At 38.5% G+C, this 60,000-nt stretch overlaps 5 protein-coding genes across 5 annotated transcripts in view; all 5 read right to left on the bottom strand.

The window, feature by feature from the left end:
* Positions 1-3,878: 3,878 nt before the first annotated feature.
* LOC131927085 (uncharacterized) lies at positions 3,879-12,989 on the bottom strand. The gene is made up of 6 exons (XM_059282743.1): positions 12,972-12,989; positions 12,628-12,839; positions 11,890-11,912; positions 11,712-11,762; positions 10,198-10,401; positions 3,879-4,748 (listed from the first exon to the last, which is right to left on the bottom strand). The coding sequence occupies exons 1-6, from the start codon at positions 12,987-12,989 to the stop codon at positions 4,477-4,479; spliced, it is 780 nt and encodes a 259-aa protein (XP_059138726.1). The 3' UTR covers positions 3,879-4,476.
* Positions 12,990-17,626: 4,637 nt separating this feature from the next.
* On the bottom strand, positions 17,627-34,948 carry LOC131927084 (protocadherin Fat 4-like). The gene is made up of 10 exons (XM_059282742.1): positions 34,891-34,948; positions 34,325-34,540; positions 32,359-32,505; positions 30,013-30,170; positions 28,549-28,666; positions 26,594-26,818; positions 21,792-24,918; positions 20,930-21,083; positions 17,940-18,309; positions 17,627-17,661 (listed from the first exon to the last, which is right to left on the bottom strand). The coding sequence occupies exons 1-10, from the start codon at positions 34,946-34,948 to the stop codon at positions 17,627-17,629; spliced, it is 4,608 nt and encodes a 1,535-aa protein (XP_059138725.1).
* An 836-nt stretch (positions 34,949-35,784) lies between these two features.
* Positions 35,785-36,916, bottom strand: LOC131927082 (protocadherin Fat 3-like). The gene is made up of 2 exons (XM_059282740.1): positions 36,749-36,916; positions 35,785-35,931 (listed from the first exon to the last, which is right to left on the bottom strand). The coding sequence occupies exons 1-2, from the start codon at positions 36,887-36,889 to the stop codon at positions 35,785-35,787; spliced, it is 288 nt and encodes a 95-aa protein (XP_059138723.1). The 5' UTR covers positions 36,890-36,916.
* Positions 36,917-42,031: 5,115 nt separating this feature from the next.
* On the bottom strand, positions 42,032-51,513 carry LOC131927081 (protocadherin alpha-6-like). The gene is made up of 4 exons (XM_059282739.1): positions 51,455-51,513; positions 51,145-51,231; positions 43,865-44,127; positions 42,032-42,262 (listed from the first exon to the last, which is right to left on the bottom strand). Exons 2-4 carry the CDS (start codon positions 51,209-51,211, stop codon positions 42,032-42,034), a joined length of 561 nt encoding a protein of 186 aa, XP_059138722.1. The 5' UTR covers positions 51,212-51,231; positions 51,455-51,513.
* Positions 51,514-57,686: 6,173 nt separating this feature from the next.
* Positions 57,687-60,000, bottom strand: part of LOC131927098 (protocadherin Fat 4) — a 54,111-nt gene continuing 51,797 nt past the window's right edge. Inside the window, exons 39-42 of the mRNA XM_059282757.1 lie at positions 59,411-59,433; positions 59,018-59,065; positions 58,324-58,470; positions 57,687-57,922 (exon numbers count right to left, since the gene is read on the bottom strand). Coding sequence (XP_059138740.1) covers positions 57,687-57,922; positions 58,324-58,470; positions 59,018-59,065; positions 59,411-59,433 — 454 coding nt within the window. The remainder of the gene's footprint in view (positions 57,923-58,323; positions 58,471-59,017; positions 59,066-59,410; positions 59,434-60,000) is intronic.

Below are 60,000 nucleotides of genomic sequence, written 5' to 3'. Positions count from 1 at the left end.
TTTGTTGATAATGACAATGTCAATAATTGATTTTGAATGTTTTAAATTCAATAAAACTTTGGATTTTCATCTATCCATTAAAATTATGTAGGCTAAGCTGCTTGTACATTGATTTTTTTAAATTTTAATATCTTTGCATTATAATTATGTTTTATGGGATAAATACTTTCTATTAAAGGTTGTTTTTTTTCTTCTTGTGGACAAAACATTGAATCCAGAAAAAGATCACTCTCATTATCCAACCATTTCTAGCAGATTTTAAAAAATTGTGTAGTAAATATATATTTATACTGATGTTTAATTTTTTGCTGTTTTTTCCTAATTAATCAAATTGTATTTGAACATTGAGAAAAATATATTTCTATGCTTGCAATAATTAATTGATTGGGATGTTTTGTTTATTAAACACCATGTGGCTAAACAGTATGGTCTTCTTAAACAGCTTGTTGTTACTTCCCTTTATTATTTGTGTTGATGTCAAATACGGATGTCAAACGAAGAAAAAGAGGATTAAAAAAATATAATGTATATAACAAATATATAGCATTTATAAGTCTAAAGAGTCATTCATTTACCAAGTTATTTTAATGTATTAGTAAGTGTAAATGATATCCCTGCTGTCTGTGTTAGTCTTGAGGTAATGAAAGCCTTCAACGAGAAATATGTTGAAAAAAAAAAGAATAACTAAAACAAATGTCTACATGGAACACCCCCCCTCCCCCTTAAAAAAAACAACCATCCATTCAACAGTCGATTGTGCCAGCCCACCCCCCCCCCCACCCCCAACTAAGCGAGACTAAAATATCCCACAATACACATGCGTCTTAATCAGTGGCGTAGCGAGGTCGGGTGTCAACCGGTGCGGCACTTAATGGTGTCACCCCCAGAGCCCCAGAGGCGTAGCGAATCTTCCCGGGGACAAATTTCGATCTGCACCCCCTCCCCCTCAAAATTACGATTTTCACCCCCCCCCCCCCCCCCCCTCAAACTTTCGATTTGCACCTCTTAAAAGACTATTTAACACTCGAATTAATCACTTAATTAAGTGGAATTATCTTTTCTCTCTATATTTTTTGCTATTTTCTGCCTTGGTGTCACCCCCCTAAATGGTGTCACCCGGTGCGGTCCGCACCCCCCGTCCCCCCCCCCTCCCCTCGCTACGCCCCTGGTCTTAATCCAATCAACTTGATACCCGGCGTCTAATTATAAAAAAAAAATATCCAAAAGCATCTCTTCTAATAACAACAATCTAAAGCGTCTTTCCCAGAGAAGGACAAACATTTAGTTTTCGATTATTTCTCGAGTTGCCCGTCTCATGGGTTCGGCGGACGTCAAGACATGATTTGTAATCAAATTGTGTCAGCGCGGATCATACAACTAACAGTTCAAAGAGGACATTGCAACTGCACGATATAGATCTAGTAATAAAGTGCGTCGGAGCGAGACAACACGTATCGGTACTGTGGTATTGTCTATATCATTGAAAACAAACGTCACGAATCGTGTCAACGCTACCTAAACAGGCGCGCGTTGATCGTTTATATACGGGCTGTGACAAACACATATTTTATTTCTATATCGCGGCCCAGTAGTCTAGTATAGACTAGTGATTGTCGTGATGGTACATCGTGTAATCTCTTTCTATATCTGTATCACTTCATATAAAGTCAAGCAAAAAATTATAGCGGTCGGACGTTGTTAATTTGCAGTACCTATTTGAGATATTATAGAATAGCATCTCCAAAAACTAAGAAAACACTTCCATAGACTGCTTGTAGATGGAAAATACAAGAACACCACCATTACTGAATTTAATGTAAAGCAGCGCATTTAGGGCGTCTAAAAAGCGATAACAGAACACACAATGATTTGTGGTTAATATTCATTAGTCTGTATTTATGGTTTTGTCTAAAAGAAATATTTTAATGTTTTGATTTAAGATCACAATGATGTTGATGCATGGTTTATTTTTTGCAACCATAAAATACATACCAATGTTTTTAATTTTTTTTTAAATCATATTTTATTTTTCCTATTAAGAACACGGTTCATAGAATGCGCATATGAAGCTAGTGGGGTTTAGTGTTTTTAAAAGGTAAAGAACCACTAACCTAACATCTGTAACATTTTTAATGTGTTAGTTACCCTATCACATTACTACTCGCTCCGACGAAATATTATAAACGAGCCGACCCGCGGCATATCATACGCCGCTATTTAGTTGTTTTATTTTCTACTTTTAAGTAATTCATAATTTGTGAATTCGACAGTAGCAATGCTGCCACTAAAAATATTTGCTTTAAAACACTATCAGTAGGTCATTAAGAACGATACTACCCCCACCCTCCTTTCCCCCAACCCCTACCCTACACCCCCCCCCCCCCCCCCGTGAAAGCAGCCTCCTCTTAGTTACCTCCACTAAGTTTAACATCGTTTCAAACTAAATTATCTGCCCCTAATAGCCGTCACTAAACCCGGCTCTGCGAATGTAAACATTTAGCGTGAACCACAGCTCACCAGACCATGTAGGGTGGGGTGGTAGGGAGCGCGCTTACAGCTTGTTTTCTAGCGTCTCCCAGAAGAGAATTATATATATTGATGGATAAGCCTAGACAGTGGCGTAGCGAGGTCGGGTGTCACCCGGTGCGGCACTTAATGGTGTCACCACCCCCCCCCCCCCCCGAGGCATAGCGACCCTTACCGGGGACAAACTTTCTTCTTCTTCTTCTTCTTCTTCGTTCTTAATTTTTAGTGGTGGAAGGGATCGAGTCTTATCTGCCAGAGGGTTTGAACTCTATACCTTTTCGAATTTATCAACCATGAGCTTTTTGCCGACTCGACCACGCCTCCATCACAATTAAGGATACGTGTCAACTGGTTATGCGCCATTGAGGCCATTGACTCCGATTTCAGCCTGCTTTTCTTTTTGGATTTGCTTCCATAGCCTTTGTCCAACCAAGAACAAACTACAAGGCAGCAGTTGTTTGATTTTGGAGTTGTCTCTCCTAGAAGAGGGGCTGTCCCCAGCTGTAGAGCCTCATCTGCCCGAGGGTTCGAACTCGAGACTTTTCGGTGTAGCAACCTTGAGCTTCAGCGACTCGACCACGCCGACTCCTTTCAAATTTTCGATTTGCACCCCCCTTCAAGTTTTTCTCTATATATTTTGCTATTTTTTGCGTTGGTGTCACCCCCTAAATGGTGTCACCCGGTGCGGGCCGCACCCCCCCCCCCCTCCGACCCCCCCCCCCCCCCCCCTCGCTACGCCTTTGAGCCTAGAACTTTCACTTGCTTTCATAATTTAAGCTGACTCAATCGTCAAATATTTTTCAAGCATCCATTCATAGCTAACTCACTGACATCAACAACACGGCTACACACTACACAGACTCTACATTCAAGGGACATTTGATTTTTTCTAAGATAAATTGAAAGAGTAGGTGTTTTTTTGTGTGTCAAAAGTTTTTAATCATCATGGTAGGATATAAACGAAAAGTAAAACAAAATATTAGAATAACATTATAATAAAAATGCATAGCATTAAAGTGTAATAAATAGCATCTTTAACAACATCGGGTTATGTACACCAAAATAAGATTATGACAAGCGTAAATGAATAAAGTTTCAATACGATCTTGACATGTTTACATGTTTTATTTGTTGTTATTAATACATTAATTAATTATATTAATCAAACAACATTCATTTTTCTTGTTGGTGTAATGTTTTTATCTAAGTGTTGTTCTTCTTGGGGAAGGGCATTTGAAATTTCCAGGGGAAGGAATCTGGTAAAAGTATATAATTTCTGAATACATTTTTTTCCGATTCAGTGTGGGGGTTGGGGGGGGGGGGGGGGTGGAGAGAGACAATGCCTGAAAAAAACTCTGGTTACTATTAGTTCTATGAACTCTTTAATTGATAACAGTTTCTATTTGTGCTTTAAAATCTTATTTTAATAAATGAAAATTAAGAAACCAATAAGAAATAAAAAAGTCATGGTGATTAGATGAAATAAAAGTCACGTTGAACCGATACTTGTCTCAGTGGTTATCGCACCCCAATAGTTAAAATATCGTTTTAAATAAGCTTGATCCTGTGTTCATTAAGATAGATTTAAGAAAATGTCGTTAAAATAGCAACAACAATATCAGTTCTGATTGCAACGGTATTGCCTATATAAATAGTACTAATAAAAATATACACTGACAAAGGAATTGTTAAGATGAGTATTAGTATTGCGGAAACTTTGTATTAAATAATAATATGTATTAATGTTAATAGTGTATTCCAACAGCGTCCAGTTAGGCTTGCTTGGTCCATCCATCAATCAGGTTTTGTTCGTCCATCTGTCAGTCAGGTTTGGTCTGTCCATCTATCAGTCATAATTGGTCTGTCCATCTGTCAGTCAGGTTTGGTTTGTCCATCTGTCAGTCATGTTTGGTCTGTCCATCTGTCAGTCAGGTTTGGTTTGTCCATCTGTCAGTCAGACTTAGTTTGTCCATCTACTTTAGTTTTGTCCTCTACCTCCTCCACGTCAGTCAGCTCCGACTTTCTTCTGGCACCAGTTTCCGGTTCCGCCGGGAGGTTGAGCACAGACCGGATGTACTTGGCGTAGCTGACTTTGGCTGGAGGTTTGGGTGGAATCTGCGGGGGGATGTACTCCGCAAATTGCGTGATGACTGGCGCTTTGTGGGTGCGTTGTGTTCTAAATTCCACTTCCGGTTTTACTTTCGGTTTCGTTTCTGGAATATCTGAAAATATATGCGTACAGGTTCGGGCTGCTAATCATATTATTTTCACAACGAAATTATTTTTGTAAATAGGCATTTACGTTTTAAGATCTCCAGTTTGTGACATTGTTTATTTCAAACTATTGCATATATAACCCATAACGAAAGGTAAATACAAAGTGATCTTACAAATATGACTTTTTCTTAACTTACTATAATATTTTTTTTAGAATTAATAGACGGCCAGAATTCGAAACTGTACAGTTTTGCTAGGATATACATTGGGTAAGCGTTTCTACATTTTGTCACTTGTCCAGGCGGTAGAGCGCTAGTCTTCTAGCTCAAAAGTCTCGAATTCGAATCCGGGTTTAAGTCCGTAGAAAGTCCCTGAGTCCACCCAGCTTTCGGTGGGTACGTAACTCATGTTAGGGAGAGTAAAAACGGCTGGGCATAAAGCTGACCACACTATCCCTTCATATGCCGAGGCCACAGAAATAGGTAAACTCTACTTCACTTAAAATAATGAATGGTTAACATTGGATAAACCTGCTGATATACAACTTATTTTGAATTTAACTACAAAAAAAAACTACACAACTTCAAACAAAAAGGTTAACATTATTTTCAAACAATGCATACATTTATGTTGAAAGCTGATATTAAATGACGAATTATAATGTAAGAACACTAGCCATATTATCAAAAGCGTAAAAAGTATATATGGAAACGACAATTAAAAATAGCAAAATTCTCTGATTCAAAGAAATATTTTATATAGTGGTTACAATTAGAGTGGTTAAAATTAGAGCCAAAATCAAATCAACAAAACAGGTTGATTAGCCAATGCAGTAAACACTTATTTAGGTAGAATCACGAAAAACATGCAGTTTTGTATTTTAGATTATTCATAAAATATATTATAATACAAACATATATTAGTAGCTTAGGAAACAGAATAAAAAACCTAGCCACCACCGGATAATATTGTCATTTTTTAAAAACAGTTACGAAGATTTGATAATCAATTCAGAAGCGTAGCGAGGGGGGGGGGGGGGACATGAGGCGCCAAAATGGGTTGGAAAAATAATTTGAAAGGTTGGGGGGGAGTTGCAAATCAAAATCTTGAGGGGGGGGGGGGTGCAAATCGAAAGCTTGGGGGGGTGCAAATCGAAACTTTGTCCCCGGGCGCCGGGAAGGGTCGCTACGCCTCTGAATCAATTTAACACTTTTATTTTTTGTTGCAGGTTTCCCTATGGTATTATGCAACAAACACATTTTTAAGACAATTCACAGCTTGTAAACTACGGCTGTTATTGGCTAGTACACAAATATTGGTTTAATTGTAATTGTAACTATCACGAAACTGAAAGACTGGATATTTGAGCAAATGTTGGGAGACAAGATTTGTAACACGGGGTTGTTGATAAATACATCGAAAAAATGTATATACAATTGTAAGATGTAAACACACTCATCAAATACACGCCTTTCCTCACATGCACACATAGACACTCACACACATACACACACACATATATATATATATATTATAAAAGTTTGCTTAAAATACAGAATAATAACTTTCAGCAGATTATACATTGTATAAATAGCACAATATCTCTGGTTTAGATTAACACATATTTACAGAAAATTACATTTATGAAAGTAAAATTTCCAAAAAAAAAAGCCTGTTCTATCTTAAAATTCAAAGTGTAAACAAAACAATAAAAACAATATGAAAGATATCTTTGGAGGTCAGAGGCGTAGCGATGGGGAAGGGGGGGGGGGGGCAGGGGAGTACATATGTCCCCGGGCGCCGACCTTAGGGGGCGCCAAAATGGGTTGTAAAAACAAATTAAAATGTCATTTTAGCTGCACTTTTGCATTATAAATAGTTTGAGGGGGGGGGGGGGAGGGTGCAAATCGAAAGTTTGAGGGGGGGGGGGCAAAAATTGAAAATTTGAAAATTTGCTCCCGAGGGGGGCGCCAAATTGAAAGTGTGTCCCGGGGTGCTGGGAAGGGTCGCTACGCCTCTGTTGGAGGTAACATTCGTTAATGAGGTAATAGAGCCGACACACGCGTACCATTTTAAGCTTAAGAAAGTAGATTAAGTCACACACCAGTGTCCATAAAAAGGCTGTTTCTGGAACCTGTAAACTCGCTGACCGCCTGCGACGACATTTTCTGTTTAAACAACGAAAACGGATTCGAAAACGAGGCTGATAAATTATCCAGCGAGCGAGCCTTGGCGGAAACGTACCGAGGAAATTTAGGTGGCATTCTGACGTCATCGACGGAAACGGGAATCCAGGGTTCCGATAGCCTGGTGTTCTCGTACGATGTGTGCTTCCATCTTCGGGGCAGCTGCTTGACCCACCGGATGTACTGCGGGTCTGTCTTTAACACGGGCTGCTGGTAAAACGTCTTGCAACTGTCTAGGATCTGAGAAGAATAAAGACTTGAATCTTGGCTCACAGCTTCCTCTGACTTACACGAAAACAGCGGTGAGTTAATTTTGATGTGTTCACTACGACGTAATACTAAATTTGCATCGCTGGATAAAGTTTCCATCGAGCTGTGTTTTCTTTTTGTCGCTCGCACTAGTTTTTTCTTCTCCTGTGCTTGATGTGTTAAGAAATTTTTGTTCTTTACTGTTTGAAGTTTCTCAAGTTCTCTCATCATCTCCTGCCTGGAATTTGCTGCGCTCAATAGTGCCAAAGTCGAGTCCGTTTTGTTCTCAACTCTGTCAGTTGGTTGTTTGGTCTTGTAAAATCCAAAAACAGATTTTTTTGGTGCTGGATGACCAGGTCTTGAGTAAAGAAAATTGGTTCCAGAATGTTTGATGGACGGTAGAAAAGGTCTTGGTGTTTTGTGTGATGTCGATTGTAGCGAATCGGTGTCTATAGATTTGGTAGGTTTCTGGGTTAGCGTAGTAGATAGGTGGTCTTTTGATTTAGTTGGTACAAGTGGGAGGTGGTCTTTTGATTCAGTGGGTACAGGTGGAAGGAGGTACGAGGTTGCTATTGGTACAGGTGGGAGGTGGTCTTTTGATGTAATTGGTACAGGTGGGAGGTGGTCTTTTGATGTAATTGGTACAAGTGGGAGGTGGTCTTTAGATTCAGTGGGTACAGGTGGAAGGAGGTACGAGGTTGCTATTGGTACAGGAGGGAAGGGGTCTGTTGATTTAATTGGTACAGGTGGGAAATGGTTACTATTTGCTATCGGTACAGTTGGAAGTATGTCTTTAGATTCACTTGGTACAGGTGGAAGGCGATCTTTATCTTTAATTTGTACAGGTGTGAGATGGTCCATACCTTCAGTAAATACAGGTGTGAGATGGACCTTACTTTCAGTAAACACGTTTGGCAGTTGGTCAGGGCTTTGGTCTCTACTTTCAGTAAACACAGGTGTGAGATGGTCCCTACCTTCAGTAAACAAAGGTGTGAGATGGTCCCTACCTTCAGTAAACAAAGGTGTGAGATGGTCCCTACCTTCAGTAAACAAAGGTGTGAGATGGTCCCTACCTTCAGTAAACAAAGGTGTGAGATGGTCCCTACCTTCAGTAAACAAAGGTGTGAGATGGTCCCTACCTTCAGTAAACACAGGTGTAAGATTGTAATTACTTTCAGTAAACACAGGTGTGAGATGGTCCCTACTTTCAGTAAACACAGGTGTGAGATGGACCTTACTATCAGTAAACACAGGTGTGAGATGGACCTTACTTTCAGTAAACACAGGTGTGAGATGGACCTTACGTTCAGTAAACACAGGTGTGAGATGGACCTTACTTTCAGTAAACACGTTTGGCAGTTGGTTAGGGCTTTGAGTTATCTTAGATGGTACTTTGTCTCTGTTGCTCCACTGCACAGATTTCTGTTTGTGTTTACTGGTTAACTTTGTTTCATTTTCAACAAATACACTTTTGTATCTTAGCTTCGGCAAATAATTATGAAAAACTGCCTCTGTGTGAAACATTTCACCATTTGCCACTTTTTCCTTAATTTTAAATTTTTCTTTGATTTCGGGTAGCTTTAATGATGATTTTGTTAGCTGCTTTTTATTCCTAAATATTTTAACCCTCTTTTTTGTATCTCCTTTCATCCCCAATCTTCCCTTTTCATCTTCTGGTATGTTTATTGAACGTCTGGACATCAATGAATAACTTGACTGTCGTTGCAGTTTGTCGACCATAGTTTTCAAATCCTGTACGGCGGATATCAACTGATAAGCAAATATGTTCTTGTCTTCATTTTCTTCTGTGGTTGTCAACTCTCTGTCGATATCCGGCAAGCGAGTTAACAACGATAGAGTTCGTTCTTTCATCAAAATGGAGACTTTACTCTTGGTCAGCGTCGACCTGCTGCCCAGGGTCTTAGCCTTTCTAGACTGAAACGTTAGAGAAGTCTGTCTCTGCACGGAGAGGAATTTTCTTTCGTTGGTACTCAGAGAAGAATGTTTTTCCATGGAGGTGAGTTTCCTAGCGTTGAAATTTTGTGAATTCTGTGTTGTCATGAAGGGGACTTTACCAGCATTGGCCCAAAGTGATGGGTTCTCTATTGCGTCTAAACTGTGATTAGTATGTACTGTAGAAATGAAACACAAAAATTGTATCTTTTTTTCTGCACTCCACATAAGTCTAAAGACCGAAACTACAATCCTACAATCAGAAAAATGATTGTGCGCGTGGTAAGAAATTCTCAATCAATTGACCAGTGATGTGTTAGGGAACAAAATGGTGGAAGTTTGCTATATTTAGAACACATCTATGTGAAGGGCAGGTGTGTTGAGTATAGCACGCTAAAAAACAAAAAGTGAGAATCGGCTTTACAGTGCAACATTTGTGCATCGTTGTGATTGACTGTGTAAGGTCCAACATTACAGAAGCTCATATTGTGGTTGGGGCTGATTAGTATAATAATTTATAATTACAGTTATTGAGATTATTTGTTTTTAAAGTAGATAACAAATGTAGTATTGTATTTGTAGGTTAATGATTAGCAAAATAAAAAAATGGGGTAAATAAAATTGCGAATAGGTGTGCTGAATAAAAACAATAAGAGAAAAAGTCAAATGTGTTTTAATTATTTAAGTATACTGGATTTTTTTTTAAAAACGATATAATTGTATAAATATTAAGTTTAAGAAATGTTTTACATATTTTTTATCAAAATTTTAATCACGCATTTATTATCGCGTATTATTATTATCAGTTTATTTTACACATTTTATACGACTCTCATTTGTACCGTTTAAAATTATTATATATTTCTTATATTAGCATTGTTATTATTTATATCAATGCTGCATAATTTTTTTTTAAAATTTAATTAATCAAAAGGGTGAATTATTTAAAAAAAAAAGATAAAGTGATTTAAAAAATGAATGCTAATCTAATAAAGATAAGAAAATTTAAAATATATATATATATATACATAACAAACAACAAAGCAGTAACACGTGAGATAATTACCACTGGCAATAACTGTAACACCGACGTTCCTTGTTGTAGCGACCCCCTCGTCCTCTGTGGGGTGGGGCAGTGACGTCAGCGATATAGTTTCTGACAGGTTCGTGTCTTCCATATCACTGACGTCACTCAGATCTTGGGCGTCAGAGAAATCATAGCTGGAGTCGTCATGGTGTGAGGGAGGGGGTGAAATGGTGGGTCGTGGGTCTGGAGATTTGGAAGATACAGTTGATACAGAAAATCCCACCTGCATATATAGGCCTATATATATATATATGTATATATATATATATATATATATATATATATATATATATATATATAATATATATATTTGGAAGATACAGTTGATACAAAAAACGTGTATATATATATATATATATATATATATATATATATATATATATATATATATATATATATATATATATATATATATATATATATGATTTTCCAAATTATATTTTTTTTATATTTAATCAATATTTCTAATCAAGCAACGTTTAAATCGGTTACCAGTGTTTGATTTATTTGAAAGACGTCCCTTTAGTTAGGGATCCTAAAGCGTAAACTATTGGAAATCGAACCACCAAAATTAGATGCGAGTCATCATTATTGAGTAGAAGTATATTTTAATAAAGCTAACACTTTTAGACTTTCAAACAAAACATGCAGTTAAGTATTCAATACGTAAAATATATTGTTTTTACAAACATACACAGTTAATATTAAAGATTTATTATAATTATTAAGTAATGAAATTTAAAGCGTTTTATTATGTTTTTCAAGAATGTCTTAGTTACACTTGGTTAATTTAGCTATTCTTTTGAAAGTTATTTCCTTTGAATTAAATTTTGGTATTTGGATTTTCAAATGGGAGATAAGTCATTGCTTAACTTTACATTCATTTCAAATTCCGCTTACATTTCAATACAACTTTAAGTTATTGTTTGCTATTCTAAAAATTATATAGAGCTGAAGTTATAAACAAAATAGTTTGAACGTTTTTTTTTAGCATTATCAAGTTGAAAAAACAAATACACCAGTAGCCGTTGTAGATTGCAATACTTAATGTTAGTAGACATACAGTCTTAGTCGTAAATTAAACATTTAGTTAAACATCTAGTTATTTGTCTTTTCATATTTTTCACCCTCTCTTAAAGGATTCATATACAACAATTTTAGGCTGGAATCTATAACATTTATAACCTTTCATTTTTCAAAAACAAAAAAAATATCGTAAGTTCCGTTTTGTAATTCACCGTGGGAGGACTGCAGAGAACTTTTTTTTCAGTGTTATATATATATATATATATATATATATATATATATATATATATATATATATATATATATATATAATTTATGAATTTGTGTTTGTTTATATGTGTGGGTTGTGTGTCTGTGACTGTACATTCCTCTATTTTAGTTTTATGTGTCTGTATGCATGCATGTGTCTGTCTGACTATTTAAAATCGTAAGAGTGTGTATGAGGGGAGACTATGAAAATATTATACCTGGTTTTCTTGGAGGATTGAAGTCTGAAACAACTGTAGCTCTTCCAACCACTAAATATTTTAAGGAAAATAACACATTTTTTAAAAATAAAGTTTACAATTTAGATATCACTGTACGATTATGTTTTTAATGATGGATAATTACATGGATGTGATTTTGTCTTTACTGATTACTTACATAAAGCTCGCTTGTCTTCAGACCTGTAATGAAATGTATATATTGATGTTATATAACAGCTATAATGTAAGTTGAGGCGTGCTTGTATAAATAGGGGCGATGTGGCCTAGTGGTAGAGCACTAGACTGCTAAAACCGAAAGTTTCAAGAGCCCACTCAGCTCTTATGGGTACCTAACTAACGTTAGGGAAATTGAAGACCACTGGATATAGTGCTGACAACACTATCCCTACAAATGTCAAGGTAACAGAAACAGGTAAATCTACTTCACTTGCTCCATGGACCGTTAAGTTTGAAAAAAAACTTTAATTTAATAACATTAATAATTAATTATTGGTCAAGAGTCAAGACCATAAACATCAGCCATTTAATTTATTATAACCAGGGGCGTATCGAGGGGGTGACACCAAGGCAAAAAATAGCAAAATATATACAGAAAGTGATAATTCCACTTAATTAAGTTATTGATTCGAGTCTTTTAAGATGTGCAAATCGAAAGTTTGAGGGGGGGGGGGGGGGTGGGGAACAAATCGAAATTTGAAAGTTTGTCCACGGGAAGGGTCGCTACGCCTCTGGGGGGTGACACTATTATGTGCCGCACCGGGTGACACCCGACCTCGCTACGCCACTGATTATAACCTTGCGCCTAACCTGATTTAATGTATAACATTGTAACATCACCCCAATTTGTCTATATTTAAGTAATTAATTAGTTTTAACCGTCAAATTATTAGCTTACTGTTTCTTCCGACAGACGCAGCAGTAGGTCAAGATGGCTACTGCCACAATGATGGCCACAGCCGTGACGCAGGCGAAGACGATAAGGACGATGATGGCGGTGTTGAGGTCGGAGCTGGAGCTAGTGTCGGAGTAGGGCGCGACCTTGGTGACCGCGAAGGTGGCGTCTGACACCCCGCTGACAGGTGTGCCGTCAGGTGAGGCTTGCAGGTACTGGCATGTGTCAGAAGACGAACGTGTTTAAAAGTAGAATAACATCAGCGTAATGAAAACACCACAGTTATACATTTAAACTTTCCCCTTTTTTTTATCCATTCAGTGTTATATATTTTCTAAGGCAAACACCCTGCTATCATATAACATTACTTGGACCTGCCTGCCACCCCCCCCCCCTATCACATGCATTCAGGTACTGCAAACAAAAATATTTTTTTGTTTTAAGTTACTGGATAATTTAGAGAAAAATAACTGAATTCTCTAAGTTGTATCTTTTAAATACATTTTTAAATACATTTTCAAATTCTAGCACTTAATCATCAACACACCCATATTTTATGCATATTTTAACTTGTAACTTTACCCTAACCCTAACCTCTCTGCTAGTGATAAAAAAGACACTAATCTGAGTAAGGACTAAATACAGGTACATACCAGCAGTGACGTGAAAATACAAACAACCAAAAAACACAATAAAACACAAAAATTAGCCGACCCGGATTTTCATAAATCCTAATAGAGATTGTGATAAACAAAATAATAAAAAGAACCCCAAAGAAACAAAAAATCGTTTTATATTATATTAAGAAAAAAAAATCAATAAATTAATTCAACAAGGCGAATCGATCAGCACCACTAGCTAATCTCTGATCGGTGGCTTCAGTTCTTTGACTCGGGTTGTATGTTAGACAAGGATCCATATATTAGCATTGCATTAACTACTTACATTGATTACTTACATTAATTATTTAATTTACTTAAACCGGACTCAGTAATGTCAGTTAATGAATTAATAGTATGTTAAAGTTGATTAAGTAACTAATTAATTACTCACAGGCAGAGCCTGTCCCTGGGTTAAAAATGTTTTGGTCATGTCCACGTTGTTGATGTCGTTAGCCGCCTGGTCGGCTTGTACCACAACCAGCGCCACAGACCTGGGAACAGCAACATTTTATCAGTTCACGACATCAACATTTTATGAGTTCACGACAGCAACATTTTATCAGTTCACGACATCAACATTTTATGAGTTCACGACATCAACATTTTATCAGTTCACGACATCAACATTTTATGAGTTCACGACATCAACATTTTATGAGTTCACGACATCAACATTTTATCAGTTCACGACATCAACATTTTATGTGTTCACGACATCAACATTTTATGAGTTCACAACATCAACATTTTATGAGTTCACGACAGCAACAATTTTTGAGTTCACGACATCAACATTTTATGAGTTCACGACATCAACATTTTATGAGTTCACGACATCAACGTTTTATGAGTTCACGACATCAACATTTTATGAGTTCACGACATCAACATTTATGAGTTCACGACAGCAACATTTTATGAGTTCACGACATCAACATTTTATGAGTTCACGACATCAACATTTATGAGTTCACGACATCAACATTTTATGAGTTCACGACATCAACATTTATGAGCTCACGACATCAACATTTTATGAGCTCACGACATCAACATGCTAAACGCATGAAAAAAGTGCATGTGTAGCCCAGTGGCGTAGCGAGGTCGGGTGTCACCCAGTGCGGCACTTAATGGTGTCACCCCCAGAGGCGTAGCGACCCTTCCTGTCGACAAATTTTTGATTTGCACCCCCTTAAACTTTCGATTTGCACCCTCCCCCCCCCCCCCCAAGTTTTCGATTTGCACCCCCCCCCCCTCAAACTTTCGATTTGCACCCCCCTCAAGTTTTTCTCTATATATTTTGCTATTTTTTGCCTTGGTGTCACCCCCCTAAATGGTGTCACCCGGTGCGGTCCGCACCCCCCACCTCCCTTCGCTACGCCTCTGGTGTAGCCCATGACTGCTATTCACAAGAGCCACGTAAATGGTATCGCGCTTTTACATGTGACTACAACAAAACTAGACCATGTATGATTGTGTGATGTTGTGTATTTGACCACATGACTACAACACAACTGGACCGTGCGTGTTGTATCTGGTATGTATCTGATCACGTGACAACCATATTACTAGACCATGGATGCTGTATCTGGTATGTATCTAATCACGTGACAACCATAACACTAGACCGTGGTTGATGACGTACTCAGATGCCAGCAACCTCCTCCTGGTTGTCGTGGATGTGGTTGACTGGATGTCCCAGATGACAACCCGATAAGGGCTGGGATAAAATGTCTGCAGGTGATCTCGAAATTTGGACCTGAGAAATTCATTAGATTGGTTTTTAGTTTATAGGATAACATATAAACGTAGATCTAATTTCTTAGGAGAAGAAAGAGAAAGCGGCAGAAATAAAGAGGCGTGTGTATTCCTTTTGATTTTAAGTAAAACCAAACTTAAAATACTTTTTAAACATATTTAGAGAAAAATTCTTTCAGAGTGATTTTTTCTTAGTTTTTACAAATATGTACCTTATTTCATTGAACACCCACCAAACACCAAACAACTTTTAACGACCATCATTTTACTCAATACAGCAAGTACCAATAACTTTAATAATCTATCATTTAACTAAGCATCCAACAAACACGAACTAACTTTACCAAATCTTAATTTAGCTAAACATTTAATTAAACGCAAGACAACTTTAACAAACTGTCTAAACACCAAACACACACCAACTTTAACAATTCATCATTTAACACAACCACCAACAAACACAAAACGATTCTAACAATCCATCCTAATAATCCAACAAACACGAACCAACTTTAAAGAAAATCGTTTAACTAAACATCCAACAAACACCAGCCAGTGAACTCTAACAATCCTTCATTTAACAATGCAACCAGGAAACACAAACCAATTTTAACAATTCTTCACCATCCAACAAACATTAATCAAGATTAACAATCCATCATTAAACGCAAGTTCCAACAAACACCAACCAACTTTAACAATACATAATTCAACTTAAAATCCAATAAACACCAACTTACATTTAAGACAACACCCAACAAACACCAGCCACTGTAGCTATTCATTATTTAATATTGAAAAAACACTAACCAACTCCAAGATCCCATCTTTTAAGAACCAACAAAGACAAACTAACTTTGAAAATCCATAATTTAACACAAAACCCAACAAACACCAACTAACTTCAACTAATCCATCATTTAACTCAACATTCAACAAACACCACCCAACAATAACAATCCATCATTTAACTCAACATCCAACAAACACCAAAAACTTTAACAATCCATCATTTAACACAACATTCAACAAACACTAACATTAACAATCCATCATTTAACACAAAACCCAACAAACACCAACTAACTTCAACTAATCCATCATTTAACTCAACATTCAACAAACACCACCCAACAATAACAATCCATCATTTAACACAACACCCAACAAACACCAAAAACTTTAACAATCCATCTTTTAACCCAACATCCAACAAACACAAGACCAGCAGACCTCACCTCTTGGCCTCTAGACTGGCCTGGTCCATGGCCACCACCACAGCAATCACGTGCTTGTGTTTGATGAACGTGTCCAACCTAACCACGCCCACATTGGCGGTGCTGCCCTGGGGGGTGGAGGTGGTGAGTATCACCCACTGGAAGTAGCGGCTGTTCTCGTAGATGTCTTTAACCATGTTGATTGTCATCACACCAGATCTAACGTGTGCAGGTATTGGTGTAGAGTTAGGCAATTGCTGACACATTAAGTTTACTGACTAGAAACTACAGCACTAGCATGCTCGCTTTTACTATAGTAACCAGCGTTTATTCCAGACTTTTTTCTCCGGGGGGGGGGGGGGGATTTGATATTTTTAGAAGGGGGGGGGGCGGACACTGGTAAAAGTATATGTTTTCTATATAAATTCTATTTCGTTCGGGCGTGGCGGTAGACTTTCTTCGGGGGGGGGGGGGAGAGCTGCCCCGAAGAGATGCCTGGAAGAAGCTCTGATAGTAACCCAGTCACTATAATCATTAGGTCTCAACCGTCCCGTTCCATCTTCAGTTATTTGGTCACAATGATCCCAATTCATCTCATTTTTTTAGCAGGCAAGTCACAAACATCCCACCCCATCTTCACCAAATCAATAACAACAATCCCATATTTTGCTGTGTACAGCTTTTCGTCCCGCACGGCCGCACACACACACACACACACACACACACACAATTATTTACAGCCACTAGAGTCGTAGATGTTGAAGAAAATAGTTTTAAAAAATACTTCGGTGTAGTAAAAAAACAAACACAAAAAAACCGTCACACGTGGAAAATTTTTCACCACATTTTACATTGTCACCTTCTTGCTAAAAACTGAGTTTACAAATATAACTTAAATTTAAAGTAAATAAAATAAAGTAAACAAAATATATTTTACACGTCTACTTCACATTTGTAACCAAATCAGTTAACTAGAGCTTCACTTACTGATCTATGTTGAATACATTAGCGCCTATCGAGGCAAAAACAGCACTTTGGATGGTCGCAGGATCTTTGCCAAAATCTTGCAGCGTCAGTTTACAGACAAGATCTCCTTGACTTATTGTGCTGGGGAACTCGTGGGAGACGTAGGACGTAGTCTCGAAAGCTGGGGGACAAAAAAGGGAAAATTGTGGGAGATGTAGGACGTAGTCTCGAAAGTTGGGGGACAAAAAAGGGAAAATTGTGGGAGATGTAGGACATATTCTCGAAAGTTTGGGGAGAGTATTGGAGGTTTGTATAAAATGTATTGTTATCCAATAGTCTAATGGACTCTACTCCAGTTCATTTCAGAGTTATCTCTCTTAGATGGGTTGTTGCCCCCAGCTAACAATCCTCATCTAAGAGATAACCCTGAGCCCCTTTAGATATATTTTTTTATATACAAAGGGGGACGGGGGTACGAATTTGTGTGTGGTATCGGTCCACAATTAAAATACAATACCACCGCTTTACATATCGTTCGTCTATATATTGAAAAAAAATAGAATGGGCACAATGACATTTACTGTGGTGGTCAGTAAACAGCGTCAAACTGCTTTACATATAGCATGACAATACACAGATATTAACAGAGGGGCAATAGTATATTTATGGTGGTGGTCATCAAAAATAAATCCAGTCCTAACACAAGACCTACTCGAATTTGAAGCAGTCTCCTTCACATCCGCAACCGTCACTGTGACGGTCCCCGTTGACGACAGTTTTGGGGCCCCACGGTCTGTGGCCACAATGTACACCACCACAGTTGGGGCGACGTCGTGATTCAGGGCCTGCTTCAGTGTTAGATCGCCGGCTGAATCGATGGAGAAATACACGCTGCCGATGGGGGTCAGAGGTGAAATGGATAGATCCACCTCGCTGTTGACCCCCGGGCCGTCCTTATCCGTCACGCCCACCCGGCCGATGACGTGACCACTGGCCAGGTGCTCGACGGTTGTTATTTGTAAAGTAGAACTGTCAAAAGTTGGGGCGTTGTCGTTTTGGTCCATCACTTCAACGACGACGTACTGTGAATGAAAGTAAAAAGGTAATTTGTAATATTTAATATTAAAATTGTTAGTAGATGATCACTGTTTTGTGCTATAATCCAGTGATTTATTCGTATTAAAAATAATTTTAAACGTATTTAAATGTAGCATGCGCTACCGATAACAAGAAAGTCATGCAATTTTTAAATCAACTTATGTGTATGTCCTGACTCCCCAACCCACCTGTTCTACCAAACATACCTGCCCAGTGTATGTCCTACTCCCCAACACACCTGTGCTACCAAACATGCCTGCTCAGTGTATGTCCCTAACTCCCCAACCCAACCCACCTGTACTACCAAACATACCTGCCCAGTGTATGTCCCTAACTCCCCAACCCAACCCACCTGTACTACCAAACATACCTGCCCAGTGTATGTCCCTAACTCCCCAACCCAACCCACCTGTACTACCAAACATACCTGCCCAGTGTATGTCCCTGACTCCCCAACCCAACCCACCTGTACTACCAAACATACCTGCCCAGTGTATGTCCCTAACTCCCCAACCCAACCCACCTGTACTACCAAACATACCTGCCCAGTGTATGTCCCTGACTCCCCAACCCAACCCACCTGTACTACCAAACATACCTGCCCAGTGTATGTCCCTAACTCCCCAACCAACCCACCTGTACTACCAAACATACCTGCCCAGTGTATGTCCCTGACTCCCCAACCCACCTGTGCTACCAAACATACCTGCCCAGTGTATGTCCCTAACTCCCCAACCAACCCACCTGTACTACCAAACATACCTGCCCAGTGTATGTCCCTGACTCCCCAACCCACCTGTGCTACCAAACATACCTGCCCAGTGTATGTCCCTAACTCCCCAACCAACCCACCTGTACTACCAAACATACCTGCCCAGTGTATGTCCCTAACTCCCCAACCAACCCACCTGTACCACCAAACATACCTGTTCAGTGTATGTCCCTAACTCCCCAACCCACCTGTGCTACCAAACATACCTGCCCAGTGTATGTCCTGACTCCCCAACCCACCTGTGCTACCAAACATACCTGCCCAGTGTATTCCCTAACTCCCCAACCCACCTGTACAACCAAACATACCTGTTCAGTGTATGTCCCTAACTCCCCAACCCAACCCACCTTTACTACCAAACGTACTTGCCCAGTGTATGTCCCTAACTCCCCAACCCACCTGTGCCACGAAACATACCTGCCCAGTGTATGTCCTCACTCCCCAACCCACCTGTACTACCAAACATACCTGCCCAGTGTATGTCCTCACTCCCCAACCCACCTGTACTACCAAACATACCTGTTCAGTGTATGTCCTAACTCCCCAACCCACCTGTACTACCAAACATACCTGCCCAGTGTATGTCCTCACTCCCCAACCCACCTGTACTACCAAACATACCTGCCCAGTGTATGTCCTCACTCCCCAACCCACCTGTACAACCAAACATACCTGTTCAGTGTATGTCCCTAACTCCCCAACCCAACCCACCTGTACTACCAAACATACCTGTTCAGTGTATGTCCCTGACTCTCCACTCCACCTGTGCTACCAAACATACCTGCCCAGTGTATGTCCTCACTCCCCAACCCACCTGTACTACCAAACATACCTGTTCAGTGTATGTCCTAACTCCCCAACCCACCTGTACTACCAAACATACCTGCCCAGTGTATGTCCCTAACTCCCCAACCCACCTGTGCTACCAAACATACCTGCCCAGTGTATGTCCCTGACTCCCCAACCCACCTATACTACCAAACATACCTGCCCAGTGTATGTCCTCACTCCCCAACCCACCTGTACAACCAAACATACCTGTTCAGTGTATGTCCCTGACTCTCCACTCCACCTGTGCTACCAAACATACCTGCCCAGTGTATGTCCCTGACTCTCCACTCCACCTGTGCTACCAAACATACCTGTTCAGTGTATGTCCCTGACTCTCCACTCCACCTGTGCTACCAAACATACCTGCCCAGTGTATGTCCCTAACTCCCCAACCCACCTGTTCTACCAAACATACCTGCTCAGTGTATGTCCCTGACTCTCCACTCCACCTGTGCTACCAAACATACCTGCCCAGTGTATGTCCCTGACTCCCCAACCCACCTGTACTACCAAACATACCTGCCCAGTGTATGTCCCTGACTCTCCACTCCACCTGTGCTACCAAACATACCTGTTCAGTGTATGTCCCTAACTCCCCAACCCACCTGTTCTACCAAACATACCTGCCCAGTGTATGTCCCTAACTCCCCAACCCACCTGTACCACCAAACATACCTGCCCAGTGTATGTCCTGACTCCCCACCTGTACTACCAAACATACCTGCCCAGTGTATGTCCTCACTCCCCACCTGTACTACCAAACATACCTGCCCAGTGTATGTCCTCACTCCCCACCTGTACTACCAAACATACCTGCCCAGTGTATGTCCTCACTCCCCACCTGTACTACCAAACATACCTGCCCAGTGTATGTCCTCACTCCCCACCTGTACTACCAAATATACCTGCCCAGTGTATGTCCTCACTCCCCACCTGTACTACCAAACATACCTGCCCAGTGTATGCCCTACTCCCCAACCCACCTGTACTACCACACATACCTGCCCAGTATATGTCCCTGATGTGTCCAAGACCTCCACGACCAACTGGTAGATGTCAAAATCCTCCCTGTCCAATATTTTGTTTGTCTTCAGCAGCCCAGACCTTGTTGTCGCATCTTTTATTATGGAGAAACTTTTCGCGTAGTTGCCGCTACTGTTGGAAACAACAGAAACCAATAAACTCATTCTACTTCTTTTGCAATATTAGGTTTGCTAAGATATATATTGCATGCACAAGATATGAAAGTTAGATGGTTTTCTCAGACTTCGTATTTAATGATGTCTCTTGAAAAAAAGGTTTTATAAACTACAACGTTTTAAATGTCTGCAACTGGAATACTAAAAGACTAAGTTACAATTTACCAGAATATATCAGAAGTGGGTTAATATTATGGAAAAATATTTTAACGGCTTTACGGCTTTTCTACCGACTAATTTAAACAAGTTTGGAAATAAACTCAGTAACAGAATATTAGTAAAAACCATTTTTATAGTACATTCATTCATCATTAAATAGAAATCAAATTCCGACAAATATATATATATATATATATATATATATATATATATATATATATATATATATATATATATATATATAGTTATACGTCATTGATTATAATTTTCTTGTAATCAAATTGAAGCTGCTAAACATAAAACAAAATTTGATAGGCCATAAAAAAGATATGGATAGTCTATGTTCGTTTCTGAGTTAACAAAGGAAAATTCAATTATACGCGTAAGATATATTTATTTTATAAGTAATTTTATAAATTTAATGTGTTCTTTTGTTGCTGTTTTTTTTTAATCAGACGGAGTTAATAGATCTAATACAAAATAGAAGCCTTTAAATTTTACTCACGTGATCTTGTACCCGTTGACCGTCACGGGAGCGTTTGCTAGTATCGTCCCCACGTAGGTCCCAACCGGCAAGTTCTCCTTCACAGAGAAGCTGTAGTCACCAGAGGGCGGGCTGAGCACGGGCGTCAGTGTAATCCCGAGAGTCAGAGTGCCGGTCAAAGCCGGCAATCCCCGGTCGATTCCGTACACAATCAAATTCTGGTACTGATTCGCCTTGTCCAGAGCTGCAGCTGTTTTTACGACACCTGTGGCGACATCGATGCTGAATAACCCGTCGTCGTTTCCGCTTTTGATGACGTATCTAACGACGCCATTTTGTCCGGCGTCCCGGTCGACGGCCGAAGCCGTGAAGACCGGCGTCGATACCCGCGTGTCTCTGTCCACGGCGATATCGACTACGTGGGTATCGAAGTACGGGACGTAATCGTTCTCGTCCAGTACATTCACCGTGACCTGCGCCGTGCCGGATAAACCCCCAGAATCCACTGCGGCTACGGTGAGCGTGTATTTACGGACGGATTCATAATCTAAGTGAAGATTAAGCTGAAGCGCCCCCGTGTTGTCTATGATGAAGGTGTTGTAGACGTTGCCACTGATAATTTTATAACCGCTAATCCCGTTAGCGGCTGAGTCTAAGTCTGTCGCCCATACGCTGAAAAACGTTTCCTTAGTCGATAGCGTTTCCGGAATTGTGACGTCATACGTGGTGACGGTAAACACCGGGGCGTGGTTATTGCTGTCCTTGACCGATATGAGAACCAGACAGCTCGAGCTGAGGCTGTTGACCCCGGCGTTATCCGTTGCTATGACGACCAAGTTGTAGCTCGCGGTTGTGGAGTATTCCAGCGCGTCGTTTAATATGACTCTACCGGAAGTATCAATAATAAAAGTAGAACTCGGAGTTAAGTTGTAGGTCACTGTACCGTATAACCCAAGGTCATCATCTGTGACTAAAACTTGACCAACAGCCGTGCCGACAGCCGCTGTTTCGTCGACAACCCACGAGTAGACGACGCTAGAAAACATAGGGGCGTGGAGATTAACTTGGAGAACTGTTATCGTTAAAGTGAACTCGTCAGAAACCGAGATGTTCTTGATGTTTCTTGCGGTAACCACGAGATTATACACGGACGCTCTAGAGTAGCTCAGTGGTCCAGCCAGTTGTATCCCTCCGCTTAACCCCTCAACGTTAAACGTCGAGTTGGAGTTCCCGCTTTTAACCGAGTAGATCAAGTCCCCGTCTTGGTTTTCTCTCGCGCCCGCGGCCGTGGCGTCTAGATCGTACAGCATGGACCCGGGAGTTCGCGTCTCCTCCACGGAAATCGTATCCGAATTCGGGACGAATTTCGGAGGTTTGACCTCGGGTTCCACCAACACCGTGACGTAAGCGCTGGAGCTCCGCTGCGGGTTTCCGGCATCGGTTGCCATGACAACCAGAGTGTAGGTGTCTTGTACGTTCGCGTCAAGTCTGGTAGATGTCGTTAAAGACGAGCCAGTGATGGTAAAAGCACTTCCGTTGTTTCCTGATACAATAGACAGGGTTAGGTCGGCGTTCGAACCTTCGTCTGGGTCTGTTACGCTGAGAATTTCAACTACTACACCAGGAGGGGTGCCGTGCGGTGTTGTAAATGCCAAATTTCCCGTCCCAAACTGCGGGTCGTTGTCGTTGACGTCAGAGACGGTGATGATCACATGCGTCGTGTTGGACTGTCCGTTTACATTCGTTACCCTGACGTCAAAAATAACCGACGGGTTTGTTTCTCTATCCAGCTCGTAGTTCAAATACACATCGCCGAGCCGCTCGTCTATAGAGAAACTCCCCGCCACGCTCTCGTTAGCTAGCGAATACCTCAAGTCAGTTTCCCCCGCGGGGTCCCCAGCTGTGATATGCAAAACATTGGCCCCCACGGCAGTGTTTTCTGACAGGGTCAAGGTTGTTGTGTACCCTGGGGATATCACGATCGGCCTCGGTTCGTTCTCGTTCACTACCGTAACAAACACAATCGTCGTACTGCTGAGCTGAGGCGTGCCTTGATCTACTGCAAGTAGAGTTAACGAATATCCAGGTGTTTGCTCGAAATTCAACGCTTTTTGTAGAATAAGATTCCCGGAATTCGGATCGTAGATGAAAGTGTTGTCTGTGTTTCCGGAAATGATGGAGTATTTGATGACAGCGTTATCCCCGAAGTCGGAATCCTTTGCTGTGATAGTTTTAACCGTTGTTGGGTATGCAAGACTTTCTGATAGAGAAATAGAATAGAAACTGTTTGAAAATTTCGGAGCGTTGTCGTTGCAGTCTAAGACAGTGATGGCGAGCGTGCTGGTGGTGACCAGACCGGAGGGTGTGGTTGCTGTTAAACCAAGCGTGAAAGACGATGACGTTTCTCTGTCCAGCTCACGGACCAGTCTCAGAGTGCCTAAAGTTTGGTGGAGGTTGAAATACCCTGCGTCATTTCCGGTTTTAATAGCGTAATTAATGAACTCGAATGTTCCGGTGGCCGTAACGTTGTATAAGATTTGTGATAAGCTGGCGTTTTCGTAGATGTTTATTCCTGTCGGTAAACTGGTGAATTTGAGATTTGTTCTGATGCTGATCTTGACAGCAAGTGTTGAGGTTAGTGAAGGATCGCCGCTGTCGGAAATTTCGTAAAGTATCTTATACACCCCGACTGTCTGGTCGTCTAAAAAGTTGAGTTTAATTGTACCGTCTAGAGAATTAACGCTGAATATGTCCGTAGGATCGCCGCCAACTTCTCTATAACTCAAAGTTTTACCGGTCAAATCGGCGTCGGAGCAGGAGAGTTTGACCACAGGACTAGTCAGGCTGAACGGTGCCGTTATAACCACTGGCACCACGGGTTGGCATAAAGGCGGGTTGTCGTTGACATCCACGATATTGACCCTCAGAGTTGTTGTTCCTGTCCGTTTGGTCGTCTTTGACTGGTCAACTGCTAGAATGACCAGATCGTAGTGGTCAGTGACCTCAGCGTTGATTCCAGAAGATGCGCTCAGCATGCCTGTTTCCTGTTTGAGAATGAATGGCACATTTGGGTCTTGTAGGTAATACAGAACTTTCCCGTCGTCGCCGTGGTCGGCGTCGGTGCTTGATACTTGCACAATTTCTGTCCCTGTAACAAAAAGTGTACACTTAATCTTTGGTAAGCTTGTATTTCTTCTACTTAGTCCCGTTCGTGCACAAGACACATGGGGCAGTTGGAGTAGAGTTCATCTGATTCGTTGACCTCGGCAAATGAAGGGATAGTGTGGTCAGCACTATGCACAGCCGCTTTAGTTTCCCTAATCTAAGTTAGGTACCCATCAGAGCTGGGTGAACTCAGGGACGTTCCATTGATTAGAACCCGGATTCGAACTTGTACTATACAGCTGATGTTATGTAGAGACAATCAAACTTACATTTTTTTTTACTTTTTATAAATGGAATTTAATACGCGATGTCATTGCCGTTATTCAAACTCATAACAAAAATCATGTATTAACATATTCTTTCTAAGATTCAAACTGTTCCGAGCAGTGGCGGAACTAGAAAAATAGGGCCACCCCGCAAAAAAATTTTTAGGCCCCCCATATATATATATATAAATATATATATATATATATATATATATATATATATATATATATATATATATATATATATATATATATATATATGTATGTATGTATGTATGTATGTATGTATGTATGTATGTATATATATATATATATATATATATATATATATATATATATATATATATATATATATATATATATATATATATATATATATATATATATATATATACAAACTCAGAATGCGAACATAGGATACTCATTACTGGCCTGTTCGGGTTTTGAAAAAACAATGTTTTTTTTCTAAAAGTTAAAACACATTACTATATCATGTCAAGTGAGTAAGTGCATTAGTGTGTTTTGAGAAAATCATTTTTTTTCATCTGCGCTATAGGTCCTTTAAACATTAAGTCGTTCAAAAGAATATAAAACATGAAAGCTTTGTAGAAGTAATGGTGTCTCGTGTTATAATTATTTTTATGTTTTTTTGTATTTAGATTATTAATTTTAAATACATTTCCTTTTTATACAATGTCATTCTTTAGTTAGTATTTTATAAAAAAAATTATAAGTAAGAGATGTAATTGCTTTCTAATTCGTTTAGTACAAATCTATTAAAAGAAACTTATGAGCACCCCTATTTGACTATTTAAAAAAGGGAAATAAGTCATGGAAGTGGTTTGAACGTTTGCTTATCTTTGATAAGTTTGATTGTAGGAGAAAGAGTGGGGTGGTGTCTATAGAATAAAGGTAATAAAACCGCAGCTACCGTAATCGTTTTACAAAACAACCATTAAGTCAAAAATGCAAGAAAATTAGATTTTTTTTAAACTATAAAAAAAATCTATTATGGTCGGCTGTGGGCCCCTAAATGGCGTGGGCCCCCCCCCCGCATTGCGGGGTCTGGCGGCACTGTAGTTCCGCCCCTGGTTCCGAGCCCCGTTCTTTAAGCTGGTAGAACGCAACAGCATTAGAAATCTAGCAATACTAGGAACTAATGTTAGATTCGTTTTAGTCTTATGTTCCACTTGGCTTTTAGTTCCTAGGTGCATCGCGCCAGATGGTATAGAAGTGAGTTGGGAGGGTGTGGGGTTGGGGGGGGGGGGGGGGTTCTGTCAAATATTCACATACTGCCTCTAGCTTAGGTTTCGAACGCGTGACTTACTGGTTCTTTAGCTGATACACGTCGACCTATTCATATCTTATACTATCAACTCTATCAAACCCTACCTGGATCAATGTTCTCTAGAATATTCTGCGCTGCCAACGCCTTGAGCACGGGGGTAAATTCGTTGACCGGAAGTACTTTTATGTTGACGAAGGTCTGCGAGGTCAAGGACGGCGTGCCCTCGTCGGCCGCCTGCACCAGCACTAGAAAAATGGTGTCCTGCTCGTAATCGACGGAGCCAGTCAGAGTTACGGCCCCGCTGTTGGCATCGATAGCGAAAGTAGAATCTGGAATAGAGAGAATAGACAAATCGGATAAAATTAAACATTCAACTATGCTAAATTAAGAGATTTTGTTTAAAAAACTGGTTATAGTAAGTTAACATGCAATGACATGTGCAAATAATCCTCTATAATTATTATTAGCTTTCAATTGAATTTTTTTCAAACGGCATGGTTTTAAAGTATTTCATAAATAACTTAAGTTACTATTTTACCCATTTATAACATATGGCCTATGAATATAGGGTTTAATAGCTTTTTATTTTGATAAGATCTCAAATGAATTTCTAATAACTTTCTGATGTTGGAAGTCAGACAACTTACTGTCCGTCAGACTATTTACTGTCCGTCATACAACTTACTGTCCGTCAAACTATTTACTATCCGTCATTCAACTTACTGTCCGTCAGACTATTTACTATCCGTCATTCAACTTACTGTCCGTCAGACTATTTATTGTCCGTCATTCAACTTACTGTCCGTCAAACTATTTACTGTCCGTCATTCAACTTACTGCCCGTCAGACTATTTACTGTCCGTCATTCAACTTACTGTCCGTCATACAACTTTCTGTCCGTCATTCAACTTACTGTCCGTCAAACTATTTACTGTCCGTCATTCAACTTACTGTCCGTCAGACTATTTATTATCCGTCATTCAACTTTCTGCCGTCATTCAACTTACTGTCCGTCAAACAACTTACTGTCCGTCAGACTATTTATTATCCGTCATTCAACTTTCTGTCCGTCATTCAACTTACTGTCCGTCAGACTATTTACTGTCCGTCATTCAACTTACTGTCCGTCAGACTATTTACTGTCCGTCATTCAACTTACTGTCCGTCAGACAACTTTCTGTCCGTCATTCAACTTACTGTCCGTCAAACTATTTACTGTCCGTCATTCAACTTACTGTCCGTCAGACTATTTATTATCCGTCATTCAACTTTCTGCCGTCATTCAAGTTACTGTCCGTCAAACAACTTACTGTCCGTCAGACTATTTGCTGTCCATCATTCAACTTACTGTCCGTCAAACTATTTACTGTCCATCATTCAACTTACTGTCCGTCAGATAACTTACTGTCCGGCATTCAACTTACTGTCCGTCAAACAACTTACTGTCCGTCAGACTATTTGCTGTCCATCATTCAACTTACTGTCCGTCAAACTATTTACTGTCCGTCATTCAACTTATTGTCCGTCAGACTATTTATTAACTGTCCGTTATTCAACTTACAGTCCGTCATTCAACTTTCTGTCCGTCATTCAAATTACTGTCCATCATACACCTTACTGTCCGTCATTCAACTTGCTGTCTGTCAGACTATTTATTAATTGTCCGTCATTCAACTTACTGTCCGTCATACAACTTACTGTCCATCATTCAACTTACTGTCCGTCATACAACTTACTGTCCGTCATACAACTTACTGTCCGTCATACAACTTACTGTCCGTCATACAACTTACTGTCCGTCATACAACTTACTGTCCGTCATACAACTTACTGTCCGTCATACAACTTACTGTCCGTCACACAACTTACTGTCCGTCATACAACTTACTGTCCGTCATACAACTTACTGTCCGTCATACAACTTACTGTCCATCATTCAACTTACTGTCCGTCAAACTATTTATTATCCGTCATTCAACTTACTGTCCGTCAAACTATTTACTGTCCGTCATTCAACTTACTGTCCGTCAAACTATTTACTGTCCGTCATTCAACTTACTATCAGGCATGCTGTATTTAAAGATCCCGTTCAGTCCGTACTCGTACTCCACGGCCTTAACATTCATGACAAAGGTTCCAGCCACGGCATTTTCTACAACACTTCCTTCAAACAAGTACTGGGGAGATAAACAATTTAATTTTTTTTTAAGTCCTTCGTGAGATCTGTCATTGTGATGTTTTGTAACAAATAACGGTTGCAACAAATTTAACCACAACGAATAAGTGTTAGGACCCTAGCTAACAAAATGTTTGATATTATTTTTATCAAGAATACGTGTGTTACTAAAAATAAACAGTTTATAACAGTACAAAATGAAATAAAACTTTAAAAAAAAACTTTTGTTGAAAAGAAAGATAACAAGCATTCGCTGTTGTATTATTTCAAACAGGAAATTTTAGCACAGTGATTCCTCTTGTTGACAAATAACCACGTAAACAAGGCGATATACACACTCATCAAATACACGCCTTTCCTCACATTCACACATAGACACTCACACACATACAAACACACACACCCGCACACATGTGTATATATTATAAAAGTTTGCTCAAAATACAGAATAATAACTGTCAGAAGATTATACTATGTATAAATATCACCAGAGGCGTAGCGACCCTTCCGGGCGCCCGGGGACGAACTTTTCGATTTGCACCCCCCCCCCCCCCCCCCTCAACATTTCGATTTGCACCCCCCCCCCCTTCGAACTTTAGATTTGCACCCCCTCAACCTTTCAATTTAATTTTTCCAACCCATTTTGGCGCCCCCTAAGGTCGGCGCCCGGAGACATATGTCCGCCCCCCCCCTCGCTACGCTACTGATGCTTAAATACTAATAAAAACTCTGGGGTGAAATTCGTTCATCTGCGTATTATCCGACATAGAGTTTTACTTTTGTAAATATAACTGTTTTGAACGCCAAACATAGGGACGGCGTGGCTGAATGGTACAGCGTTTACTTACAGTCCCGAAAGTCTTGAGTTCGAATCTTGGTTCGGACTTGTAACTGCAAGTCCAACAAGCCGAGATCTAGTAACATAAACTCCAATTCATCTACACAAATAATGTCGTTGTCTTCAACGTTTTTAATTTTAGTGTTGGAATCGAGTCCCTGAAACACAATGTCATCTGGTTATGCGCCATTTTGGCCGTTGACTCCAATTTCAGTCTGCTTTTCTTTTTTTTTTTGCTTCGATAGCCACTGTCCAACCAAGAACAAAGTACTGATTTTGGAATTGTCTCTCATAGAAGAGTTTGCTGTCCCCAGCTATCGAGCCTCATCTGCCCGAGGGTTCGAACACGAGACTTCGGTTTAGCAACCATGAGCTTTACCGACTCGACCTCGATCTCTAGGACTAAAGAGGAATCTTTCAATGACAGAGAATACTTGTATAGAATACAAAATGTCACCAATACCAAATTTGGCATGAGCTTGAATCATATGACACCTGTCATGACTCACCTTGGTAAACTCAGGGGCCCTGTCATTGATGTCATCCAGACTGATGGTCACCACAGTCTTGGACCGGTCAGCGAACTTGGTGGACGAGTACGCATAAACCTGACACGTCACATTTGGTGCCGTCTCCCAGTCCAGGAGTTCCTTCACAAAAATAGCACCTGCGGGGGGGGGGGGGGGGGGGGAAACGTTAGGTTGACATAGTTAACTGAAAACTGCGGGGGGGGGGGGGGGGGGGGTAGTTAGGTTGACACATTTAACTGTAATATGCGTGGGGGGGGGGGGGGAATCGTTAGGTTGACACATTTAACTGAAACCTCAACCCCATGACATTGTTAGCTTGACACATTTAACTTTACATTTTGAAGTCTATTGATACAATTTTTTTTTTACATTGATAGATTTTCACGACTCCCTTAAGTCTTTAGTGAAAGTAAAAGTCTGGGTAAACACTTTATTGTTGGGTAGATTTGAGATTTGAAAGGAATACTAAATACGTGCTGGAACGCATATCTACATACTGTATAGGAATAGTTAGGGTAGGACTAATATTGTGTTAATTCAACTGAGCTCGATTTAAAGTGCGCAGTCTGTAGTGGATACAACTGCTTAGAAATATAAACGAACGAGTTTTTTTGCGATTTAAAGTAACAAGCAGTGACGTATTTAAGGTGGGGTTGACATTATGTTTTGTGAAAAACAAAAGTAGAAAGGATAAGGTCAATAAAACTAGAACTTCGGAATAAAGGCAACGATTAGTTGAATAAACAAGTTGGTTAAAATATGTAGTCCAGCAAAAAATGTTTAAATTAAAACACTGAATGCAGACCAACAGTTTACTTTTGGTGTGACGGCATTGCTACTTGTACAAGACACACACTACTTAATGAAAAAGTCGACATGTTTGATGAGGATTGATAATTAGGTTTTAGCTAGCTTAAATCATTATAAACCCCGCTATACACTTTTAAACTAGTTTATACTTGCTTTACGTTTAAATCGGTAAAAACACCGCTATATGCTTAAACCCGTCTGAATTCCGCTATACGTTTACTTTAATTTAATTTATTACGATACTGTAATTACTTAACAAAACAAATGTCCCTGGAAACAATGCCATACAAAGTGACAAAAACTGTGACGTTTATCCCTAGATATCCGTTTCTACTGGGATAAGATTGCTATAGACAAGATGATGTATTACTATAACAATTAAATGCCGAATGTTTTGTCGAAGTTATTTACTTTTAAGCTTCCAATCAACATAAATTCACCATTATTGGTTGGTGTTTTATATATCAAAATACATCTGTGTCCGTATAGTTTTGTTAGATTCACATTTTATGAAATGACTAATTCTTATAGGGCCTACTAATAAATATCATGAATGATTTCTATTTTACTTGGAGAAAAATATAAGAGTGATTGCCTTTGGTGTTCTGAATCGTTCTATTCTGAAATCTTTGTATCTTTAAGGTTATTGAACTGACTTGGCCTGATACAACTATCCACTATCAACAATTTAGGACAAAAATATCCCCGAACACTTTACACCTACGCACAAGGGAGTGTACTCTAATCTCTGACCCGCCTTTCCAACCACCAGCACAATTTCCTGTTGACGCTATAGACTTGGTAATCACATCAATAAAATCAAGTTAGATTAGTTCATAGAACTTGTCATCTTTTGTTACGGCCGCTGTTTGAGTACAGCTAAATTTGTTGACTGAACATTCGCTGTATAATGAACGGATTCTAGAGAACGAGGGCCGACTAATACAATCTGACGGCTATTCATTGCTTTAAATTTAAAGTACAACTTTATTTAATTTCAAAACAGGAAACATTTTTAGAACTAATTTAAAATGCTGAGTACACAGTCCCTGTTTTTTTTTTCAAATTAGGGTAGGAAGATGTATATATTGTATTCGTCTATTTTTTACCAGTGAATGAAAGTGCAATCGTTACACTCGTATTTATGTTTAATAGTGAGTGCAATGTGATACGGATATTTATATCCGTAATATGATCAGTCCCGTTACCTCAAATATTACCTGTGCATCGAATACTATTTATCTAACAAAATCTTAGTTATAGTTAATCGATTGCATCCGTAGTTTGAGCGATCTTAAATCAGCTAATATATATTATATATAGTTATATTGATTACACATAACTTGAATAATTTATTTTACCCGTGTTTTGATAGAATACAAATTAACTAATTAGTTTACATAATTTATTGGCCGAAATAGAAACACCATATCACATGTGTATACATTGATTAGAAACTAACAAAATCCTTTCTGTAATTAACTAATTAAAACCAATCATTTATTTCTAGCTTACCTGTATATTGGTCGATCTTAAACCAGTCTTTAGAACAAGGACTCTCAAACCCGAACGTTATTCTGGAAAGTTCCGTGTTGGGGGAGTCAGCGTCAGTGGCCGACAGGTACAAAACGAGTGTACCTACGTCAGCATTTTCTCTGACTCCTGTGGAGGGAAAGACGAGTTTTCAGTGACTCTCGTTTTTATCGAGGAAAAAAACATTAACGGTATATCAAGTAACTGAGTCTTATTACTAGGGTGACACCAGTGGTTACCCTAGACATACTGACCCTGGTCCCATGACACCATGGGTTACCCTAGATCATGTCCCCACGAAACCATGGGTTACCCTAGATCATGTCCCCACGACACCATGGGTTACCCTAGACCCTGGTCCCATGACACCATGGGTTACCCTAGATCCTGGTCCCATGCCACCATGGGTTACCCTAGATCATGTCCCCCATGACACTATGGGTTAGCCTACACATACTGACCCTGGTCCCATGACACCATGGGTTACCCTAGATCATGTCCCCACGACACCATGGGTTACCCTAGATCATGTCCCCACGACACCATGGGTTACCCTAGACCCTGGTCCCATGACACCATGGGTTACCCTAGATCCTGGTCCCATGCCACCATGGGTTACCCTAGACCCTGGTCCCATGACACCATGGGTTACCCTAGATCCTGGTCCCATGCCACCATGGGTTACCCTAGACCCTGGTCCCATGACACCATGGGTTACCCTAGACCCTGGTCCCATGACACCATGGGTTACCCTAGACCCTGGTCCCATGCCACCATGGGTTACCCTAGATCATGTCCCCACGACACCATGGGTTACCCTAGACCCTGGTCCCATGACACCATGGGTTACCCTAGATCCTGGTCCCATGACACCATGGGTTACCCTAGATCCTGGTCTCATGACACCATATGTTACCCTAACTCCTGTCCCCCATGACCCCATTGGTTACATCATCTCCCTTTTCTTGTGACATCATTGTTTATCCCTGCTCTTTGTATCAACAATCCAAATAATATTTTTCTTTTTCTATTTCTTTATACTCCTTTTAAACTACATTTAGCCCCCCCCCCTAACTCTTTACTGTCAATAAATTCTTCAGTTAAACACAAGTTGGAAAAGACCTTGAATATATTAGAACCTAAAAGTAATTCCCCTGTAGTATCAAGTTAGCACGTTGGGCCTACGTGTTTGTACTGATAACCCCTAATAATAGGACACCGATGGTGCACTAAAAAACATTAAGTATTCACTAAATACCCACCTGCTCTCAATATACAAGACGTAAAAGACAGACTTGGACTTAGACCGTAATGGTGAAAGTGCTTTACCTAGACCACCTATCACGTTCAGTATCACGTGACAAGACTTACCTAAGTGTAAATACGGACTTATTAGCTAATGGATTGAACTAAATGACTTTTTACCTTTAATATCGAATCACCAAAATACCTGCTTGCTAGCAATCTATACTATGCATACACACCTAACTTAAATATAAAACACTAATTGAAGTGTACTGCCTTACCCGTTTTAGTATCAAGTCACACGCTGACCTATAACCTAAAGTTAGTGTACTATGTGTCTAATACATTATCAAGCCACCATACAACATACATACTGACAAGACCATATAACCCTAATGAAATGTACTAAGTGTCTATTCAGCAACCATACAACATAAATACTCACTAGACCATACAAACCTATTGGACATGTGCCCACCAAGCCACTATAAACCTACTTGCTGAACAGACCATACAAACCTAATGGACATGATTCTATCTAGCCACTAAAAACCTACATACTGACTACACCATACAAACCTACTTGCATACTAGACCATACAAACCTAAAGGAAATGTCTCTATCAAGCCACCATAAACCTACTTGCTTACCAGACCATACAAACCTATTAGAAATGGGCCCATCAAGCCACTATAAACCTACTTGCAGTAAAGACGCTGGGGGTGAAGACCGGGGGGTAGTCGTCACAATCCGACACCCGGAAGCCGAGCATCACCGTGGTGCTCAGGGACGGCGTGCCCAGGTCTGACACCTCCACCGTGATGTCCAGGTATCTGGCACCAAGGTCAAAGTCCAGCTGTTTGTTCAAGGTCACTTGACCCGTGGTCGTGTTGACCTTTAACGTTGAGTTGAAGTTACCTATTGGCAAAGAAAATAGTCTCGGTCATCGCATGGTATATATACATATATATATATATATATATATATATATATATATATATATATATATATATATATATATATATATATATATATATATATATATATGTATATATATATATATATATATATATATATATATATACATATATATATATATATATATATATATATATATATGTATAAATATATATAGGAGCTACCGAATGGAAACTAGATTTAGTAATCCTATTGCTTAGGGGGCTCCACTGCTGATTCCAAGTTGTACGGGTAACATCCTGTCCATTAGATCCATCAGTTGTGTGGAGAGAGAGGGGTAAGGGGCCAACATCTGGCTCTTCTCAGCTTAAGGCCCAGGGCTTTATGCTTAAATTTCTTAGGTGTCATCATCTATTTTTATATTAGACTATGAATCGATACTTCTACAGATTATTATGTATATATAGCCAAATATATATGTAAAATTGACTGTGTAGTGTATATACACATTGTGTTGATATTGGCAATCTAAATATATCTTCTTTCAATACCATTCGTTATTTGGCTGCAGTTGGCTGTCACAAACGTAAGTGAAGCGAACCTGAGATTATGAAAGGGATTTGTCAGCTGTGTGTGGGGTTTGTTCTCTGTGTTTGGGATTTGTTCGCTGTGTTTGGGGTTTATTTACAACGAGCAAGCCCGACTGAACTCTCTGTATATGTCTTCTAATCTTGTCTTTGCAATTTCATGCTATAATATGTTAATGTATGCACCTCGGGAATGCTCAATATGGACTGTATGCACGCATGGTTTTTGTACGTTTAGAATATTTATTTTTCCCTTGTATCAATTTGCGATGAATTTAATTTGGAAAGTTTTCAGAATTTAAAAAATAACAAGGTGTTTTATATGATATGCCTACATTTCACAGTGGCATAACTTAAGATTTAGTAGTTTCCACAGAGATAAAATATTGTGATAGAAAGGACGAATAAGAAAAGGAATGATGAGCTCAGTTTCTTCTTCTTCTTCGTTCTTAATTTTTAGTGTTGGGAGGGATCGAGCCTTATCTGCCAGAGGGTTCGAACTCGAGACTTTTTCAGTTTAGCAACCATGAGCTTTACCGACTCGACCACGCCGACTCCTAAGTGCTCAGTTTAAAAAATAACATGATTAATAAAAGTTGAGAATATTTAAAGACAAATTTTTAAAAAAAAATCCTCATACAATAGCTACGACGTTGTCTAGTGAAGTGTACCTGCAATGATTTTATAATTGACGACCCCACTTTTGTTGATGGTATCGACGTCAGAGCAGACGATTGTTTCTAGCACCGTGTTGAGGGCAGTGACCTCTTCTACGTCACGGATGATGTTGTAGGAACTGCAGTTCTGGGATAAAATATTCAGTGTTGTAGTATAGGACACATATATTTTAGGGCATATTTTAAGACATGACGTGACAAATATGCTGGCAAAGGGTAAACGATTGAACGAGTATATTGTAAAAATGTTGAAAGCTATGGACAAATGTGCAGAAAAAATGTCAGAAAAGGGACAATTATATTGAACATTTTTAAGAAATGGGACAATTATATTGGACGAAAGTTGTAAGAAATGTAACAACTATGTTTTCAAAATTATGAACAAGCTGAATTAAAGACTGTTTATGAAAATTCTTTTTATTAGGGGCAGAGGGAGGGCACTTGAAACCTTCGGGGGGGGGGGGGGAGGGGCTATATAAATAATTCTTGGTGGGGGGGGCACTAGTTAAAGTATATAAAGTATATACTTTCAATTTAAATTCAGTTTCGTTTCGGGGGGGGGTGGAGGCAGTCAAAGAGATGACTGAAAGAAACACTACATTTACATTAAGACGGAAGCATTGAAATAGCATTATTCATCTGTATAACTCCAAGCCAATTATCGAATAAGTTTTTTTTTTTTAGAGTTGTTACATTACACCTGTTCAATCTCTCATTAACATTGACCAAAAGCTTAAGGTGGCTGGGAATTGTGCTGACTATTTTACCCACTATTAGGAACTTCATTCTTATTTTAGTTTTGAAATTATAAATGTACCGCAGTATTATTATTTCGACTGGTAATAAAGTAAAACTAAGTTTTCCTACAACATTAGAACGCCGAGTTACTATAGCCTACAAAAATACACCCCTAGCTAGTTATACTGAGTAGTATAACAACATACCGGTGCGTTATCGTTATAGTCCTGCACTGTTATGGTCAGGGTCGAGGTGCTGCTCAGGACCTTGACAGGGTCCTCGTCGTAGGCCAACAACAGTAGGACATAGGACTGGGTCCTCTCGTAGTCCAGGCTGTTGATTAGCATGAGATCACCTGTTATATAGTCCACAGCGAACTTGTTCTCAGCGTTCCCACCTGGTGAGATATTGGTAGACTGTCTGTATATATATATATATATATATATATATATATATATATATATATATATATATATATATATATATATATATATATGTTACGGTCAAAGCCCGAAGTCGGCCAATGCTAGGATTGGCCGGCCAATCCGCGCATTGGCCAATATCGCCTCCCATAGGTCGGTCAAAGTCCGAAACTTTGCTTCATTTCGGCCTTTGGCCGGCCAATCCGCAGACTGGCCATTGTGGACCGGCCAAAGTCTGAAATAGCTCTTGATTTCGGCCTTTGGCCGGCCAGTCCCGGCCAGTCCGCGGACTGGCCATGGTGGACCGGCCAAAGTCTTAATTAGAAGATCATGAGCAGATTTTGGTTTTTTTATGCCGGTAGGATCATGAAATTAAGTCTTTATTGATTATTAATTAAAGTAAATGACAGAAACATTCAAATTTTTTATTGTACTATAGTCTCAATCAATCAATATTATCATTTGTTACAACAAGTTGAACTTTTATGGCATTTAGAATTACATAGCAGCTTGTTATTTTTACACTTGCAGCGATTTGTTGTACACTTGGTTGTGCAATTGCAGCGAGTGTAGCCTTGACCCCCCAGTCAATGATTGTGAAGATGCGATGAAGATGCGATGGTTCGTAGTGATTTTTCCTCAGTGCCAACTGACGACAATAAGAGCAGTTTTTCGTGAAGAATTGAAAACTCACTTCTAGCATACAGTTGTTTTAGAACACCATGTTCCGTTCCTAATTTGTAGAAACCGCCCTCGACGCTCATGACAACTGCAATCACGCTTCGGGGATCACCGCGACCTCTGTCAACATCTGGAACACGGATGCCTACATTGTCACCCACTTCACCATCTTTAAATTTTGTATTTGATGTTTTAAGCATCTTAGCACCTTGATTTTGCAAGCCAGTATGAGCTGCTGACCTGTGTTCCATGATGTCTTGTTTGTTGTGACACAATCTGCAGGTAATGTTCCCTCCGTACCCTTCGTCTGCTTCATTGGGTATTCCACAAATAGCATGCACATCGTTGCCACAGGATCCACAAGAATGAGCTGCACTACAATGTTTTTCACAAACTATACAGAATCTATTGGCCACATTATTGTCACGCAACTGATCTGGACGTTCCGCCACGGCAGCAGATGTGTTAGCTGAGGATGTCGTTGCATTTATGGCAACCTCCATTTCTTGTTCAATGTTCTCAAGATCTTCCTCAGTAACTATTTTATTGAGAGCCTCTCTTAGTAGATTTGAAGTGCTAAGTCCCACTTTTGCTTTGCATCCAAACAAGGCTTCGTATAGTGATTGTTGGATTCCTTGATGAAAAGAACGATTTTTCATAAATTAAATGAATTTGAGACTCTCAGCCCAATGAGCTGATTCATTTGTTTGCATCCATGTCATCATCATGTTTTAAACATCTAGGAACGCGGAAAAGTCTTTTGAACGTTCCGTCTTGTTGCACGTGGTCGGCGACGCCGACTGTCTTTGATTTTGTTCTTTGATGATTGTCTCACCTCGTCATCATGGAGGAGGCTGTCACATACAGTTGTAGCCCATATATGGAAACTAACATGAATTAACATTTTTTTCTTTTGACAGCCATTTGCTATGTCTGTCTCTTGGTCTGGCAGCCCTTTTGATCCATGTCACCTTGCATATAGAATGCTATACAAACAAGAGCTAAACAATACGTTACTCACAATGAAACGGCACCCAGAATAATTAAAACGCGATCACAACTTAGTCTAGATACAACATTGGCCAGGACATCCCGGCCAATGCGCGCATTGGCCGGCCAATGTACAAAATACGGTGTCAAGTTTAAGTACTTCGGACTTTGGCCAGTACGTCCCGGCCAGTGCGCGCATTGGCCGGCCAATGTACGAAATACGATCTTAGTTGTAAGTTCTTCGGGCTTTGGCCAAGAGAGCCGGCCAATCCGCGCATTGGCCGGCCAATCCGGGGTTTGGCCGCACTTCGGGCTTTGACCGTAACATATATATATATACTAGGCATACTGCCTAGCTTCGCTTAGGTTTTCAAAAAAGATGAGAAATTGAATGATTAATTAATAGGTGATTGGCTGTTATGTTAAATACTTAGGAGCTAAATTTATACAGTGGGGTATTTTTTGTACCCATAGATTGATGGAATATTCGCAAACTTATTGCTCGCAAGGTTATTTGAACTGAAAGGGCTTTCATAAAAATTATCAATCCAATATTATATTAAATTACTTTTGCAATTAATTTTACAATTTCAATACAATACAAAACTTAATTTATAACAAAATATCCATTTAAAACAATGCTATACTTTATGGTTTTTGTTTTTTCTTAAAAAGAGTATACAAAATATTAAAAAATTATTACATTAAAAAGTTACCTCCCCTGCTTATAGACGCAATAGAGCTCATATAAAGAGAATTTCACTCGCGGTCACTTTTTAGCCCTCGTCGAGGGCTTTGAGTGAAACCGACATGTCTGCCCTACGGCCAAGCCATTTACCTATAAGCATGCCAAAACTTAGCCAGATGTAAAGTGGGCAAGTGCCCTAAAATCCGTTTTGAAATCACCCTCTGTTTTCCCCATAAAATACAAAGATTATATAGGGAAATACGACTGGTCAGTTTTGACCCATTTCCCGATTTTCCCCGGACAGGGGGAGTTTTTTGTGACACCCCAAGGCGTTCTCCTACCACCTCACAAAATATCAAGGGGGGTCGTGGGAGGAAAAATTTGTTCGTAATAGAGCTCATATAAAGAGAATTTCACTCGCGGTCACTTTTTAGCCCTCGTCGAGGGCTTTGAGTGAAACCGACATGTCTGCCCTACGGCCAAGCCATTTACCTATAAGCATGCCAAAACTTAGCCAGATGTAAAGTGGGCAAGTGCCCTAAAATCCGTTTTGAAATCACCCTCTGTTTTTCCCATAAAATACAAAGATTATATAGGGAAATACGACTGGTCAGTTTTGACCCATTTCCCGATTTTCCCCGGACAGGGCGAGTTTTTTGTGACACCCCAAGGCGTTCTCCTACCACCTCACAAAATATCAAGGGGGGTCGTGGGAGGAAAAATTTGTTCGTAATAGAGCTCATATAAAGAGAATTTCACTCGCGGTCACTTTTTAGCCCACGTCGAAGGCTTTGAGTGAAACCGACATGTCTGCCCTACGGCCAAGCCATTTACCTATAAGCATGCCAAAACTTAGCCAGATGTAAAGTGGGCAAGTGCCCTAAAATCCGTTTTGAAATCACCCTCTGTTTTTCCCATAAAATACAAAGATTATATAGGGAAATACGACTGGTCAGTTTTGACCCATTTAACGAAATTTCCTGGACATGGCGAGTTTTTTGTGACACCCCAAGGCGTTTTCCCACCACCTCACAAAATTTCAAGGGGGGTCGTCGGAGGAAATTGTTTTTCGTAATAGAGCTCATATAAAGAGAATTTCACTCGCGGTCACTTTTTAGCCCTCGTCGAGGGCTTTGAGTGAAACCGACAGTTTTCCCTAAAGGTCAAGCCATTTACCTAAGAGCATGCCAAAACTTAGCCAGATGTAAAGAGGGCAAGTGCCCTAAAATCCGTTTTGAAATGACCCTCTGTTTTCCCCATAAAATACAAAGATTATATAGGGAAATACGACTGGTCAGTTTTGACCCATTTAACGATTTTTCCTGGACATGGCGAGTTTTTTGTGACGCCCCAAAGCATTTTCCTACCACCTCACAAAATATCAAGGGGGGTCGTCGAAGGAAAAAAAATTTCGTAATAGAGCTCATATAAAGAGAATTTCACTCGCGGTCACTTTTTAGCCCTCGTCGAGGGCTTTGAGTGAAACCGACAGTTTTCTCTAAAGATCAAGCCATTTACCTAAGAGCATGCAAAAAATTAGCCAGATGTAAAGAGGGCAAGTGCCCTAAAATCCGTTTTGAAATGACCCTCTGTTTTCCCCATAAAATACAAAGATTATATAGGGAAATACGACTGGTCAGTTTTGACCCATTTCCCGATTTTTCCTGGACATGGCGAGTTTTTTGTGACACCCCAAAGCATTTTCCCACCACCTCACAAAATATCAAGGGGGGTCGTCGAAGGAAAAAAATTTTCGTAATAGAGCTCATATAAAGAGAATTTCACTCGCGGTCACTTTTTAGCCCTCGTCGAGGGCTTTGAGTGAAACCGACAGTTTTCTCTAAAGATCAAGCCATTTACCTAAGAGCATGCAAAAAATTAGCCAGATGTAAAGTGGGTAAGGGCCCTAAAATCCGTTTTGAAATCACCCTCTGTTTTTCCCTTAAAATACAAAGATTATATAGGGAAATACGACTGGTCAGTTTTGACCCATTTAACGAATTTTCCTGGACATGGCGAGTTTTTTGTGACACCCCAAGGCGTTCTCCTACCACCTCACAAAATTTCAAGGGGGGGGGGGTCGTCGGAGGAAATTTTTTGTCGTAAAATAGCCCATATAAGGCGCCGGTCAGTCGAGGTCAGTTTTGACCCCTTCTCCGTAGAGTTTTCGGCTAACCGTCACCGGCCCTCGTGTTCTATCGCCCCAAAGCACCATCGTGCCAAATTTGACGCGCCTACGGCGCCGGGAAGTGCCCTATCGGGCACTTGACCACTTTGCTTTATATATATAGATATATGTATATAATGATGATAGAATGGCTTGTCTGTTTTTGCTAAAGATAAATTCTAGAACTTTTTATTTTTCATTTTTTTGCCACCAACACTAACAACTCCACCTACATATACTTTGATGCATTTGTTTAATACCCGGACCAAAAAAGACACAGATTGATCTGTTAAGTCATGTTTTAAATTACTTAATCCCGATGGTTTTGCTTAAGAAATCAAGTTTGTTACTTTTCTGCTTTTAAAAGTGCATTTAAAAACTTTTTTAGTGGTTTCTTTTTGTGTATTTGTTTTATGAAACATGAACCTATTGATAATTTCGTCAGACAAACTCAGTGATTTTTTTTTTCTGACTAAAAATCACTGATTACTTTGGGAAACACGCTCGGTGATTATCTCACTGAATATCTTACTGATTATTATCAGACATACTCACCGATAATTTTGACATATGGGATGTCATGTCCAGAGCCGGGCAGGTCAAGGTCATCCAGGGTGCATGAGGTCAGCACGGTGCCCAGCTTGGTGCTCTCGGAAACGGTCAGTTTGCTGGACGGCAGGACGATGAATGGTGTGTTGTCGTTGATGGACTTGATCACCACAAACACCGTCACCACGGTGGTGCCATCTTTGTCTTTTACCAGAACCCGCATCTTACAGATAAAACTCAGATATTAACGTCTGGTTAGTTGCAGATAAAACTCAGGTATTAACGTCTGGTTAGTTGCAGATAAAACTCAGGTATTAACGTCTGGTTAGTTGCAGATAAAACTCAGGTATTAACGTCTGGTTAGTTGCAGATAAAACTCAGATATTAACGTCTGGTTAGTTGCAGATAAAACTCAGATATTAACGTCTGGTTAATTTGCAGATAAAACTCAGGTATTAACGTCTGGTTAGTTGCAGATAAAACTCAGATATTAACGTCTGGTTAGTTGCAGATAAAACTCAGATATTAACGTCTGGTTAGTTGCAGATAAAACTCAGATATTAACGTCTGGTTAGTTGCAGATAAAACTCAGATATTAACGTCTGGTTAGTTGCAGATAAAACTTAGGTATTAACGTCTGGTTAATTTGCATATAAAACTCAGATATTAACGTCTGGTTAGTTGCAGATAAAACTCAGATATTAACGTCTGGTTAATTTGCAGATAAAACTCAGATATTAACGTCTGGTTAGTTGCAGATAAAACTCAGATATTAACGTCTGGTTAGTTGCAGATAAAACTCAGATATTAACGTCTGGTTAGTTGCAGATAAAACTCAGATATTAACGTCTGGTTAGTTGCAGATAAAACTCAGGTATTAACGTCTGGTTAGTTGCAGATAAAACTCAGATATTAACGTCTGGTTAGTTGCAGATAAAACTCAGATATTAACGTCTGGTTAGTTGCAGATAAAACTCAGATATTAACGTCTGGTTAGTTGCAGATAAAACTCAGATATTAACGTCTGGTTAGTTGCAGATAAAACTCAGAATAAACGTCTGGTTAGTTGCAGATAAAACTCAGATATTAACGTCTGGTTAGTTGCAGATAAAACTCAGAATAAACGTCTGGTTAGTTGCAGATAAAACTCAGATATTAACGTCTGGTTAGTTGCAGATAAAACTCAGATATTAACGTCTGGTTAGTTGCAGATAAAACTCAGAATAAACGTCTGGTTAGTTTAGTCTTTCACAAGAAACAACATCTTATAGATAAAACTCAGATATTAATTTCTGATTAGTTTTACACAATAATTTCTTATCCGTTTTGCTTTAGTATTATACATCTCTCTTTTTATTATTGCTCTATCAAGTAAAAAGAAAAGCATATGAATATTGTTGTGAATGGACTTAGTTTTATTGAATGAGTTTGAGAGTATGCGTGTAGTGGAATGTGTATTAACCCTTCATTTCATGTTGTATCAATAAAAGATGTTGAGGGTTTGAGAGTATGCCTGAAGTGGAATGCGTTTTAATAAAAGATGGTGAATGTGCCGATGCAAGGAAGGATATGACGTGGGAGAGTATGGGTTTTGTTGTCAGGGGAAATAGTTTAGTCAGTCTTAGTCTACGTCTAGTCGCGTTAGAGTGTGAAAGTCTTCGTAGAGTCTGTCGTAGATTTAGTCGTGTGTAATGTATGTAATAAAAGACGGAAATGTATCAATGTCATTCTGTCTTATTTTCTATTGGATCATCGTTGTATTTGTATCTTTCAAGCATCGACCCTGTCCAGATCCTCACTACATAACACATAAATGCTGACTTACTGTGTATGGACTGGCGTAGTTGGAGGTGCCAGACAACTTGTACTCGGCGTCCGCCAGTTTGTTCAACGTGAGCACCCCCGTGACGGAGCTCAGGGCGAACTGCGAGTCGAAGTTGCCGCCGCCGTTGATGTCCCAGCTGTAGGTGATGACGTTGTTGTCGACGTCACTACAGCTCAGGCGCAGCACCGTGTTGCCTATCTTGCCAGGTTCCGTCACGGTGGCCGAGTAGTAGCTCTTAGGGCACTTGGGGCGGTTCTGGCATTCTGTGGACACAATGGGGTTAAAACATAGGCGTCTGCGGAATTTTTTCTATGAGGGGGGTCAGTTTTATATTTGCATATGTATGATTTATGTCCATAAAAATAAACGGCTGGTATATTTGTACGAATTTATACTCCGCATTTTAATAAGGTACATATTTCGATTCAGTATTTTAAATGCTAGGCAATAATGTTCTTTAACCAAGGGAAAAAAAAACTGAAAAAAAAGATGGATGGGGCACGTCCGAAGAATGAATCCAGGAATGACGCTAAACTGGACACCTCAAGGGAAAAGAAAGCAGGGTGGACAAGGGAGAGGCGCACAGCGGGGAAGCAGCTGGCAGAGGTAGGACTGTCATGGGGGACTGCCAAGAACATTACTGGTGACCGACAAAATTGGAAGGTGCTTTCTGTTGCGGCCCCATGCGTCTTGGGCACAAAAGTGAAAAGATGATGAAGTGTACGATTGATGTCAATCTTATATTTTAAATACTAGTTGATTATTTAGCCAAAATCATTTAGGACAGCTTCTGCGTGCTTAACATCAGGTTGGTAGTTTTTGCCATTAATATCGGGCAAAAATAAATCTCTTCCATCTAATGTAAACTCACGGTATGTAAAGGTATTGGGTTGGTACTTGGTTTCAATCAAATCTATATCTACTGTATGGCAAGGTATTGAGGGGGTGGGGGTAGAACAACACGAAGCAGCTTCACAGTAACGTATGTAAAACAATCCACAAACGCAACAGCTGAGATTGTGAGTATTTAACACGAGAGGCACCAAGAATGGAAAAGGACAAGGGGGAGGACAGAAAATGGATCAAAACGACACTTGTGTCTGCCACATAGGTAGAAGATAATGAAAACATTACTGGAAATATATCTTTTATACGTGTTACCGGCAAAGTGAGAAACATGGACATCTGTTTTGCCTGTAATGCGCCTGTAAAAACCCCAACTTTCAATTCCGCTAAGGGTTTATTGTTAGATTTAGGGTCGATTTGTAATAGAAAGTTGGGTAATGTCTTACTCCAGCTGTTTAAACGAGGGTAATATACATGTGGTTAATTGACATTGTAGGGGGGGAGGTTTAATGTCGTGAGTTAATTGATCTCAGAGATAATATATGGGGTTCAATTAACTCGGGGAAAATATATCGGGGGGGGGGGGGGTTAATTACCTCAGGGAAAATCTCGATATTTAAGGAGGTAGGCTACGGTAAAAAACAACTTTTTTAATACTCGTTAGGAAACAATTGTTTCTCTATAGATGTTTTAAGGTACATCTGCATGTGTGTTTCCACTAAAACAAAATTGGTAGAAAAATCTTGGTAACTATGACAACGGCGGCTATCTTGAAAAATTAACCCCTTCGCAGGTTTTCCATCATTAATAAAATATTAAATTTTAAGCCTAATAAATAATGAATTCATAATCTTCGTCCACATTTTAGGGTACTCAGCTAAAAAAATTTAGTGTATACCTTTAAACTAATTTTTTATGAATTTTCAAATTGTGGGTCCGATAAAACCAAAATTCCCCAAAATTAAGTGTTTTGAACGGACACAAATTTTGACAATTCATAATTAAGAGAAATAGGCCTAAAATGAAAGGAGTCTGGGAAACTGCTTTCTTAATCAGTGCATGCCCAAACAGAAAAACTAAATGCCTTTCACGTGTGAAAATACCGCATATATTAATTTGAACATGCCAATTAAATAAAAGGACTCATATACCACAGTCACAATTGTTGAGATCTTACAGCCATCAGTATTTTTCTAAATTAAGAGTTACAAGTTAGTTTGATTAATAGGAACATAAATAAGACAAAAACATAGTTAACTAAGTCTGTGTTATTTTTGTGTCTGTCAAATTTAGGAATTCCTTCACGACTCAATATAATAAAAACAACTTTACAACCAAAGTGCTAAATTTATTTTAAAATTTAAAATAATAACCCACCAACTTTTTAGTCAGCTTATTATATCTATGTTCGTGTATTATATCAAGTCAATATGCTAATTTTGGCGCTTATAATCGCGACAGATTTTAATGACTGTATATATTGATACCAGTCCATAGTCTACGGGTCACTGTAAGTTCGCTTTTGATCTTATTTTAAAGGGGCCGATCGTGTACGTTCTCCGGCTGAAAGAAATTTGTCGTTCGATTGATTCCATTCACAGAAACTAACAGTTTATGTATTCGTACCAGCTGGACTCTCTACCCCATACATAAACGAGTCACAGGTTTGGTCAATATAACCGCGGAAGATTGTGGGACATCGGTTTGTTAAAATAACTTGGCAAAAATTCTCGTATTCCTGCTTTATGTCTGAATATATATACAAACAATTGCTTTATGTTCGAGCTAGGCGTTGGGTAGGTTTTATGGCCCTGTTTTGAGCCAATATCGGTTGTTTGAAATCTGAAATCTGGGTTACAAAACTTTCCACTGATTTTTTATTAAAATACACACTGAGAATGTTTGTGAACTGCTTAAGTTTTGGGAAATGTTTAGGGGAGTGGTGGGAGTAAAAGAGGGCGATTAATTTAAATGTTCTCTCGTCTTCTTAACTTTCAAGATCTAGAACTACATCAAGTAAAACACAAGGAACTGTGTAATTTGGCCTACATGCTTTTCCATTAGTATAGAAAAAATATCAATTTTCAAACTGTTAAATGTGAAAAAAAAAAGATTTTTTTTTGTTTAATTTACGACTTAATACATATAGGCAATATTATATTTTCAAAATTATATTTTAATATTTTTTATTTACAGAATTAATTATAACTAATTAATTTAACCTGTATTTAACATTTGTAATATGTATGACTATCCCTATAGATGGTACAACACAAGTGATAATTTTTTGATGTGTTCAAATGTGGACATAGATGTAAGGATGGAAACAAACCTACACGATGTTGATCATTTTACTTAAGTCGTTTATTCATAACTAAATGATACATTTCCTTTCTTTGGGGCAGAGGCGTAGCGAGGGAGGGGGGGCGGGGGGTGCGTACCGCACCGGGTGACACCATTTAGGGTGGTGACACCAAGGCAAAAAATAGTAAAAATATATAGAAACAAATTGGAGAGGAGGGGGGGGTGCAAATCGAAAATTGAAAGTTTGTCCCCGGGAAGAGTCGCTATGCCTCGGGGGGTGACACCTTTAAGCGCCGCACCGGGTGGCACCAGACCTCGCTACGCCACTGCTTTGGGGTCCTTGTCCAACATAATCCATCGATTAGAAAATGTCCAATCCATCGTTAATTTCTTTTCATGGTTTGTTTATCTGCTGTTCATTGTCCACAGAGGCGAGGCCTAGAGATTGAACTCTGGCCTGCTAACCCGAAAGTCTCGAGTTTGAATCCGGGTCCAAGTCAGTAGAATATCCCTGAGTCTAACCAACTTTGAAGGGTACCAAACTCACGTTAGGGTAAGTAAAGGCGGCTGGGCATTGCTACAAATGCCGAGGTGACAGAATCATGTGAACTCCGTGGATCGTCAGGTACGAAAAGAAAATTGTGTGGTGTTTTCTGTCTTACAGATATATTTTAATACATTTTCTTAGGTATCTTTTGATGTAATTCTGGATTATACTTGTTTCTCTGTTGTTCTCCGCGTTTTAAATCCGTATGAGTATTCATTTGGGAGTGAAAGATTTTATTTTAGTTTTCTAATAAAAATGATGGCCTAAGATTGGAAATGCTGGTCGGGTTATGTTTCTTCTGCTGATGACTTTGTTCCACCCGAAACATTGACTATACTCCCTAAATATATATTTTTCTGGTTCTCTAGTTTACATCACCGTTTTATTTGTGGTTAATTTAAAAAAACAGATGATACAATAGGCATGAAAGGTCTATGTAATCATACTAAATTATTTTTAAAAAATCTTTTTAAAAATATGGCAAGTGATAAAATTATTGTTACATTTAAAAATTGAAAGCTGTTTGGGAACCATCGATCACAATCATTTTCATATTTTTTGTATTGAATATAAGCCGTTGAAAAGCCGTTTAGAATTATTTTATCAATTCAAATATTTTTTTTAAAAGCGACTAATCCAAATTAAAAATAAAAGTGTTTACTAAATTACTACTATATTATTATTTATTATTTGTTTGACTGTTTCTAGCCTTAATGAAACTGGAAATAATTTTTGTCCTTGTTACACAATTGTTATAAAATATTCAATTTTGGTTAAAAAATATGCTTTCTAGCCACAAACATGTTGAACCATTTGGAACCAGTTTTTCAAGTAAAATATTTGGCGCTCTATCTATTAATTAAAAATTACTATTGTCAAAGTCAACCACCCACTGTTCACATCGCTCTTAATTTAGACGACGAAAGTCTATCTAAGCTTTATCTAAGATGTGGTTTTTATAGACTGTTTGTGCCTGCCGTGGTCACAAATGAAACTCAAGTGGTTTTAATTATTACATCTCAAGACAGTTTTTAACTTTATTAACTATCACTAACAAATTTTAATCATATTCTGTTTATAACTAAAAATTGTGTACGTTGACTTTTTATTTTGTTTAATGGTCTACGTTGTTCAGTGGCGTAGGCAGGGGGGTGGGGGTAAGGATGTTACAACACCCCCATGGACCCCTCTTTAAAAAAAATTGTTTATTGTCATAATAACATGGTTACTTATTTAAATCTATTTCTCAATCAGTATAATGTATAATTGAATATGTATGTTTAGAACCATCATCTAAAAACTGACGCTATATTCACTCGGAGTTGGTTATTCCCCCCCCCCCCACCTCACACCACAATTGTGTAGAGCGACATTAATGTCACACCTAGGTATACACTGGGTTGGATAGTTGACCTAAAATGACAGTGGTGAATGAAGTTGAACCTCACCCTCATCCCTCCAAACCCACCACTTAACATCTGTTAAGTACATTTGGGAAAACGAGTAATGAGGTACCAAGTACAATGGCGCCAGAATCATAGCTTTCGAAACGTAAAACTCTGTTAATATTGTTTTTGCAATTACCAGTAAAAAGGTGTGTGAGCAATACAGTGATCTAACCCATACCTTATCATTATGTTATAAAATTATCTTTAAAGAACACACAAAGCAGTAGCGGTCATTGTTTTGGTTGAAGTATGTGTATTTTTTTTTAAAGTGATAAATTGTTTTGTTTTGTCGACCTACATTGTGTGTTTTTTCTTCTTTCTTCAGAGTACTACTTTCAATTTATTTTACATCATAGCGAAACAAATACATACAGCTAGTATATATATATATATATATATATATATATATATATATATATATATATATATATATATATATATATATATATATATATATATATATATATATATATATATATATATATATATATTGATGGGAAAAATTGAACCTCCCCCCCTTCCCCCAGTGAGACGATTCTGGCTAGGCCACTGACGTTGTTGTTCTAATATTTTAAAAAATAATATTAGATACCCATACATATTTTTTAGCCTCACTCCATAGAGCAGTAAGGGGAGAGTGCTATATATTAGCGTTTAACAGGTGTGTGTGTGTGTGTTTGTGTGTGTGTGGATACTTCTGTACCTTCCTAGTTTCATCTGACCCGACTTGAGACATGCTACCATCAATCACTCTAGAATCTCCTACGGATTCGAGTCAGTTACATATCAACCATGTGTGTGATCCAGTTGTTACGTCCGGGTTAAGTTCAACGCAGAAAACGATGCGTGGTCTCAACTCTCCACATTACACAGTAGCCCTCGCCCTAACCGCTACCAACTAACCCCTTGTAATCATTCCCTCCAGAAGTAATACTGCATTCAACCTTGGGATAACAATACTCTAGGGTAAACTCAACTCACACACGCACTCTCCCCTAATTCTAGATTATTCTAACCTATTTCTAATTAACCTAAAACTGACCCGTAACACTGGTGCCCCCCCCCCCCCCCCCCCCGACATACTTATCATCCCAGGAAGCAACTTCGATAATTTCGAGTATACAGCATATGGGTATATTTCCTTCCACCTTTTTACGTTCTCGTATATACGAAGTATAGAGAAAGTCTTGTAATCGTGCAAAAAAAATCGAGATTTTTTACAAATCTCGACGTTTTACACATCATTGATACGGAAAAACATAATTTTGCAATCTTGTCCGTATGTCTGTGTGTCTGTCTGTCTGTCTGTCTGTGTGTGTGTCTGTCCGTATGTAAACACGATTACTTGAGTACCGTTACAGCTAGGTTGATGAAATTTTATATATAAGTATTTTATCAAAATCGTAGATCCGTATCAACTTTTGAGCGATTTCCGATAACCAGAAGTGGTACTTTTCCTACTTTGAGTTTTTCAAAAGCCTATAACTTGAGTACTATTTCAAATAGATAAATGAAATTTCACATGTAAGTAAAAGATCTAATTCTCTACCTTCTGTTAAATTTTGAGTAATTTCCGGTGACCGGAAGTAGTAATTTACGCTACTTCCGATTTCTCAAAAAACTAATGTAAATTTTTAAAGTACTAATAATATTGCGCACTATTATGCACTTTTTTATTTGGCGTTCACTTGGTGTGCAATTCTTTTGTCTACGAGATTTTATTCTATTTTTAAAACTTTAAGTAATTAAAATGGATTAAAAATCATGTCTATAGCCCGATTTCCCATCCCCTGTTATTTTATATAAGAATTTTCGAGAAAGTTTAGGGGAGATCACTCCCGGTTTATTTTTTTTTTACTTTCTAAACTGGTTATATAAATATTTTTTTTAACTGAATGCAAGGATAGCACGATTAGCACGCTGTCAAAAATAACTTTAACTAACGGGAGACACGTTCTCCTCCCCCCCCCCCCCCCCCACCTTCCGCTACTTTCCCAGCAGACCCCTTCTGTCTTCGCCACTGAAGTTGACTAATACAGAAATCCCCCACTGTATTGTGAGAAACGAACATAACACGCAAACGGTTTGAGAACCGTTAGTATAATACGAATATTAAAACAATAACTAAAACGTACCTGAGGTATGAATTAAAACAATCATGAAACAAATCCGTATCCATAGTGAGAATGTCCCTATATCCATCACGTACAGTTCTCCAGCTTCTAGGAAAGAAATTAAAAACGCAAATTAAGACTTAAATAACTCCGGTCGTTATTTTAAAAAAAAAAAAAATTTAAAACTCACAACAGTCTTGTGACTATTGTTTACATCTATTACTTTTGTAAAACTAATTCTCGTAATATATAGTATTTATTTTCTAATATAAACAAAGATGCGGTGAAAAATATTTAAGAAATGAAAGTAATTAACTCTATACAACATTACCTCCTTATACTTCAGTGTGTCACCATCGTGTAGAACAATGTATCTGACTGGACCACAATTTTCAAATATCCACAAAAAGCTTGTAACTTCTGTGTGTCTTTCCTCTGTGTCCGGATTCCAATTGCCAAATCTGTGTATATATGTATATCTGTCTTCTCTGTGTCTCTCCTCTGTGTCTAGATTCCTATCGCCTATTCTCCACCAACATATATGTGATCTTCTGGCAGTCTATCACAGCTGTACTTTACTCCACCATAGAATTCTCAGCCTTTAACCCCTTGTGTCCCATTCCTTAACCCGTCACGTCCCACGTGATCCAGCAATATGTATCTTGACGACACCATTCGTCTACTTCCTGCGCCGCTCCCTCCCCCTTTTCTTTTCACCCACCGCTGCATATATTTACACACATATTTAAACTTAGCCCGCAATTAACTACCTTTCCCCTTTAACATAAAATAACTCCAATACAAATATCCAAAAGAAAAAAAAAACGATAACAAATTTTCTTTCACTTTAAAACGCGAAAACGCGCAACAAAATATCTAGCCGTAAAAAAAAACTAACGGTTACATACCCAGTTTGTGTACCACCCCAAGGGCCGTAATCACAACAGCCTACATAAATAAACTTCGTTCTTTTTTTTTATCACCTGAATCACGAGTCAAAAAACTTCAAAAACAAAACGCGGTGCCTGAAAGAAAGCCGGACGCGTACCCTCAAGAAGACTTGCTTTCACTGACAATGACGTAGGAAAGTGCGGCCTTTCACGGTGAAAAGGGACGGGTAGGGGGGAATTTGCTGGTGACCCGATCACTGAAATATAGCGCGATCAATCGAATATAAAAAGTCAGTTCTGTATCGATGAGATATTTGAATGAGTCGAACCCGTGAATGGACCATTGATACTGTTTAGGGTCTAACCGTTGAGGTATCTGCTCCAATGTTCTGCTTCGGTCTGTTATGGCTAAGGTGGATTTTTATTTTCTTTAGCATAACGCATGACTTCCCAAATGCGCGTAGGATTTAAACTTTTTTTTTTAAAGTTAGATCTTTTGTTTGAGTGTTCGAAGTTTAGTAATAGCTGGTGTGTGGCGTTTGGTGGTTGGTGTGTGGAAGGTGTTAGTGTTCAGGTGTTTAGTTGTGAAGCATTGGTATTTAGTAATAAAACATTGGTGTTTAGTTGTAACATTAGTGCTTAGTTGTGACGTATGGGTGTTTAATTGTAACATATGGGCGCTTCGTTATGAGGTATGGGTGTTTAGTTATAAAGCATGGGCGTTTAGTTGTAATACATTATTACTTAGTTGTGACGTGTTTAATTGTAACATATGGGCGTCTAGTTGTGGCGTACGGATGTAGTTGTTACAGAGGGTGTGTGAGTTGCATTTGGTGTTTAAATGTATTTTAGTAACGTATGCATGTCAGTTGTAAAATATGGGTGTTTACGTATAGCAGTTTTGCTATAATGAGTGAGTGTTTCAAAAAGCTATATCATTGTTTCCTGAATACTTAAAACAATAGCTAGTGTGTATCTAAAATTAGCTGTATCGGTGTTTATGTATGTTTGGTGTATGTGTATCTAAAATTAGCTGAATCGGTGTTAAGTATGCGTATGTGCGTCTAATATTAGCTGTATCGGTGTTTATTGATGTTGGTGCATGAGCATTAAAAATGCACACAATTGATCAGCCCTACTTAATATATAACTTTTAAATCCACATTAAAATTACTGTTATCGTCTTCTAGTGTAAGCTATGAATACATGTATGTTTCCATAACATCCAAAATTTAGCTTACCTTATCAATGTTGATCATGTTATTTATTGTTTACATTTTAAACTATAATCTATTTATAGAACTAAGTCATGACGTAAATACAGACAACAAAAACGATTCTCTTATACAGGGCCTAGAGTTACCTGTAACCAATACTACCAAACATGTGCTTAAGAATGCATGAACCCTACGCTATAAACCTTAATGAAGCGTGCTGATCTTTGGGTTAGGCCGGACGTTAAGATCTACAAGACTTGTAGATGTTATAAATCAGGCATGAGAATCTTTTGAAGTTAAATACGATTTTTAAAAAATGAATCTAAGTCTCTAATGCATGCCCCACTTGAACCAACATAAAGATATATTGAAAGAAAACTTTTTGGTTTGAATTTTAAAGTATGTAACGAATTAATTGATCGTTTATAATATTTCATCTCAATAGGAATTCAAAGATTGTTTTTTTTATATTTATAATTCTATCAAAATACTTTTTTTTTTGTATTTGAATACGTTCTTGAATTTCTACATCGCAGATGTCTTATAATAGTATAAAATGTGCTTATTATATAGGTTGATATGCATTAAAATAAACCATTTTTAAAAGCAGGCCCTACATATCACATGCTTCAAGTATTTTCGAGTTTTAAAAATAAGCTAAATTTAAAAAAAAAGGTTATAACTATTGTTATCACTCTTGTTAAATGGGTCGACATGGTGCGAGTGTAGAGCGCACGACTGCTAACCTGAAAGTCTCGAGTTCGTATCCTGGGTACGAGTCCACAAATCATGCTTGAGTTCACTCAGTTCTAACGGGTTCCTAGCTTAAGTTAGGGAAAGTAAGGACGCCAGTTCATAAGGCTGACCACGTTATCCCTAAATATGCCGAGGTCACAGAGACAGGCGCGCTCTACTTTACCCGCGTCAACAACAGCCAGGTTCGAAACTAAAGAAAATTAATTTTACTATTTCAAAACAATGATTAAAAATATTATTTTTGTCATTAAAAAAAATATCATTTGACTTCTAAAAATGTAAACGCGATCCTAGTCGAACCCAAACTGCTCTAGACTATCCTTAATACAATTAAATACCCATAAAACTTTATCGATAAATACGATACGGTTTAGACGCCAGATCCCAGGTTCGCTTAATGTTCATATTTAACACGTTTTATCAACGACTGTCAGCAATGTAAGAGTAGTTGTAACACAAGAGAGGTTAGGATTAATGATACGGTTGACTCGGTAACTTGGTTTAGCCTCAGTGTGACTCATGCCTAGGGTTAGTTTGGTAAACCTGACAGGGGTTAATGTCAGTGGTACGGGGTAGAGCCAGATTTTATTGAACCGGAGGAGAGAGATTATAAATAACGAGCCGACCCGCGGCGTATCATACGCCGCTATTTAGTTGTTTTATTTTCTACTTTTCAGTAATTCATAATTTGTGAATTCGACAGTACCAATGCTGCCACTGAAAATATTTGCTTTAAAACACTAACCCCCCCTTTCCCCTAACCCCGCCCTACACCCCCCCCCCCTGTGAAAGCAGCCTCCTCTTAGTTACCTCCTGTAAGTTTAAAATCGTTTCAAACTAAATTATCTGCCCCTAATAGCCGTCACTAAACCCAGCTCTACGATTTGTAAACATTTAATTTAGCGTGACCACAACTCACCAGACAATGTGGGGGGTGGGGTGGGGTAGGTAGTGATAGTGATAGAGAGAAAGAGAGGGGACTGTAAGGAGGCGCTTGCAGCTTGTTTTCTAACGGCTCCCAGAAGAGAATTATATATATAGATATCAACGCGGTGGTACGGCTAATCGGTACCGCTGTAAGCTGTAGATTCGCTCCAAACTCTCCAGCATATTGTTGTTTTATTATAAGGTAAAATAAGCCACCTTCTTCGTTGTATATCTGCTCGTAATGCTTGTATTGGTACAATATGTTGTTTTATTTTAGAGGTGGTATTTGCCTGTTGCTTTATTCTAGATGTGGTGTTCACCTGTTGTTTTATTATAGAGGTGGTATTTACCTGTTGTTTTATTATAGAGGTGGTATTTACCTGTTGTTTTATTATAGAGGTGGTATTTACCTGTTGTTTTATTCTAGAGGTGGTATTTACCTGTTGTTTTATTATAGAGGTGGTATTCACCTGTTGTTTTATTATAGAGGTGGTATTTACCTGTTGTTTTATTCTAGAGGTGGTATTTACCTGTTGTTTTATTATAGAGGTGGTATTTACCTGTTGTTTTATTATAGAGGTGGTATTTACCTGTTGTTTTATTATAGAGGTGGTATTCACCTGCTGTATAAGCCCAGGGGTAAAATTTACATTTTGTTTGATTATAAAGAAGTTAATTGCATATTGTTAAAGACTATGGGTGGTATGTACCTATTATTTGGGGCTAGGGTGGTATTTACCTTTTGTTGAGGTTGGGGTGGTACTTACCAATTGTTTTATTATGAAGTTAAAAAACCCACCGTCTTATTCGTATATTTAATCATGCAGTGTTTTATTCTAGAAGTGGTATTTACCTATCGTTTGAGGCTAGGTGATATTTACCTGTTGTTTGACGTTAGGGATTTTATTGATTTTTTTAATGCTAGCCCGGAATTATCCAGTCCGAATGCGGGTTCAAGTCAGTAGAACTTCCCTGAGCCCACCCAGCTCTGATGGGTACCCAACGCACGTTAGGGAAAGTAAAGGCGGTTGGGAATCGTGCTGACCACAATATTCCTTCATTTGACGAGGTCAAGAAACAATTGAAATCTACTTCATCTTCCTATGTATTGTTAGGTCTAAAGAGGAATCCTTACTTTTCTTTATGGGTGGTAATTAGGTAATATTTAAGGCTAGGGGTGGTATTTATCTTTTATTTAAGGACAAGAATTTTAATAATACACTGCTTTTCTATAAATCTCAAGCTCAGTGTGCAGACTGTTGTGGAGTGAAACTATATTATTTAAGATCTTTCAATGTAAGCGCTTAAAAAAACAACTTTGATATTCGTTTACAGGGAGAAAACACAACCAATGATATGACTGAAAATGTCCCAAGGATTACTCTCCCTTTATATTTTGATTTTAAAGCGCTATTCCAACACAGAAAACTAACTTCATCCGAATTAAGCTTTGTTACTTCAACAAATCATATTTAATTTTATATTTTCAAGTGAGAAACTACTATACCAAATGTACATAAGTAAAATATAAATTTAAAAATAAGTAGTTTATTATTTTATTGTTTCCAATTAATCAATAAACAATAATGTTGAAGAGTTACATAATTTTAATTGGAGCTTGGGCTTATAGTAAATTTAGATACATTAGCAAACTGGAACAAGCTAAAAGAAATTAACAGAAAGTTATGCATACAGAATCGTGGAGACAATCTTTTTTTTTTAATTAATCACTAAGGTAATAACGTTTTTCAACCTTATTGTAAACCAGGGGTCTCCAAACTACGGCCCGCGTTTGTTGGAGAAGGCTGAGGAACTTTGCCCAAAAAATTCAAAACAATTTGAAAATGTAGCTTTTCTGACTTAAATTCAAAGGTAGAAGAAATAAAACTGCTTCAAAACGCATTTGAAATAAATGTGTAAGTTGCCCAGATAAACTGCAGCTAGAGGTCATTGAATTGCATGCAAATAAACCTTCTTAGAGACAAGTTCAAAGAAGGGCGGAATTTAAAAAGAGTTTGCCCATGGAAGACTTTCCTAATATTAAAACATATGCACCGAAGTACCTTTCAAATTTTTGAACAAAATACCAGTGTGAACATTTTCAAGAATGAAATACGTGAAGAATAATTTGAGAGCAAATTTGGAGTATGTTGTCGGCCCCCGACGATGTTTCTTTCAGAATTTTTTCTCCGGTCCGGGGGGGGGGGGGTACTTGAAATCTGTATATATTTCTGTATAAATTATATTACTTTGGGGGGGGGGGGGAGGGGACGTTCTTCGGGGGGGGGGGGGGGGAAGAGATGCCTGGAAGAAACTGGCCCCCGAACTGATATTTGATAGTTAATGCGGCCCTCGGGCTCAAAAATTTGGAGACCCCTGTTTTAAACTAATTAAAAAGTCATTGTTTCTATCGAACGTTATTCTCTATGGGGGAGAGAGACTTAAAAGTCACCCCCCCCCCCTTCTCCACACCTGAAGATATACTTGAAAGAAAATGTGCTTAAAGTATATTACTATTTTAGATTCAATACAAGAAAGTTTGATTCAAAACTGAGAAAACTTAAAAAAGTACACGGTCAAAACATTGTATTCAAATCCTAGTTGTTGTTGTTTTTTTAAATCATCGATCAATTTAAATGTAACTTGTATATAAATCATAACTGTGTTCCAATAATAGCCAAATTTTCAGTCATTCATGCAATTTGGTTATTGGTAATTGGTTATTTGGCATTTCTATCCTTGTACTGAAGTTTTTTTTTTTACTTGTTTTACACTAAACTTGACTGACCATCTCTAAATCGCCATCTTTAATTTCGGAATATTCCTCAACTTTTAAAACGATGTCCACTTTACTGGAATTCTCCTTGTCTTTACTCTCAGTTAACTCTTTAGGCTCCAGGTGTAAGATGGGGATTAGAGTGGATGAGATGTAGGTCGCTGTCTTCATTGGCGTGGGGGCTCCGTCTTGATCAGGGTCAGCCTCATGACGCTTCTCTATCGTTTCGTAATCTGATCGGAACAAAAAATCGATATAAATATATATATATATATATATATATATATATATATATATATATATATGTATATGTATATATATATATATATATATATATATATGTGTGTGTGTGTGTGTGTGTGTGTGTATGTATCTATGTATATATATATATATATATATATATATATATATATATATATATATATATATATATATATATATATACATACATATAAAATTCTAATAGTTTTATCAAAGTGCAAGATATATATAGATTTCATCAGATTGAAGAAGCTGAGAAGAATATGAAGTGTATCCCACAAAGCTACTATACCAGGCACTCTAGTCTACTGTAATCACACTAAATTCACCCCACTTATCTACAACACAATGCACGTTGGCCGCAAGGACTCACTGTGGTAGTTGCTGTAGTGGCTCTCAGCGTTGGGTCTGTCGTTACCCTCAGATGGCGTGGAGTAGGTTGTCGACGTCACTGCCGTGGTGACTGTCACTTTCTTCTCCTCCTTTTTGTGTTTTGGTTTAGTCGTGGCTAGTGGTGGAGCTGACCCATTGACAAATGTATAAATGTATATGATTATGGTTACGGAGAGTATGCATAATAATTAAAATAATAGTGCGTTAGATAATCACTTAGGTGGCATGAGTTCGGAAACTTAGAAGTCATTGTTAATTCTTTTGTTTTTAATGTTCCCAACAAGCAAGTGGATAGATTGAAATATGAAAGCACACAAATGACTAAATTATTGCTATTTTACTTTTTAACGTTTGATTTAATAATTTGTTTTTTATTATTTATATGAGGGTCTAGCTAGAAAGAAACCGCCTAACTAATTAGTATGCCTCTGATTCAGATTAAGTGAATCACGGGTTATGTATTGAAAATATGTTTCCCAATGAAATAAAATACCAATGGGCTGTGCTGACGCATACACAAGGGATGTGCTACCGCCACCCTTACTTAGCGCAGCGCGTGTGCTCTCCTTGTATATATATATAAATGTATATATATATATATATATATATATATATATATATATATATATATATATATATATATATAACCGTTTCATTTCAACAATTTATCTTACCTGCAGAGAAATACTTTGGAGTCTTTCTTTCCTTTTTCTTCTTCTTGACTAAGAAAGCATAGTGACGTAACATAATTAGTACATATAATTATATATATATTATATATATATATATATATATATATATATATATATATATATATATATATATATATATACGTATTCGAACGTTTCTAGCCACGGAAAAAATTATACTACGGTGTAAATTTATATTTTAGTAGTAGGGATACCCTCATAAAAAACTGATTTGTCAGTACCCTCATCTCTACGTATTATTATGGTTTTAATTGTTTTGAGAGTGTCTCATTTTTCGTCTACGGTTCCCTTATAACTGATATTTATTGTAACTTGAACTTACTCAGATAATTGATATTTAGTGTAACTTGAACTTACCCAGGGTTTTTGAGTCTTGGTTCCTGCAACACAAAATAGGCCAATAAATGTAACAAACAGGTAACTACAGAGAAAAACTCTACCTTGAAGATAGATTACATCACGTTACTTTTCACACTCGTTCTGTTATAAGTATTGTCGGGAGAGAGTCTGTTTATGTTTTCGTAGGTTATACATGGTTATTTAGAATGTTTTTTCTTAAATAAAAGACTAGTGAAGTTAGTTCGTTAAGTTGTTTACTATTTCATAAATACTTGGTGTTAATAAGTGTTGATCTTTCAAAATTATAATTTTTATTTGTAGTTTAATAGTGATGTGGTGGCGGGTGAGGGTGGGGATGATGTTGGGGGTGGGGATGCGACTTTGCCTACACAACTGCAGTTGAAAGTGTTTCATATTCTTCCTTAACTTTAAATTGTAATTCTCATGCAATCAACTACATAAAAACCAATTTAAAAATTGCTCAGTAAGCACTACATTCGGAATGTTATTAGTATGACGTTTTGTAAGCAAAAAAAAAAAAAAGAAGCCACAACTATCTCCAAAACCACAGGTCACCACCTTTCACCTCTGACCTTTCATACCACTTA

The sequence above is a fragment of the Physella acuta genome, unplaced genomic scaffold (assembly GCF_028476545.2).
Source record: "Physella acuta isolate Inbredline_101_S28 unplaced genomic scaffold, ASM2847654v3 ptg001372l, whole genome shotgun sequence".
NCBI classification, from domain to species: Eukaryota; Metazoa; Mollusca; class Gastropoda; family Physidae; genus Physella; species Physella acuta.
This window is presented reverse-complemented; position numbering and strand designations above follow the sequence as displayed.

Excerpts from the sequence above, each read along its gene's own strand:
- LOC131927085 (XM_059282743.1), bottom strand. Across the intron at positions 11,913-12,627 it reads TGCGTCTGTCGGAAGAAACA|GTCTGAAGACAAGCGAGCTT; the intron begins GTAAGCTAATAA and ends ATTTCATTACAG. Across the intron at positions 11,763-11,889 it reads TGAAGACAAGCGAGCTTTAT|TGGTTGGAAGAGCTACAGTT; the intron begins GTAAGTAATCAG and ends TAAAATATTTAG.
- LOC131927081 (XM_059282739.1), bottom strand. The coding sequence starts at position 51,211 with ATGGATATAGGGACATTCTCACTATGGATACGGATTTGTTTCATGATT. Across the intron at positions 44,128-51,144 it reads TGTTTTAATTCATACCTCAG|AATGCCAGAACCGCCCCAAG; the intron begins GTACGTTTTAGT and ends TTGTGTCCACAG. Across the intron at positions 42,263-43,864 it reads ACTACGCCAGTCCATACACA|ATGCGGGTTCTGGTAAAAGA; the intron begins GTAAGTCAGCAT and ends TTTATCTGTAAG.
- LOC131927082 (XM_059282740.1), bottom strand. The coding sequence starts at position 36,889 with ATGCTAATCAACAGCCTGGACTACGAGAGGACCCAGTCCTATGTCCTA. Across the intron at positions 35,932-36,748 it reads ACTATAACGATAACGCACCG|AACTGCAGTTCCTACAACAT; the intron begins GTATGTTGTTAT and ends ATTTTATCCCAG.
- LOC131927084 (XM_059282742.1), bottom strand. The coding sequence starts at position 34,948 with ATGACACCTAAGAAATTTAAGCATAAAGCCCTGGGCCTTAAGCTGAGA. Across the intron at positions 34,541-34,890 it reads TAAGCTGAGAAGAGCCAGAT|GTAACTTCAACTCAACGTTA; the intron begins GTTGGCCCCTTA and ends CTTTGCCAATAG. Across the intron at positions 21,084-21,791 it reads GTCAACGGGTACAAGATCAC|TAGCGGCAACTACGCGAAAA; the intron begins GTGAGTAAAATT and ends TGTTTCCAACAG.